The sequence below is a fragment of the Enhydra lutris genome, unplaced genomic scaffold (genome assembly GCF_002288905.1).
Source record: "Enhydra lutris kenyoni isolate GAN:26980312 unplaced genomic scaffold, ASM228890v2 scaffoldscaffold21, whole genome shotgun sequence".
Classification (NCBI taxonomy): Eukaryota; Metazoa; Chordata; class Mammalia; order Carnivora; family Mustelidae; genus Enhydra; species Enhydra lutris.
The window spans coordinates 6,878,226-6,950,314 of NW_019154105.1; the positions used below are offsets into that span (position 1 = coordinate 6,878,226).

At 37.8% G+C, this 72,089-nt stretch overlaps 3 protein-coding genes across 3 annotated transcripts in view; all 3 read left to right on the forward strand.

The window, feature by feature from the left end:
- Positions 1–20,429: 20,429 nt before the first annotated feature.
- Positions 20,430–22,006, forward strand: LOC111149304 (C-X-C motif chemokine ligand 11). Its single transcript, XM_022506294.1, has 4 exons — positions 20,430–20,586; positions 21,158–21,284; positions 21,397–21,469; positions 21,702–22,006. The coding sequence occupies exons 1-4, from the start codon at positions 20,430–20,432 to the stop codon at positions 21,741–21,743; spliced, it is 399 nt and encodes a 132-aa protein (XP_022362002.1). The 3' UTR covers positions 21,744–22,006.
- A 21,219-nt stretch (positions 22,007–43,225) lies between these two features.
- Positions 43,226–45,459, forward strand: LOC111149252 (C-X-C motif chemokine ligand 10). Its single transcript, XM_022506210.1, has 4 exons — positions 43,226–43,347; positions 43,867–43,993; positions 44,217–44,306; positions 44,762–45,459. The coding sequence occupies exons 1-4, from the start codon at positions 43,287–43,289 to the stop codon at positions 44,778–44,780; spliced, it is 297 nt and encodes a 98-aa protein (XP_022361918.1). The 5' UTR covers positions 43,226–43,286; the 3' UTR covers positions 44,781–45,459.
- Positions 45,460–69,007: 23,548 nt separating this feature from the next.
- Positions 69,008–72,089, forward strand: part of LOC111149152 (C-X-C motif chemokine ligand 9) — a 6,592-nt gene continuing 3,510 nt past the window's right edge. Inside the window, exons 1-2 of the mRNA XM_022506102.1 lie at positions 69,008–69,222; positions 70,818–70,944. Of these exons, the coding sequence (XP_022361810.1) occupies positions 69,072–69,222; positions 70,818–70,944 (278 nt within the window). The 5' untranslated portion in view covers positions 69,008–69,071. The remainder of the gene's footprint in view (positions 69,223–70,817; positions 70,945–72,089) is intronic.

Sequence of the window (72,089 nt, forward strand, 5' to 3'; positions counted from 1 at the left end):
CCGCGGGGGGAGGGGCCGGCTCCCGGGGGGGCGGCGGAGCAACGGAGCACAAAATCAGGATTTTTAAAAGTCTGGTCCGTTGAGGGACATCACTCCAGAGGCTTAACCGGGGTGAAGCCCACATGGGGTAAGCGTGGCCTCAGGTCCTGCAGGGTCACAGAAGGATCGGGGTGTCTGAGTGTCGCAGAGCTTACAGGTATTAGAACGGGGAAGCCGGCTACAGAGACAGAGCCGAGGAGTGAGCTCTAAGGTCGGGGTTACCTTGAACCGGTCGCAGGCTCGGTCAGCTCAGAGCGCGGCCCGAGGCCAGGGTGACGGGAGTAATTGGTCGCTGTTCTCTGAGGGTGCACTGAGGAGTGAGGCCCCGGGCTCTCGGCTCCTCCAGGCCGGACACCGGGAGGCCGCCATCTTCATTCCCGCCCTCCGGACTCTACGGAAAGCGCTCAGGGAACAAGAGCTCCCGAAAGCGAACCCGAGCGGATTACTCAGGCCGCCCCGAGTAAGGGCAGTGCAACTCCGCCGGGGGCAAAGACACTTGAGAATCACTACAACAGGCCCCTCCCCCAGAAGATCAACAAGAAATCCAGCCAGGACCAAGTTCACCTACCAAGGAGTGCGGTTTCATACCAAGGAGAGCAGCAGAAATCCAGAGGAGGAGAAAGTAAAGCACAGAACCCATGGCTTTCTCCCCATGATTCTTTAGCCTTGCAGTTAATTTAATTTTTTTTCTTTTTCAATTTTTTTTTCTCTTCTTCTCCTAATTTTTTTAACTTTTACCCTTTTCTAACGTTTTTTAACTAGTTTATCTAATATATATATATTTTTTTCTTTTTATATTTTTCGTTATTCGTTTTCTTCTTTTAATAGTTTCTTTTTTTTTTTTTCTTTCTAAACCTCTTTTTATCCCCTTTCTCCCCCCTCACGATTTGGGATCTCTTCTGATTTGGCTAAAGCATATTTTCCTGGGGTTGTTGCCACCCTTTTAGTATTTTACTTGCTCCTTCATATACTCTTATCTGGACAAAATGACAAGGCAGAAAAATTCACCACAAAAAAAAGAACAAGAGGCAGTACCAAAGGCTAGGGACCTAATCAATACAGACATTGGTAATATGTCAGATCTAGAGTTCAGAATGACGATTCTCAAGGTTCTAGCCGGGCTCGAAAAAGGCATGGAAGATATTAGAGAAACACTCTCAGGAGATATAAAAGCCCTTTCTGGAGAAATAAAAGAACTAAAATCTAGCCAAGTTGAAATCAAAAAAGCTATTAATGAGGTGCAATCAAAATGGAGGCTCTCACTGCTAGGATAAATGAGGCAGAAGAAAGAATTAGCAATATAGAAGACCAAATGACAGAGAATAAAGAGCTGAGCAAAAGAGGGACAAACAGCTACTGGACCAGGAGGGGAGAATTCGAGAGATAAGTGACACCATAAGACGAAACAACATTAGAATTGGGATTCCAGAAGAAGAAGAAAGAGAGAGAATTATTGGAGATAATTTCCCCAATATGGCAAAGGGAACAAGCATCAAAATCCAGGAGGTGCAGAGAACCCCCCTCAAAATCAGTAAGAATAGGTCCACACCCCGTCACCTAATAGTAAAATTTACAAGTCTTAGTGACAAAGAGAAAATCCTGAAAGCAGCCCAGGAAAAGAAGTCTGTAACATACAATGGTAAAAATATTAGATTGGCAGCAGACTTATCTACAGAAACCTGGCAGGCCAGATCTGATATATTCTGCTATATAAGGTCACAGATCCTTCTGTGACCCTGCGGGACCTGAGGCCATGCTCACCCCGCGTGGGCTTCACCCCAGTTAAGCCTCCGGAGCGATGTCTCTCAGCAGAACAGACTTTTATACCAGGCACAATATATTCAGAGCACTAAATGAGAAAAACATGCAGCCAAGAATACTATATCCAGCTAGGCTATCATTAAAAATAGAAGGAGAGATTAAAAGCTTCAAGGACAAACAAAAACTGAAAGAATTTGCAAACACCAAACCAGCTCTACAGGAAATATTGAAAAGGGTCCTCTAAGCAAAAAGACCCTAAAAGTAGTAGATCAGAAAGGAACAGAGACAATATACAATAACAGTCACCTTACAGGCAATACAATGGCACTAAATTCATATCTCTCAATACTTACCCTGAATGTTAATGGCCTAAATGCCCCAATCAAAAGACACAGGGTATCAGAATGGATAAAAAAACAAAACCCATCAATATGCTGCCTACCAGAAACTCATTTTAGACCCAAAGACACCTCCAGATTTAAAGTGAGGGGGTGGAAAACAATTTACCATGCTAATGGACATCAGAAGAAGACTGGGGTGGCAATCCTTATATCAGATCAATTAGATTTTAAGCCAAAGACTATAATAAGAGATGAGGAAGGACACTATATCATACTCAAAGGGTCTGTCCAACAAGAAGATCTAACAATTTTAAATATCTATGCCCCTAACATGGGAGCAGCCAACTACAGAAACCAATTAATAACAAAATCAAAGAAACACATCGACAATAACACAATAATAGTAGGGGACTTTAACACTCCCCTCACTGAAATGGACAGATCGTCCAAGCAAAAGATCAACAAGGAAATAAAGGCCTTAAATGACACACTGGACCAGATGGACATCACAGATATATTCAGAACATTTCATCCCAAAGCAACAGAATACACATGCTTCTCTAGTGCACATGGAACATTCTCCAGAATAGGTCACATCCTGGGTCATAAATCAGATCTCAACAGGTATCAAAAGACTGGGATCATTCCCTGCATATTTTCAGACCACAATGCTCTGAAGCTAGAACTCAATCACAAGAGGAAATTTGGAAAGAACCCAAATACATGGAGACTAAACAGCATCCATCTAAAGAATGAATGGGTCAACCAGGAAATTAAAGAAGAATTGAAAAAATTCATGGAAACAAATGATAATGAAAACACAACGGTTCAGAATCTGTGGGACACGACAAAGGCAATCCTGAGAGGAAAATATATAGCGGTACAAGCCTTTCTCAAGAAACAAGAAAGGTCTCAGGTACACAACCTAACCCTACACCTAAAGGAGCTGGAGAAAAAACAAGAAAGAAATCCTAAACCCAGCAGGAGAAGAGAAATCATAAGGATCAGAGCAGAAATCAATGAAATAGAAACCAAAAAGACAATAGAACAAATCAACGAAACTAGGAGCTGGTTCTTTGAAAGAATTAATAAGATTGATAAACCCCTGGCCAGACTTATCAAAAAGAAAAGAGAAAGGACCCAAATAAATAAAATCATGAATGAAAGAGGAAAGATCACAACTAACACCAAAGGAATACAGACAATTATAAGAACATACTATGAGCAACTCTACGCCAACAAATTTGACAATCTGGAAGAAATGGATGCATTCCTAGAGACATAAACTACCACAACTGAACCAGGAAGAAAGAGAAAGCCTGAACAGACCCATAACCAGTAAGGAGATTGAAACAGTCATCAAAAATCTCCAAACAAACAAAAGCCCAGGGCCAGACGGCTTCCCGGGGGAATTCTACCAAACATTTAAAGAAAAACTAATTCCTATTCTCCTGAAACTGTTCCAAAAAATAGAAATGGAAGGAAAACTTCCAAACTCATTTTATGAGGCCAGCATCACCTTGATCCCAAAACCAGACAAGGATCCCATCAAAAAAGAGAACTACAGACCAATATCCTTGATGAACACAGATGCAAAAATTCCCATCAAAATACTAGCCAATAGGATTCAACAGTACATTAAAAGGATTATTCACCACGACCAAGTGGGATTTATTCCAGGGCTGCAAGGTTGGTTCAACATCTGCAAATCAATCAATGTGATACAACACATTAATAAAAGAAAGAACCATATGATACTCTCCATAGATGCGGAAAAAGCATTTGACAAAGTACAGCATTCCTTCCTGATCAAAACTTTTCAAAGTGTAGGGATAGAGGGCACATACCTCAATATTATGAAAGCCATCTATGAAAAACCCACCACAAATATCATTCTCAATGGAAAAAACTGAAAGCTTTTCCGCTAAGGTCAGGAACACGGCAGGGATGTCCATTATCACCACTGCTATTCAACATAGTACTAGAAGTCCTAGCCTCAGCAATCAGACAACAAAAGGAAATTAAAGGCATCCAAATCGGCAAAGAAGAAGTCAAACTATCACTCTTCGCAGATGATATGATACTATATGTGGAAAACCCAAAAGATTCCATTCCAAAACTGCTAGAACTTGTACAGGAATTCAGTAAAGTATCAGGATATAAAATCAATGCACAGAAATCAGTTGCATTTCTATACACCAACAACAAGACAGAAGAAAGAGAAATTAAGGAGTCGATCCCATTTACAATTGCACCCAAAACTATAAGATACCTAGGAATAAACCTAACCAAAGAGACTAAGAATCTATACACAGAAAATTATAAAGTACTCATGAAAGAAATTGAGGAAGACACAAAGAAATGGAAAAATGTTCCACGCTCCTAGATTGGAAGAATAAATATTGTGATAATGTCTATGCTACCTAAAGCAATCTACACATTTAATGCAATTCCTATCAAAGTACCATCCATTTTTTTCAAAGAAATGGAGCAAATAATCCTAAAATTTATATGGAACCAGAAAAGACCTCGAATAGCCAGAGGAATATTGAAAAAGAAAGCTAAAGTTGGGGGCATCACAATTCCGGACTTCAAGCTCTATTACAAAGCTGTCATCATCAAGACAGCATGGTACTGGCACAAAAACAGACACATAGATCAATGGAACAGAATAGAGAGCCCAGAAATAGACCCTCAACTCTATGGTCAACTAATCTTCGACAAAGCAGGAAAGAATGTCCAATGGAAAAAAGACAGCCTCTTCAACAAATGGTGTTGGGAAAATTGGACAGCCACATGCAGAAAAATGAAATTGGAACCTTTCCTTACACCACACACGAAAATAGACTCATAATGGATGAAGGACCTCAATGTGAGAAAGGAATCCATCAAAATCCTTGAGGAGAACACAGGCAGCAAGCTCTTTGACCTCAGCTGCAGCAACATCTTCCTAGGAACATCGCCAAAAGCAAGGGAAGCAAGGGCAAAAGTGAACTATTGGGATTTTATCAAGATCTAAAAGCTTTTGCACAGCAAAGGAAACAGTTAACAAAACCAAAAGACAACTGACAGAATGGGAGAAGATATTTGCAAATGACGTATCAGATAAAGGGCTACTATCCAAAATCTATAAAGAACTTAGCAAACTCAACACCCAAAGAACAAATAATCCAATCAAGAAATGGGCAGAAGACATGAACAGACATTTCTGCAAAGAAGACATCCAGATGGCCAACAGACACATGAAAAAGTGCTCCACATCACTTGGCATCAGGGAAATACAAATCAAAACCACAATGAGATATCACCTCACACCAGTCAGAATGGCTAAAATTAACAAGTCAGGAAATGACAGATGCTGGTGAGGATGCGGAGAAAGGGGAACCCTCCTACACTGTTGGTGGGAATGCAAGCTGGTGCAACCACTCTGGAAAACAGCATGGAGGTTCCTCAAAATGTTGAAAATAGAATTACCCTATGACCCAGCAATTGCACTGCTGGGTGTTTACCCTAAAGATACATACATAGTGATCCGAAGGGGCACGTGCACCCGAATGTTTATAGCAGCAATGTCTACAATAGCCAAACTATGGAAAGAACCTAGATGCCCATCAACAGATGAATGGATAAAGAAGAAGTGGTATATATACACAATGGAATACTATGCAGCCATCAAAAGAAATGAAATCTTGCCATTTGCGACGACGTGGATGGAACTAGAGGGTATCATGCTTAGCGAAATAAGTCAATCCGAGAAAGACAACTATCATATGATCTCCCTGATATGAGGGAGAGGAGATGCAATATGGGGGGTTAAGGGGGTAGGAGAAGAGTAAATGAAAGAAGATGGGATTGGGAGGGAGACAAACCATAAGTGACTCTTAATCTCACAAAACAAACTGAAGGTTGATGGGGGGAGGGGAGGGTTATGGACATTGGGGAGGGTATGTGCTATGGTGAGTGCTGTGAAATGTCTAAACCTGGCGATTCACAGACCTGTACCCCTGGGGATAAAAATATATTATATGTTTATAAAAAATAAAATTAAAAAAAAAGAATAGATGGAGAGATAAAGTGTTTCCCAGACAAACAAAAATGAAAGGAGTTCATGACCACTAAAACATCCCTGAAAGAAATATTAAAGGGGACTCTGAGTAGAAAGACCAACAAAAGTGACAATATGAAAACAGGAAACACAAAAGCAGCAGAAATGAGTATTTCTGTAAGAAATCAGTCAAGGAACTCAGAAAATTAAAGGATGTAAAATATTACACTGTATACCTAAAATGTGGGGAGGCAAGGAGTAAAAACTGGATCCAAACTTAAGACTGTCTTATAATACAGTCAGCTATATGCAGATGACCTTATATACAATCCTAACGATAACCACAAATCAAAAGCCAGTACTAGGGACACCTGGGTGGCTCAGTGGGTTAAAGCCTCTGCCTTTGGCTCAGGTCGTAATCCCAGGGTCCTAGGATGGAGCCCCACATCAGGCTCTCTGCTCCGTGGGGAGCCTGCTTCCTCCTCTCTTTCTGCCTACCTCTCTGCCTACTTGTGATCTCTGTCAAATAAATAAAATCTTAAAAAAAAAAAAAGCCCGTACTAGATATGCAAAGAATAATGAAAAAGAAATCCAAATATATTGTTAAAGAAAACCTGCAAACCATGAAAGAGAAAGAGAAGAAAGAAGTGATAGAGCAGGCAGTCAGTTAGACATAAGCTGGAGGCAAAGGCAGTGATGAATAGGTGACACATTAGAAGCCTCAGGGAACAGCATCCTGGCTTTGTGGCTTTTAATATCCTGGTCTTGCTGATTTCCAGCACCCTGTGGCTGACAGACAAGAGCCACAGGTGCAGGACATGTACTCTCCTCTTCAACTTCTGCCCCAGGTAACTTATAACTCTTAAGTATAATGTATTTACATTGTGGTTTTGACCATCTCCCGCCCACTCCACCCCCACCCCCGTGGGGGAGGATGGCCATGACAATTCCAGCAAGAACCCTGTAGGGCCTAAAACTCCCCCTCCCACCCAGCAGAAACAACTTCAGTTTGGACTGGCCTAGCTATGATCCACAACCTCTGCAAACATAAAAAGACATCCCTAACCCCAGTGTGGTTGCTATCTCTAAGCCTTGCCCACTTTCCCACCTTGACTGTGTACTGTAATTAATAAACCACTTTGTGCTTGCTACTTTCCTTCTGGTTGTCTTTATTTGAGTGCGTATCCTCAGGCAAATCTTTTATGGGGAATTCAAGAACTGAAACCTCCATTCACACAATGTAGACTCTCTCATTGGTAACAACTTCAGAGGGAAATTCAGAAACAACCACAAAACAAGTAATATAATGACAATAAATACATATCTATGCATAATTAAACTCTGAATGTAAATAGACGGAGCACTCCAATCAAAAGACATACAATGACAGAATGGATTAAAAAAAAATAAGACCCATCTATATGCAACCTACAGTAGACTCATTTTAGACCTAAAGACAGTATGTACTGAAAGTGAGAGAATGGAAAAACATCTATCATGCAAATGGATGTCAAAAGAAAGCTGGAGGGGCGCCTGGGTGGCTCAGTGGATTAAAGCCTCTGCCTTCAGCTCGGGTCATGATCTCAGGGTCCTGGGATCGAGCCCCGCATCGGGCTCTCTGCTCTGCAGGGAGCCTGCTTCCTCCCCTCTCTCTCTGCCTGCCTCTATGCCTACTTGTGATCTCTCTCTCTCTCTCTCTCTCTGTCAAATAAATAAAATCTTTAAAAAAAAAAAGAATAAAAAAAAAAAAGAAAGCTGGAGTAGCAATTCTTACAACAGAGAAAATAGATTTTAAAACAAAGACTGGGGGCACCTGGGCGGCTCAGTTGGTTAACTGGCTTAGGTCATGATCCTGGAATCCCAGGATCAAGCCCTGCATCAGGGATCCTGTTCGAGAGGGAGCCTGCTTCTTCCTCTCCCTCTCACTCACACTCCCTCTCAAATAAATAAAATCTTTAAAAAAATTTTTAAAAAATAAAACAAAGACTGTAAGAAAAAACAAAGGACACTACATATTAATAAAGGATACAACAGGACCAGAAGATGTAACAATTGTAAATATTCATGCACCCAACATAGGAGTCACCCAAATACACAGAACAGTTAATAACAAACATAAAATAACTGATAGTAATACAATAATAGTAGGGGAATTTAACACCTTGCTTACATCAATGGACAGATCATCCAATCAGAAAATCAACAAAAAAGCAAAGGCTTTTTTTTTTAAAGATTTTATTTACTTATTTGACAGAGAGAGATCACAAGTAGGCAGAGAGGCAGGCAGAGAGAGAGGAAGGGAAGCAGGCTTCCTGCTGAGCAGAGAGCCCGATGCGGGGCTCGATCCCAGGACCCTGAGATCATGACCTGAGCCGAAGGCAGCGGCTTAACCCACTGAGCCACCCAGCCGCCCCAAGCAAAGTCTTTTTTGAGTGACACATCAAACCATGTAGATTTTAAAAATAGTATATATATATTTCTTTTACATATTTTATATACACATAAAATATATATTTATAAAATATATGTATACATATTTTAACATTCCATCTTAAAACATCAGAATACACATACTTTTTAAGTGCACACTCAGAGCATTCTCCAGAATATTAGATAACAAATTAAGTCTAAACAAATTAAAAAAGATCCAAGTCATACCATGCATCTTTTCTGACCGCAATGCTATGAAACCAGTAATGAACCACAAGAAAAAATCTGGAAAGACCACAAATACATAGAGGTTAAATAACATGCTTCTAGATGATGTATGGTTAACCAGGAAATCAAAAAAGAAACCCAAGGATATAAATAAATGAAAATGAAAACACAACAGTCCCAAAATTTTGGGATGTACCAAAACTGTTCTAAGAGGAAAGTTTATAGCAACAGAGGCCTACTTCGAGAAACAAAAAAAATCTCAAGTAACTTAACCATATACCTAAAAGTGCTAGAAAAAGAACAAAAACCCAAAACCAGTAGAAGGAAGGAAGGATTAATAATTAGAGCAGAAAAAAATAAAATACAAACAACCAAACAAACAAACAAAAAAACCCCAAGAGAACAGATCAACAAAACTGATAAGCCTTTTGCCAGACTCAGCCAAAAAGAGAGAGGACTCAAATAAGCCAAATCACAAGTGAAAAAAGAAAAAATAACAACAGACAGCACAGAAATACAAAAGCTTGTAAGACAGTATGAAGAAAAATTCTATGCCAACAACTTCCCCACTGAATCAAGGAAGAAAGAGAAAATATGGACAGGTCGCCAGCAACGAGACTGAATCAGTAATCAAAGAACTTCCAACAACAAAAGTCCAAGACCAGACAGCTTTGCAGGTGAATGCTACCAAACATTTAAAGAGTTAGTGCCCATTTTCCTCAAACTATTCCACAAAATACAAAAGGAAGGAAAACTTCCAGGTTCATTCTATGAGGCCAGCATTACCCTGATACAAATCAGATAAAGACAGTACAAAAAAGAGAACTGCGGACCAGTATCTCTAACAAACACAAATGCAAAAATCCTCAACAAAATACTAGCAAACCCAAATCGAACAATATATTAAAAACAATCATTCACCATGAGCAAATGGGATTTATTCCTGGGTTTCAAGGGTAGTTCAATATTAACAAATCAACCAATATGGTACATTACATCCATAAGAGAAAAGGTAAGAACCATATGATCATTTCAACAGATGCAAAAAAAGCATCTGACAAAGTAAAAGATCTATTTATGACAAAAAGCCTCAACAAAGGAGGTGTAGAAGGAACATATCTCAAGATAATAAAGGTCTTATATGAAAAATCCCCAGCCATCATATTCAGTAAAGAAAAACTAAGAACTTTTCCCCTACAGTCAGGAACATGAGACAGATACCCATTCTCTCCAATTTTATTCAACATAGTACAGGAAGTCCTAGCCACAGAAATCACAACAAAAAGAAATAAAAGGCATCTAAATTGGCAAGGAAGAAATAAAACTCTATTTGCAGATAACATGATACTATATAAAAAAATCCTCAAGACTGCACCAAAAAACTACTAGAAATGGTAAATGGATTCAGGAAGTCACAGGATACAAAATCAACATACAGAAAACTGTGGCATTTCTGTATACTATAAGTGAAGCAGCAGAGAAATTTAAAGAAATAATCTCATTATAATTCCACCAAAAATAATAAAATACCTAGAAATTAAACTTAACCAAGGAGGCAAAAGACCTGTACTATAAAAACATAGAATACTGAAAGAAACTAAAGGCAACAGAAACAAATGGAAAGATATTCCATGTTCATGGACTGGATGAACAAGTATTGTAAAAATGTCCATACTACCCAAAGTAATCTACAGATTTAACGCAATCCCTATCAATATACCAACAGCATTTTTCACAGAATTAGAACAACCTTAAAATTTGTATAGAACCACAAAGACCCCGAATAGCAAAAGCAATCTGGGGAAAAAAAATCAAAGCTGGAAGTACCATAATTCCAGATTTCAAGTTATATTACAAAGCTATCGTATTCAAAACAGTATGGCAATGGCACAAAATAAACACATGGGGGCACTTGGATGGCTAAATTGGTTAAGTGTCTGACTCTTGATTTTGGTTCAGGTCATGATCTCAGGGTTGTAAGATAGAGCATGTTGGGCTCCACATGGGGCATGGAGCCTGCCTAAGATTCTTACTCTCTCTCTCCCCGTCTCTAAAAAAATGAGACACATAGATCAATGGGACAAAATAAAAAATCCAGAAATAAACCCACAATTATATGGCCAATTAATCTTCAACAAAGGAGGAAAGAATATGCAATGGGAAAAAAACAGCCTCTTCAACAAACGGTGTTGACAAACCTAGAATAGCTACATGCAAAAGAATGAAATTGGCCCGCTTTCTTAACTCATGCACAAAAATAAACTCAAAATGGATTAAAGACCTGAATGTGATACTAGAAACCATAAAAATCCTAGAAGAGAGCATAGTCAGTAATCTTTCTGACATAAATTGTGGCAACATTTTTCTAGATAAGTCTCCTGAGGCAAGGGAAACAAAAGCAAACATAAACCAATGGGACTACATCAAAATAAAAAAACTTCTGCACAAAAAGGAAACAATCAACAAGACTAAAATACAACCTATGGAATGGGAGAAGATACTTGCAAATAACATATCTGATAGTTACTATTCAAAATACACAAAGAACTTACACAACTCAACACCAATAAAACACATACTCCAATGAAAAAATGGGCATAAGACACAAACAGATATTTCTCCAAAGAAAACAGAGGGCCAACAACCTCATGAAAAGATGTCCAACATCACTCATCATCATGGAAATGCAAAACAAAACCACAATGAGATATCACTTCACAACTGTCAGAATGGCCAAAATAAAAAACACAAGAAACAATAAATGTTGGCGAGGATATAGAGGAAAAGAAACTTCCATGTACTGTTGGTAGGAAAGCAATCTGGTCCAGCCCCTGTGGAAAAAAGTATGGTGGTTCCTCAAAATATTAAAAATAGAACTACCATATGATCCAGTAATCACATTACTGGGTATTTACACAAAGAATATGAAAACAATAATTCAAAAGGATATGTGCACCCCTGTTTATTGCAGCATTATTTACAATAGCCAAATTATGAATGGAGTCCAAGTGTCCATCCATACATGAATGGATAAAGATGATGTGGTATTTATATACAACAGAGTATTACTTATCCATAAAAAAGAATGAAATCTTGCCATTTGCAACAACATGGACGGACCCAGAGTGTATAATGTTAAGCAAAAGAAGTCAAAGAAAGACAAATACCATATGATTTCACTCATGTGGAATTTTAGATACAAACCAAGGAAGAGACAATGCGAAAAAACCAGACTTTTAACTATAGAGAACAGAACTTTTAACGATAGAGAACATTTTAACTATAGAGAACAAAACTTTTAACTATAGAGAACAGACAGCTACCAGAGACGAGGTGGGTGGGTGGATGGGTGAAACACGTAAAGAGGGTTAAGAGTAAACTTATCTTGATGAGCAATAAGTAATATACAGAATTACTGAATCATTGTATTGTACACCTGGAACTAACACAACACTGTATGCTAACTATACTGGAATGAAAATAAGGTTTTTGGAATCAGGTATTTTGCAACTTTACTAAAAAAAACCACTGAACTGGAGCACCTGGGTAGCTCAATCAGTTCAAAGTCCAACTCTTGATTTAAACTCAGGGAGGTGAGTTCTAGTCCCATATTGGGCTCCACACTGGGCATGGAGTGTGCTTAAGATTCTCCCTCTCCCTCTGCCTGCCACCTCCCCTCCCCGAGCTCATGCATGTATCTGGCTTAAAAAAAAAAAACACACACACATTTAAATGCATATTTTAAAAGTGTAAAATTCTTGGTATCTAAATTATATCTCAATTAAAAAGCAAGATTGTGAAAATCTAAGGTTTTAAAAACTTTAGGTTGTTAAAAGAATTTAAATGTGGAATATGTGTAATTAAATACATGATTTCAGGATAAAATTTAAATGTTAATTCTCAAAAGGATAGTTAAATAATATAAAATAATCATCCAAGAAGAGCAGACTACCTATATATCCCAGATTATACAAAAGAAGATGGAAATAGGAGGAAATGTGTGATAGTTACAGTGATTTTCTCATCTTACAAAAGAAAGAACCAGAAGATACTACTCATGGTTGATGTAAACAAAGGGAAAATGTTAGATTAAAAAAAAAAAAGCTTTATGGATTACTAGCAAAACATAAAACAATGCATTTCTTTCAAGTCACGTAAGAAAAATGTTCAAGAAAAGACATTTAATTTAAAGTGAAAAAGGAATCTAGGTATACCAACTGCTAGAGTCCCTGTGGGAAAAAGTATGTAGGTTCCTCCAAAAGTTAAAAATATAACTACCATATAATCTAGTAATCACACTACTGGGTATTTAAGCAAAGAATATGAAAATGCAAATTCAAAAGGATATATGCACCCTTATGTTTATTACAAGTTGATTCACAACAGACAAATCATGGAAACAGCCCAAGTGTCCATCCATAAGTGAACGTATAAAGATGAGGTGTGTGTATATATCTATATATGTAGATATATAGATATATACACACACATATACATACAATGAAATATTACTCCACCATAAAGAAAGAAATCTTGCCATTTACAAAACTTGGATGGATCTAGAGTATATTACTAAACAAAATAAGTCATTTAGAGACCATAAAACCATATGGTCTTACTCATATGTGGAATTCAAGAAACAAGCCAAAAAAAAAAAAAAAAAAAAGAATAAAGGAAAAAAGAGACAAACCAAAAAACTGACCCTTGCCAACAGGGAACAAACTGATGCTGACCCCAGAGAGGAGGTGACTGGGGGAACAGGTGAAATAGGTGAAGAAAGATCAAGAATACATTTATCATGATGAGCACTAAATAATGTACATCTTTTTTTTAATTTAATTTTACTTTTTCAGTGTTGCAAGACTCACTGTTTATGCACCACACCCAGTGCTCCATGCAGTACATGCCCTTCTTGATACCCACCACCAGGCTCACCTTTTTTAATCACTAGATTGTACACCTGAAACTAACGGAATACTGTATATTAACTATATTGGAATTTAAAAAAAAAAAGAAAACAGAAAATAGCAAGAAAGCATTTTTAAAGGTTTACTAATTACCAATTACTCTGTAAGTAAATTCACCCATTAAGCATCCTTTAGATACATTTAAAGTATCTGCACATGGCTCATTTAAAACAAATAGGTCGAGAAAGATTGAGTGGAAAAGGTAAAGATACATAAAAAGAAAATAATGGTTACATTAAAGTAGAACCCAAGATGTAAAAACATTACGTGAGAAGAAAAGATTTTTTAAAAATCCACAAGTCATACAACTTTATACACTAAATAACATAAAAACTGTTAATCATACAAAAATAAATAGATATTAAATACAGAATTACAGGGAGACTTAGATATACAATTATAGTCAGCATAAATATAAATAAGGTTAAATAAAAGTCATTTCATGTCAAATAATGTAGGCCTTAGATATTAACAGTTTGGACTTAAAAGCAAAAGGTGATAAAAACTGTTTAAGAATGTTCTTTCAGGGAGAGGAGCCAAGATGACGGAGGAGTAGCAGCTGAGATCACATCAGGTAGCAGGAGATCAGCTAGATAGCTTATCAATCCATTGTGAACACCTGCAAATCCAACAGGAGATTGAAGAGAAGAGCAGCAGCAATTCTAGAAACAGAAAATCGACCACTTTCTGAAAGGCAGAACCTGTACAGAAGTGAATCCAAAGCAACGGGGAAGATAGACCGCGGCAGGAGGGGCCGGCTCCCGGTAAGCGGCAGAGCAACGGAGCACAAAATATGAACTTTTAAAACTCTGCTCCATGGAGGGACATTGCTCCAGAAGCTAAGCTGGAGTGAAGCTCATGCGGGGACAGCGTGGTCTCAGGTCCCGTGGGGTGACAGAAGGTGTCTGAGAGTTGCAGAGCTCACAGGTATTAGAGCAGGGAAGCCGTATACAGACACTGAGCCGAGGAGTGAGCTCTCAGCTTGGGGTTACCTTAAACTGTGATCTGCGGCACAGTCAGGCCACTGCTCTTTCAGCAGGGAACCAACAAGGTCCAGGGAGACCCCTGGAAGAGCGCAGGGATCTGCTGGGTTTGGAGACTTTAGACAGGGCTGTGTGCCAGAAACAGAGACGCTTGGTCACAGGCTAGGTGAGCTCAGAGCATGGCTGGAGACCAGGGAGATGGGAGGGATTGAGCGCTTTTCTCCAAGGGAGCACTGAGGAGTGGAACTCTGAACTCTCGGCTGCTCGGGCCAGAGATTGGGAGGCCGCCATTTTCGTGCCTGTCCTCAGGAACTCTACGGAAAGCATTCAGGGAACAAAAGCCCCTGAAAGCCAACCCAAGCCAATTACTTAGTCTGGCCCAGGGTAATGGCGGTGCAATTCCACCTCAAGCAAAGACATTTGAGAATCACTACGGCAGGGCCCTCCCTAAGAAGATCAGCAAGAAACCCAGCCAACACCCAGTTCACTTACCAAGGAGAACAGCGGAATTCCAGAGGAGGAGAAAGCAAAGCATGGAATTCATGGCTTTCTACCCATGATTCTTTAGTCTTGCAAAGTTAATTTTTTTTTAATTTTATTTTTTTCTTATGCTAAAATTTTTAACTCTTTCCTCTTTTAACATTTTTTAACTAGTTTATCTTAACAACACATTTCATTAAAAAAATCTTTTTGAACCCTCATTATTATAGACATATTTTATCCTTCATTGTATCTAACTTTATTTTTTGTATACACAGAGGATTTCTTCTTCTAAAAAAATTTGGGATTCAACTTGGGCTAACAGATCAAAATATACCCTAAATCCAGCACAGGCCTTTGTTCTAGTCTCCGGCATAAGCAAATTCTCTCCACTTCCTTTTTCTTTATTCTCCCAACCAACTTATCTTATCAATCCTTTTTTTAGAAATTTAAAAAAAATTTCTTTCATCATATTTCATCCCTTCATCGTGTTTACCCTTATTATTTGGGGGTGTGTGTGTGTGTGTATTTTTGATTTTTTAAAATTTGGGGAGTTAGTTTCTTCTAAGAGACCGAAATACTCCCAAAATTAAGAGGGTTACTCTGTTCTATGCACCAGTCTAATATATATTTTTTCTTTTTTATATTTTTTCTTTATTTTTTCTTTTTTTAATTTTTATTTCCTGAACTTTTTACCCCTTACTTCCCCCTACAATTTGGGGTCTCTTCTGATTTTGTTAAAGCACATTTTCCTGGGGTCTTTGCCACCCTTTTCATATTTTATTTGCTCCTTCATTTATTCTTACCTGGATAACAACAGAATATACATTCTTCTCTAGTGCACATGGAACATTCTCCAGAATAGACCACATCCCGGGCCATAAATCAGGTCTCAACTAGTATCAAAAGATTGGAATCATTCCCTGCATATTTTCAGACCACAATGCTCTGAAGCTAGAACTCAACCACAAGAGGAAATTTGAAAAGAACTGAAATACATGGGAGACTAAAGAGCATCCTTCTAAAGAATGAATGGGTCAACCAGGAAATTAAAGAAGAATTGAAAAAATTCATGGAAACAAATGATAATGAAAACACAACAGTTCAAAATCTGTGGGACACAGCAAAGACAGTCCTGAGAGGAAAATATATAGCAATGCAAGCCTTTCTCAAGAAACAAGAAAGTTCTCAAATACACAACCTAACCCTACACCTAAAAGAGCTCGAGAAAGAACAACAAAAAAAGCCTAAACCCAGCAGGAGAAGAGAAATAATAAAGATCAGAGCAGAAATAAATGAAATAGAAACCAAAAAAACAATAGAACAAATCAACAAAATGAGGAGCTAGTTCTCTGAAAGAATAAGATTGATAAACCACTGGCCAGACTTTCAAAAAGAAAAGAGAAAGGACCCACATAAATAAAATCATGAATAAAAGAGGAGAGATCACAACCAACATCAAAGAAATACAAACAATTAAAGAACATAATATGAGCAACTCTACCCAGCAAATTTGACAATCTGGAAGAAATGAATACATTGCTAGGGACATATAAACGACCAAAACTGAACCAGGAAGAAACAGAAAACCTGAACAGACCCATAACCACTAATGAGATTGAAACAGTCATCAAAATCTCCAAACAAGAGCACAGGGCCAGATGGCTTCCCAGGGGAATTCTACCAAACATTTAAAGAAGAATTAATTCCATGGGGCACCTGGGTGGCTCAGTGGGTTAAGCCTCTGCCTTCGGCTCAGGTCAAGATCTCAGGGTCCTGGGATCGAGTCCCATATTGGGCTCTCTGCTCAGCAGGGAGCCTGCTTCCCCCCTCTCTCTCTCTGCCTGCCTCTCTGCCTACTTGTGATCTCTGTCAAATAAATAAACAACATCTTTTTTAAAAGGAATTAATTCCTATTCTCCTGAAACTGTTCCAAAAAATGAAAATGGAAGGAAAACTTCCAAACTCATTTTATGAGGCCAGCATTACCTTGATCCCAAAACCAGACAAGGATCCCATAAAAAAAGAGAATTACAGACCAATATCCTTGATGAACACAGATGCAAAAATTCTCACCAAAATACTAGCCAATAGGATCCAACAGTACATTAAAAAGATTATTCACAATGACCAAGTGGGATTTATTCCAGGGCTGCAAGGTTGGTTCAACATCCACAAATCAATCAATGTGATACAATACATTAAGAAAAGAAAGAGCAAGAACCATATGATACTCTCAATAGATGCTGAAAAAGCATTTGACAAAGTACAGCATCCTTTCCTGATCAAAACTCTGCAAAGTGTAGGGATGGAGGGTACATACCTCAATATCATCAAAGCCATCTACGAAAAACTTCTGGCGAATATCATTCTCAATGGAGAAAAACTCAGAGCTTTTCCGCTAAGGTCAGGAACACGGCAGGGATGTCCATTATCACCACTGCTATTCAACGTAGTACTAGAAGTCCTAGCCTCAGCAATCAGACAAACAAAAAGAAATTAAAGGCATCCAAATCAGCAAAATCGTCGTCAAACTCTCACTCTTTGCAGATATGTTACTTTATGTGCAAAACCCAAAAGACTCCAGTCCAAATCTGCTAGAACTTGTACAGGAATTCAGTAAGGTGTCAGGATATAAAATCAATGCACAGAAATCAGTTGCATTTCTATACACCAACAACAAGGCAGAAGAAAGAGAAATTAAGGAGTCAATCCCATTTACAACTGCACCCAAAACCATAAGATACCTAGGAATAAACCTAACCAAAGAGGCAAAGAATCTATACTCAGAAAACTATAAAGTACTCTTGAAAGAAATTGAGGAAGACACAAAGAAATGGAAAAATGTTCCATGCTCATGGATTGGAAGAACAAATATTGTGAAAATGTCTATGCTACCTAAAGCAATCTACACATTTAATGCAATCCCTATCAAAATCCCATCCATTTTTTTCAAAGAAATGGAACAAATAATCCTAAAATTTATATGGAACCAGAAAAGACCTCGAATAGCCAGAGGAATACTGAAAAAGAAAGCCAAAGTTGGTGGCATCACAGTTTCAGACTTCAAGCTCTAGTACAAAGCTGTCATCAAGACAGTATGGTACTGGCACAAAAACAGACACATAGATCAATGGAACAGAATTGAGAGCCCAGAAATAGACCCTCAACTCTATGGTCAACTAATCTTTGACAAAGCAGGAAAGAATGTCCAATGGAAAAAAGACAGACTCTTCAACAAATGTCACTGAGAAAATTGGAAAGCCACATGCAAAAAAATGAAATTGGACCATTTCCTTACACCAGACTCAAAATGGATGAAGGACCTCAATGTGAGATAGAAATACATCAAAATCCTTGAGGAGAACACAGGCAACAACCTCTTTGACCTCAGCCATAGCAACATCTTCCTAGGAACATCGCCAAAGGCAAGGGAAGCAAGGGCAAAAGTGAACTACTGGGACTTCATCAAGATCAAAAGCTTTTGCACAGCAAAGGAAACGGTTAACAAAACCAAAAGACAACTGACAGAATGGGAGAAGATATTTGCAAATGACATATCAGATAAAGGCCTACTATCCAAAATCTATAAAGAACTTAACAAACTCAACATCCAAAGAAGAAATGATCCAATCAAGAAATGGGCAGAGGACATGAACAGACATTTCTGCAAAGAAGACATCCAGATGGCCAACAGACACATGAAAAAATGCTCCACATCAGTTGGCATCAGGGAAATATAAATCAAAACCACAATGAGATATCACTTCACACCAGTCAGAATGCCTAAATTAACAAGTCAGGAAATGACAGATGCTGGCAAGGATGCAGAGAAAGGAGAACCCTCCTACACTGTTGGTGGGAATGCAAGCTGGTGCAGCCACTCTGGGAAACCATATGGAGGTTCCTCAAAAAGTTGAAAATTGGGGTGCCTGGGTGGATCAGTGGGTTGAGCCGCTGCCTTTGGCTCAGGTCGTGATCTCAGGGTCCTGGGATCGAGTCCCGCATCGGGCTCTCTGCTCAGCAGGGAGCCTGCTTCCCTCTCTCTCTGCCTGCCTCTCTGTCTACTTGTGATCTCTCTCTGTCGGGTAAATAAGTAAAATCTTAAAAAAAAAAAAAAAAAGTTGAAAATAAAGCTACCCTATGACCCAGCAGTCGCAGTACCGGGTATTTAGCCTAAAGATCCAAATGTAGTGATCCGAAGGGACACGTGCACCCGAGTGTTTATAGCAGCAATGTCCACAATAGCCAAACTATGGAAAGAACCTAGATGTCCATCAACAGACGAATGGATAAAGAAGATGTGGTGTATATATATGCAATGGAATACTATGCAGCCATCAAAAGAAATGAAATCTTGCCATTTGCGATGACGCAGATGGAACCAGAGGGTATTATGCTTAGCAAAATAAGTCAATTAGAGAAAGATAATTATCATATGATCTCCCTGATACGAGGAAGTTGAGAGGCAACATGGGGGTATTGGGGGGTAGGAAAAGAATAAATGAAACAGGATGGCATCGGGAGGGAGACAAACCATAAGAGTCTCTTAATCTCACAAAACAAACTGAGGGTTGCTGGGGTGAGGGGGGTAGGGAGAGGGTGGTGGGGTTATGGACATTGGGAAAGGTATGTGCTATGTTGAGTGCTGTGAAGTGTCTAAACCTGGTGATTCACAGACCTGTACCCCTGGGGCTAATAATACATTATATGTTAATAAAAAATAAAAAATTTTGGTAACAAAATGTTTTGTTTATACTGATGTGAAGGATGGAGGGTGAACAGAGTAGGAAGACAATCTTCCTGAATGAAAGAATGAATGGCAAAAAAAACAAAAGAAAGAAAAAGAAAGAATGAATGAATGGCAATCAGAATTCATTGCCCATGGTCAATCCCATAATGAAATACATTTCTAGGAAATGCTGCTTTGAGAAGACTGGTTCCCATTTGGGTGTACCTTATTCTACGTTTATATAGCTCTTTGCTCTTTACAAAGTGCTTTCACATTCCTAATGCAGCACTGTAACAAACAGGAAAGGACAGTGTCATGTAGATGAGAACAAAATAGAAACTCTTGGAAGCAAAAGAGCATGACTCAAGAAGGGGAATTCCTGTTGTCTTAAGAGGACTGTAGGTATATAAAAATGCCTTACATATGCCAGTCAAGAACCTTCTTTCACATTCAGCGTTTCTACTCCCTCCAAGAAGAGTATCAACACTGAAGCAGCAGCAACAGCCGGGAAAGACAAACATGAGTGTGAAGGGCATGGTTATAGCCTTGACTGTGATAGTCTGTGCTACAGTTGTTGAAGGTATATGGTAACTTTTATTTCTTAGCTTATAAATTCATTTTCTAATGCTTCAAATGTCTTTGTTTCCATCTTTTCTTAAAAGATTTAGTAAATTTTTATTTAATCTCACACATTAGAAGTTACTACTGCTTTGACAGACAGTGTTTGAAGTGTTTAAGGTACTAGAAGTGATTATTGAAACTGGAATTGATAAACTTCATGGAGTTTTTGATTTGGCTACAATATCTGGCAAGAGCCTTTAGCAATAGTTTTAAATGTCTGTTAAGAAGATTTTATGTGAGATAATATAATTAGGTTTCTGGATATATTCTTGAGCATGGAAACGAGGAAAATTATCTTAATCTCCAATAACTTTTCATGCTTCCTTTTATTCTTTAGCGGTTTACAAATTTAAAGAGAGAATCAACGTGTTACTTATGTTCCTTTCCCAGTAACGGCAGTGTCAAGTGCTATCTGACAGATTGCTATCTTTATCCTTAATGAGAACCCTGCTCACCTTCACCAGAATTATAAACTACAATCATCTGTTGCAATCGGAAGTATTAGTAACTGATGCTGTGATCTGTTCTAGGTTTCCCCATGTTCAAGGGGGGACGCTGTCTTTGCATAGGCCCTGGAGTAAAAGCAGTGAAAGTGGCAGATATTGAGAAAGCAACCATAATTTACCCGAGTAACAGCTGTGACAAAATAGAAGTGATGTAAGGAATGAACTTGCTAAAGACGACAGTGGTGGGAAGCTTTTTTATGTTTTCGTTTTGCTTATGTTTTTCCAACCAAAATTTGAAACTATTTTGGGTCTTCCCTTAACAGTATCAACCTTAAAGCACATAAAGGACAAAGATGCCTAAATCTCAAATCGAAGCAAGCAAGCATTATCATCAAGGTAACGTATCAGATTACTGGTATTTTATAATTAATTTTAACCAAGACAGATCTTTTGAGAAAACAGACTTGAAGAAAGATTGTTCTGCTAGGATTTTGTGCGAAGCATTTTGATAAGAGGGCTTTGATTTCACTAACTTTCCTTTTCTGCCAGAGGTTTTTACATGTCAACTTAATCACCGGGAAACAAGAACAGCACAATGCCAAAAAAACCTCTCATTTTCTCATTTCAGAAAATTCAAAGAATGAATTTTTTAAAACATCAAAATGTATGAAGTCCTGGGGAAAGAGGATTTTAAAACCTAGAACAAGTTTAACTGTGACAACTAAAGTGATAAGAATTCCACAGTAAGAAACGGATTTTCTTCCTGCCCGTTGTAAAGTACATTCATTCACTTCTATCTCAGCAAACCCCAGAAATCTGTTAGAACTATTCTTTTATGTCCAAGACAATATTTCTGTATCTAGAAGTTATGTGTTTGTACTGGATCTATCCTGCCATATTACAACCTTCACTTACAATGGCGATATTGACATTATTGCTGGAGTCGAGACTGTATGAGTTGAATGTATCCATGTGCGTAATAAATATTCCCCAAATAATTTTTAATGCAAATCCACATTTTTCCCCAAAATCACAGCACATATATGTTCTTATATATATTACCATTTTATAAAAAGGCTGTAATTCATGAAATGTACTATGAAATAAATTATAAGCTAAGGAAACAGATAAGACTATAAATATTTCATAACTGAATTAGTATTTCTGGCCTTAATTTTACTTTTTTTAGCAACTTTTTTTTCATTGAGATTTTGTTGTGGAGGCTTGGTTTTATTTATTTATTTTTTAAGTCAGCTCCACACTGGGAGCCTAACACAGGGCTTGAATTCCCAACTCTGAGATCAAGACTTGAGCTGAGACCAAGAGTCGGACACTCAACCAACTGAGCCACCCATGCACTCCTTTCATTGAGATGTGCAATAAGGATATGTGTGTTTACTGTGCATTTTGGTTTTATATATACTTAAAAATTGTAGCAATAATTTGGATACATTTTAACTTAAATATAAAACACTTTTGTCTACCAAAAAATGTTGAATTTTGAATATATGCATATGTCTGGCAATCACCTCTTTCTGGGGTTTTCTTTTTTTAATTTAAATTCCAGTTATAGTTAATATACAGTGTGATATTAGTTTCAGGTGTAGAATTCAGGTGGATTCAACACTTACATACAACACCTGGGTGCTCATAAGTATCCTCCTTAATCCCCATCACCTATTTAACCCATTTTTCCTCCCACCTACCTCCCCTTGGTAACTATCAGTTTGTTCTCTATGGTTAAGACTTTGTTTCTTGGTTTGTCTTTTTTCCCCCATGTTCATCTGTTTTGTTTCTTAAGTTCTACGTATAAGTGGAATTTATGGTACTTGTCTTTTTCTGACTGACTTATTTCACTTAGTGTAATAATACTTTCTAGCTCCATCTGAGTCATTGCAAATGGCAAGATTTCATTCTTTTTTATGGCTGAGTAGTATTTCATTATATATATATATCACAGTATTTCACTGTGTGTGTGTGTGTGTGTGTGTGTGTGTGTGTGTGTGTGTATACATCACATCTTCTTTATACTTTCAATAATCAGTGGATATTTAGGCTCTTTCCAAAATTTGGCATTTGACGAAGTATAACATCCATTCATGATAAAAACCCTCAACAAAGTAGGATTAGTAGGACATACTTCAACATAATGAAGGCAATATACAAAAAAACCTATGGCTAATATCATCCTCAATGGGTAAGAACTAAGAACTTTTCCTCTGTGGTAGGAACAAGCCAGGGATATACACTCTCACCACTACTATATAACATCGTCCTGGAAATGTTAGCCACAGCAGTAAGACAACAAAAAGAAATAAAAGGAATCCAAATTGGCAAGGAGGAAGCCAAACTTTGACTATTTGCAGAGGACATGATACTCTATATAGAAAACCTGAAAGACTTCACCAAAAAATTGCTAAAATTGATACACATATTCAGTGAATTCACAGGGAATAAAATCAATATACAGAAATTTTTTGTTGCATTTCTATACACCAATAATAAAACAGCAGAAAGGGAAATTAGAATATCAATCCCATTTACAATTGCACCAAAAACCGTAAGATCTTTAGGAATAAACCTAACCAAAGAGGTTAAAGATCTGTACTCCAGGATTCTTTTTCTTACATAAACACATAATCTACTTTTTAGTCATGCCTACACCATGAAATTTGGTGTTATCGAGATAATTTTAACTTGAAAAAAATCAAAATCATTTTCTTGTAGTAAAATATCACAAATTTTCTTAAAACAGAAACAATATGCTTTCTAAAAATTGAGATGCCTTTAACAATTTTAATTGTATTTCAAGAAATAAACAGCTACCTGTCATCACACAGAATTGTTTAGAAATATATTTTAATGGGTAACTGTGAAAGACAGTGGTCTTTTTTTTTAAAGGGGGTCTTCCTAGGTCCAAAACCCCTCTTACTCAGGGAAAATCCCTTATTATGGGAATCCGGGTTGGAGGTCAAAAGAGAAAAACCAAAGGAAGGAGATCCTCCCAGGCAGCCAGAGCAACGTCTTAGCATGATCACTCCTACCCTACCTAGACTTTGAACTCCAGCTGGCACTACAAAGATGTTATCAGTAAAAAAAAAAAAAAAAAAAAGTATTTAAAGTGGCAGTAGTAGTAATATAAATCTTAGGTTTGTGGCTTCCTAACACATATTCCTGTAGCATGACTATGGCTAGTCCTTCTGGTAACCTAGCTCTCTTGGGTTTTTTTCCATTTTCTAAGCCTGATTCTTCAGTCTTCCTACAGATTCTTCAACTAACAATTAAATTCCTTTTCTTTTGAAGCTAACCAGTCAGTGTTGGTTTCTCTGTATGTAACCAAAAATCTTAGCTGATTTAGCACTTTATACAGATACCTAGATATTTGTTTATTTAAAAACAAAAAAGAGGGGCACCTACATGGTTCAAATGGTTGGACATCTGCCTTTGGCTCAGTTCATAATCTCCAGGTCTTAGGATCAAGCCCCGCACTGGGCTCCCAGCTCGGTGGGGAGTCTTCTCCCTCTGCCTCTCCCCATGCTTGTGCTCTCAATCTCTTTCGCAAATGAATAAAATCTTTTCTTAAAAAGCAATTTTAACATATCATTTGTGCATCTTTTCCATTGATATCAGAGCCAGCCATAAAGCAGATCAGAGAACCGACAGATAAGTAAATAGCAGAGCAGGGTATCTGGCTCCAAACAGGCCCTCTTACTGACTGGCTTTCTGACTGGTGCCTATAAGCAATAATGAGATGTCAACTATTATCCAAGGTATTTGTATATAAACCTATATAATTTATATCACAAATTATAGTATAATATAGATATATATAGTATAAAGACATAGTATAGACATACAGCGTAAATATATATTTTATATATCACTAACTTACATCAACTTCCATACTGAAATGAGACTTCTATATAAATACCTAGGATGGTTTTAAGACCTGGATCTAGTATTTTACTATTGGCAGTCATTTCCTTTTTTAATAATATCTTTAAAAATTCATTGAGTTAGAACTACATGATAAATTTGGTTCTTTTAGAAAAATAGTATAGACCAGCAATAATCTACTCAATTATTACTGAGTAGATAACATATATTTAAATGTCTTCATGGCAAAATAAGCATATTAAAAAATAAATAAACTTGAGCTAAGATTCTTCCCACCTCAGTACCTTTGCAAATACTATTCCTTCTGCTTATTTTTTCACTAAACTAATGCCTACCAATCACTTAGATCTCAGCTTAAATGACATTTTCAACAGGATGTCATGCGTGAAACCACCCCTTCAATCTCAGACTAGATATCCTATTTATTTCTTTTCATAACACTGTCTTTTTTCTATTACACTATTTATTGCAACTATAACTGTAAAAATTCTTCCTCTGCTTTATATCTACTCTCCCTCCCACAAGTATAAACTCAATAAGAAAGCCATTTTAGTCCTAATCCACAGTAAAGTGCCGGGCACATGAGACTTTCAAAATATTTGAGAATAGAATGACTGGCAACAGAAACTAACTGGTTTGAAGTGAAGGTACAAAGGACTTCAAAAGTCCATCTAAACAACCTTGAGTTTTACTCTTTATATAAAGTGGAGATTCAAGAAATGTTCAAGAATAGGAGATTGAGCCATCCAGTTATTCTAAATTATTCTGGGAATAGGACACAAGGTTGACTGGAATTGGGAAAGACTGGGAAAAAAATATTTTTTCATAATTCAAGTCTGTATTTCCTAAACTTCATGTGATTCTAATATCATCTTCATAACTTTTTACCACATTTTCTGATCCATCTTCATTATATTTTGTCAAATCTGTGTATCGCCTTTATTTTACTTACATTTACATTAAAAGGCAAATTTTCACTGCTGTATGTGAAATCAGTGTCACCTGCTGTAGAAATAAAATGTAACAATAAAAGGAAACACAATGAAAAAATACTAAATTCCAGCTAGATGTTATTGTGTGCCAAATTTCAAAACCTCAGGCCTTCTCTGTCAAACAGAGATGAACATTGTTGATAAGGTGGTTGAAAGCCATACTAATACCAAATTGGGACTTTCCATGATTTAACAAGGGGTACTAAAATTACAATGAGACTGACTAAACTAATATTACATGTTACTATCAGTGAGCCCCCCCGATATTGTCCCACATTTCCGGTAACACCGGTTTGAAAAGTAAGGGGAGTAATTTGAACAGCATTACCATACAACCCACCAATCCCACTCCTGGGTATGTAACTAAAAGAAATGAAAACAGTTATTCAAACAAAAACTTGCACACAAATGTTCAGACAGCACTACTCACAATAGCTGAAATGCAGAAACACCCAAATATCCATCAAACGATAAATGGATAAAGAAAATGTGGTGTATATTCACAATAGAATATTATTTAGCCATTAAAAAGAAACGAAATACTGACATAGGCTACAATACAGATTAACCCCAAAAATAAGACGCTAAGGGGCTCCTGGGTGGCTCAGTCAGTTAACTGTTCAACTCTTAATTTTGGCTTGGGCTCCACACGCTCAGCATGAAGTCTGCTTGTCTCTCTCCCTAACCCCCACTCCGCCACTTGTGCTGTTTGTCTCTCTCACTCTCTCTCTAAAATAAACAAAAACTCTGGGGTGGGTGGGAGAAGATGCTAAGGAAAAGAACCAAACACAAAAGGTAATATATGTATGATTCCATTTATATGAATTATCTAGAATAGGCAAATCCATAGAAATGGAAACAGATTAGTGGTTGTCAGGGGCTGAGAGAAGATAATGAGAAGGGACTGCTAAATGGGTACAGAGTTTCTGTCTGGGTAGTAAAAAAGGTTTAGAACTTTAGAGAATAGTGATGATTGTATAACACTGTGAGTGCGCTTAAAGCCACTGAATTGTATACTTTTAAGTGGTTAAAATGTTAACCTTTATGTGTGCTTTATCATGATAGAAAAAATAAGGGCTAAACTGAAGTAATAAGGGTGAAAACAGAAATATGACAAAATTACATTGCTGAAAGAAAATCATTAAGACTTAGTGACAGATTAGATGTGAAGGCTGAAGCTGAGGAAAGGAATCAAGGAAAAAGCTAAGGATCTGAATCTGAAATGAAAGCAAAGCAGGGAATCAGGAAAAACTGAGATTTTGATGTTTAAAAGATTAATACTGTCACTAACACAAATAGGGAGATCAGGGGAAGATATGGTTTAGAGAAGAAAACTATAGGTTGGAATATATATATTTAAAGATGTTATTTATTTGAGGACAGAGAGAGAGAGAGAGAGCGAGAGAGGAGGAGCAGGGGGAAGGACAGAGGGAGCAGGAGAAGCAGACTCCCCACTGAGTAGGGAGTGGACTTGGGGGTTGATCCTGGGACTCCAGGATGATGACCTGAGCCAAAGGCAGATGCTTAACCAACTGAGCCACCCAGGCACCCCTGTAGGTTGAGTTTTAACTATATATAACCTGAGATACCAAATATTTACAGTGATTTAGAAATTCAGAACTGTTTCCTCTAATTAACTAAAAGGAGCTTATAAATAGATGGGATAATTTTGCATAATAGTACTAAAAAGATTATAATTATGTTTGGTTATTGAGTATGTACTAAATATATCCACATAGAATTAATATTTTCTTTATTATATGTTTTTACTGCTTTAAATGTTGTTCAGTTCTGGTTTTCTCTGATACCTTCTAAAATGCAAAGCTGGTATTTTCCTTTTAAAATCTTTCAACCTGGGGCACCTGGGTGGCTCAGTGGGTTAAACCTCTGCCTTCAGCTCAGGTCATGATCTCAGGGTCCTGGGATCAAGCCCCACATCATGCTCTCTGCTCAGCAGGGAGCCTGCTTCCCCCTCTCTCTCTGCCTGCCTCTCTGCTACTTGTGATCTCTGTCAAATAAATAAAATCTTTAAAAAAAATCTTCCAACACCTTCTCACTGCCTTCTGAATAAAGTATCCAGGTGTGCACTGTCTTTATAACAGCTCTGCAAAACAAAACGCTGAACACCCTTTCACTTTTCACTTTTTTCCATAAAAGCTAAAATCCTCTTTGGATTCCTTTCAGTTCTCAAAAACAGATACTAATGTGTCTTTTGTTAAGAAGTGGCATGCAGCACCTGGGTGGCTCAGATGGTTAAGTGTCCAACTTCAATTCAGTTCATGATCTCAGACTCCTGGGATGGAACCATGCCTGTCTGGCTCTGTTTGTCCCTCTGCCCCTCCCCCCAATCGTACATGCTTGCTCTCTCTTGCTCAACTAAATAAAATCTTTAAAAAAAAAAAGAAAGAAAGAAAAAGTGGTGTAACACAAGCTTCCAAAATACAAGGGATACTTGTACACCTTATAAAGTGATCATTAAGACTAAATGTGATAAATTTAAGATTAAATATGAAATCTTTAAAAAACAGCACAGCCACCTTACACCAGTTAGAATGGCAAAAATTAACAGGACAGGAACAACAAATGTTGAAGAAGATGTGGAGAAGGGGGAACCCTCTTACACTGTTGGTGGGAATGCAAGTTGGTGCAGTCACTTTGGAAAACAGTGTGGAGATTCCTCAAAAAATTAAAAACAGAGCTACCCTATGACCCGGCAATTGCACTACTGGGTATTTACCCAAAGATACAGATGCCATCTGTACCCCAATGTTCATAGCAGCAATGTCCACAATAGCCAAACTGTGGAAAGAGCTAAGACGCCCTTCAACCCTTGAATGGATAAAGAAGATATGGTCCATATATACAATGGAATATTATTCAGCAGTCAGAAAGGATGAATACCCAACTTTTGCATCAACATGAATGGGACTGGAGGAGATTATGCTGAGTGAACTAAGTCAAGCAGAGAAAGTCAATTATCATATGGTTTCACTTACTTGTGGAGCGTAAGGAATAACATGGAGGACATTAGGAGAAGGAAATTGGGGGAAATCAGAGGGGGAGACAAACCATAAGAGGCTGTGGACTCTGAGAAACAAACTGAGGGTTTTAGAGGGGAGGAGGGTATGCGGGATGGGTGAGCCTGGTGGTGGGCACTAAGGAGGGCACGTATAGCATGGAACACTGGGTGTTGTATATAAACAATGAACCCTGGAACACTGCATCAAAAACTAACGGTGTATTTTATGGTGACTAACATAACACAATAAAAAAAAATTCCAAAAAAAAATAGCATAGCTTAGCATAAAACATATGGTATTAATTTGGGTATATTATTAATAAAATAAATTCTAACACTGAGTAGTTTATTCAGGCAGTTACTACAAAAATCAGCCATCCTTCAGTTTTCTTATATTAGGAACCATGCAAAACTACAGAGCCCCTGTATTGGGATTCACCAGTATATCTTAAACCACTGTCTTCCAGCCTTCTAGAGCTATGAAGAAAAAGAGACAGAGAAAAAGAGAAAAATGAAAGAAGTTAAAGAGAAAAATATAGAAAAGGCTTAAAAAAAAATAGAGACACAAGAGAGAAAGAGAGAGAGGGGAAAGGGAATCAAAAAGGAAACCAATTCCCACCTTCTGTCTTCTTCGCCTATCCCCTAATTTTATCTCACACCAGCACATTTATTCAGTTTACTTTACTAATCATAGTCTTTCCATCTCTCCCTCTTCAGTTCTTTGATGTCTGGATTAACAACTCAATGACCCTCTCCAGATAGGATGTTAATTTGAACACAACAATCACTCTACTAAACCAAAATATTGCCATAATTTATCAGAGATTCTTGGAAACTCCCCAATGCTTAAGATATAAAATGACTCAGAAAAGTAGTGGCATAATTATGCCACATTTCTTTGGCTCCTCTTCAAAGGAGAAATAAAGGATCTAAAACTATTTCCCTGAAGTGAGGACTTTATGGTAAATTAATTTTTTAATGAATCTCAGGTGTATAGATTGGATTAATCATCATTTTAGTTGATGATACATACATTGTCTTCTCTGATCCCTGCACGCATATACACACATATATATGTTTGTAATACCATGAAGACCCATGAATTCATGAGAACATTCACAATCACTTAAAATAAAGGTATAGGGATGCCTGGGTGGCTCAGTGGGTTAAGCTGCTGCCTTCGGCTCAGGTCATGATCTCAGGGTCCTGGGATCGAGTCCCACATCGGGCTCTCTGCTCAGCAAGAAGCCTGCTTCCTCCTCTCTCTCTCTCTCTGCCTGCCTCTCCGTCTACTTGTGATCTCTCTCTGTCAAATAAATAAATAAAATCTTTAAAAAAAAAAAAAAAAAAGGTATAACTATGTTCCTTCCCTGTCATGTTTCCTTGTCTCCTCCAACTCAGGATATAATAAATATCCCGAGTTCTGTGTTAATTATACCCTTGTTTTTTAAGCTGTGGTAAAAGAAACATAACATTTTGCTACCTTTATCATTTTCAAGCTTATAGTTCAGTGGCATTAACTACATTCATATTGTTATGCAACCACTGCTCTCTCATTTTTAAAAAAGATTTCTATAAACATACCTAAACAAAATATTAAACTTTAGTTATACTGAACTTTATAAAAGAGTAATCACTCTGTATTTAATCTCAACACTATTTTACTTGATGCGATTTTAGAAAAATTCATCTACATTTCCTATAAACAAACAAGTCTTGCTTGTCTTTTGTCGGTTTTATTCCTGATTATTTCATGTTTTTAAATACCTATTGTTGCTACTATAACTTTTTTCTTTTAAAATGACATTTTAATTATTTGTTACTGATGTAGAAAACATGATACACTGATCTTCTAGCTATCTACTCTGATCAATTCTGATATTACTTTAACACTTAGTAAATTCTTTTGGGTTTTCTATGTAGATGATCTCTACAAAGTTTTATTTCTTCCTTTCCAATTCTTATGGATTTCTCTTCTTTTTTGTTTTATTTTTCAGGCTAGGAGTTATAGCACAATGAAAATGAAGTGAAAAACGGCATCATCGTCTTATTTTGTAAATTCCCAATATACTTTATCATAGCTAAGCCAAGTTATCTAAACAAGGCCTTTCCTAAGAGTAAATACTGCATGATTCCAACCCTCAGCTCTACCCAGAGACTCAAACCTACGGCTATTGAGTAACAGAAACATCTGATAACACAAATAACTTCCCCATCCAGAGAGAAAATACTATTTGTTGCCCGGAGGAGAAAAACTAAAATCTGGCCAGAGAGCTGGCTATATTTGTGAAAATGCCGGCTGGTAAAAAATTCATTTAGATTTGTTAAAATACCCTTCTAATACTCTGTTCATCTTTTAGAACAACCTTAAAGGTAGATGGATTAGGTGTTACAATGAGCATCTAAATATAAGAAAACTGAAGCACAGACACAGCTAACATCTAAGATCACAGAGCAAGTGAGAGACACCACTGTACACTGTATCTCTAGATGCCTAGCCCATACCATCATCCCATAAACTGAAGAAAGCAGAACACTGTATGGTCTAAAATGGATCCAAACAGAAGCTATTCTCGGTTCTCCCAATCATGATGATTTTAAGGGTCTACCACCCACTCTGCACTTGGTTCAGACTGGCTGTGAACGATGAAATTTATCAAAAATTTAAAAGTATTTGGCAGCTAAGGGAATCTTGTAGGAGTTCAATCAAAACTATGAAAGGGAGGGGTGCCTGGGTGGCTCAGTAGGTTAAGTAACCAACTCTTGATCTCAGCTCAAGTCTTGATCTCAGGGTTGTGAATTCAAGCCCTGTGCTGGGCTCTACACTGGGCATGGAGCCTACCTGGGGGAAAAAAAAAACCACACACACACACAAACAAAAAACAAACAAACAAGAAATCTGTGAAAAGGAAAGTTATGCCCTCCACTCCTACACCCTCCAAGGTACACTGTACATCAACTGAGGGAATTCCCAGTCTACAGAAATCACTGAACTCCTCCTGCTCACTTTTTAGGAAACTTCTTTTAAGCACACTGGCTTCTCGGAAAGCATTTTTTTTCTTGGCCCATAATGAATCAATCAGGGAAGACTGTTTCTTTTGGCCTAATGCCATAACTAAAAGCTTAAAGATAAACCAGCAGCATCTGAAACTGAAACTAAAGACGGATTATTTCCTTAACTCTTCTTTTCTTTCTAAACTAAACTCAGATCAGTGAATACAAAGAAAGGAAGTATGCAAGAGCTTTGAAAAAATTAGAAAATAAGTTTAAGAAGAGTTGTAATTTAGCTTTAGCTTTTTATTCAAATGATTCACCTAGTATTGCCTGTTGGCTTGCTATTACCCCTAAAAAGATACTTTTTTTTTTTCCAAATTCTTCTCCACATTGATAACATTTACAAAAGTTTCTTCCCTAAAGCAAATTCCCATTTAAAGCAAGAATAGAAGGATCCTTTGTTTTGATTCTATGCTCACCAGACAACATTCAGGCGACTAATTCAACTTCCCAGATGCTGTGATACTGGAAAATTATGACCTGGATACCAGACTCAATTTTCCCAGTCATTGGGAGGTCCTCATTATAAATGAATAAACTGTCTTTTTTATTTGCATCTTAGTCTCTTGTAGGTTTGGTTAACAGAATTAATTCTTTAAGAACAGTAATTCTTTACTCTGGATGATTAGAAAAAAATAAGTTTCTGGACTATAAAACTGAGAACCAGACACTACATAATCCTAAAAAAGTATGACCCATCCCTGAGAGATTCTACCAACCTACCTGCCTGGTTGGCTGGCTTCCTCCTATACCATTAGTTATGACACTTCTCTAATTGTATATGCTTTCCCTTCCTGGCCATGTGTCTAAATAGACACAACAGTGTTCATCTGAATGCTCCTGGTCTTTATGAGCACATTCTTCTATGAATATATTATCTATTGTCCGAGCCACTTATTTGGCACTGATCATACAGTTCCTTTATTGATAGTCATTGTTTCATAATTTTTACTATTTCCAATTAGAATACAAGCCATCAAGGACAAACATCAGATCATTTTCCCTGAGATGACTTTAGGTCCCAACACTATTACGAGAACAAGCATAATTCTCATTCTTCCAACACCATCTATGGCCGTATATGTAATATACACTGAAAAGATTTGCATTCTCTCATTCATTCAATGGATAATTAAAGAGAACTTCCAACAAATAATTAAGAAGCTTTTTAGGAGCATCACCCTTTGTATAGTTACCCTACAGTCCTTGGAATGAAGAGCCTGGACTATACCACACTAAGAAAATATGTATTAATTCTACTTACTTTAATCCATATTAACTCCTCAGGAAATCAGTCTTAAGTTAAACTTGGTTCCTCAATCTAGAAAAATCAATAATAACCATGTCCTAATGTATAAATACAAGCCAACAAAATTTCTTTTTGAAGATGTACAATTCTTACTTATGCTGTTTCTTCAAATCTGTATAGATTTACCTATCTATCTATCCTCCCCATACAATATTTACTGAATATTTCCATATGATGAAGTCAGAATACAGATAATGTTCAATGACATAGAGTTCGGAGCCAAATGACAAGAAAGAATTCTTGAGGCGTCTTTGGTGCAAAAAACGGTAGTTTAGAGCTGCTGCCCTGGGGATGTGAGGACTGGTCCATTATATAATTGCAAATTGGGAGGGGATTAGGGATGTTGTAAGTCTCTAAGGAATTTTGGAAGCAAGGTTTCCAAGACCTTGAGGGGCTAGCAATTGGGAAAAAGGTTATTCATTACCAGTAGTAAAACCTTTAGGTGAGACCCTTTAGATGTGTATCAGTGGGCAATATGCTTGGGAATGTTTGTCAACGTGTCTCGGAGGGTTTAGAGATAAAGTTTCCAAAGGAATAGTTAAAGTAGACTTACAGGATCCTGGTTGGGGCTAAGTGTCAGTCAGGCTAGGATTGCCCTTTGCCCTTAGCAAAGCCTCCAGGTGGGGCAACTTAGTCCCTAGAGGAATGTGACTCTGCCTTTTTCCACGGGCTTAGTTTTATACTAACAACTAAAATGTGTAAACAGTTGAGGTGTCCATCAACAAGAGAATGGATAAACCAACTGGTATATTTGCACAATGGAATACTATGCAGCAATAAAGACAAAATACGGATTCGTGCAACTACACGGATGAATCTAAAACATCTGCTGAGAAAAAGAAGCCTTGCACTGAATAGCACATATTGAAATGGTCCTATTTATACAAAGTTCTAAAAAAGACAAAACAAATCTATAGTTAAAAAAATTCAGAAGAGTAACAGTGTCAGGAGTAGAGAAGATGGCGTGAGGACAGACTGGCAAGTGGCATGAAGGGAGTTTCTGGAGTGTTAGTGATATTCTATAACCTGACAAGGATTTAGATTATACAACTGTATGCACTTGTGAGATTCATTTAATAGTACAATGAAGATCGAAACATTTATACACACACACACACACACACACACTTTACCTCAAAAAAAAGAAAGAAAAAGAAGAACAACATAAGGATGACTGGGTGGCTCAGTTGTTAAGCATGTGCCCTCAGCTCAGGTCATGATCCCAGGGTCTTGGGATCAGGCCCCACATTGGGCTCTCTGCTCAGCAGGAAGTCTTTTCTCCCTCTCCTTCTCCCTCTGCTCATGTATGTGTGTGCTCTCTCACTCTCTAATAAATAAAGTCTTTAAAAAAAGGAAAACAAAAAAACTAACTCAATAGAAAGTATACTGGAATGATGGAGTAATGACCTCTGAAAATCTCCTCTGTAAAAGCAAAAAGAGCATTGGGGAAAAAAAAAATCTATCAAAACCAACTTTTTTCAGAACTCTTCAAATTAGCCAAAAGTTTGCAGCAGTATGGAAAACATCTAAGACACAGCTTATCTCAGTAAGAACAGAACTCTGTGGCACTTTTCACTGCCCTGTTCTCATTCCCCTCTCCCACGCTCTACACAGTAGCCTTGAAAAATAACACAACAAAAAACCATAAAACAAGTACCAAAATTTCAATAAATATGCATATATCAATGATTATTTTGAACATAAATGAACATAAATGAAATCAAAAGACTCTGAATGACAAAGTAGATTAAAAAAAAAAACCTATTTATGTACTGCCTACAAGAGAACCATTTCAGATCTAAAGACACCTGCAGATTGAAAGTGAGAGGGCAGAGAAACATTGATCATGGAAATGGATGTCAAAAGAAACCCAGAGTATAGGGTGCCTGGGTGGCTCAGTCAGTTAAGCATCTGTCTTTGGCTCAGGTCATAATCCCAGGGCCCCGGGATCAAGCCCCACACTGGGTTCCCTCCTCAGCGGGGAGTCAGCTTCTCTCTAACCCTCCCCCATCTCATGCTCTCTCTCTCTCTCAAATAAATAAGTAAATGAATCTTTAAAAAAAAAAAAGAAAGAGTAGCAATCCTTATAATAGAACAGATTAAAACAAAAACTGTAACAATTGACAAAAAAAGTACACTACACAATCAAAAAGAGGACAATCCAAAAAGATGACATAATTTAAAAAATTTATGCACCCAGCATGGGAGAACCCAAATACATAAAGTAAATAATAACAAACATAAAGGAAATAATCAACAGTAATACAATAGTTGGGGACTTTAACACCTCACTTACATCAATGAACAGATCATCCAAACAGGAAATCAATAAGAGAACATTTGCTCGGAATGACACACTGGACCAGATAAATTTAAGATATATATGCGGAACATTCCATCCTAAAACAGCAGAATACATGTTCTTCTCAAATGCATATGGAACATTCTCCAGGAAAGACCACATATTAGGCCACAAAACAAATCTTAATAAATTCAAAAAGATCAAAGTCATAACACGCATATTTTCTGAACACAATGCTATAAAACTAGAAATCAACCACAAGAAAAAATCTGTAAAGGGCCCAAATACATGGAAGTTAAATAACATGCTACTGAACAATGAATGGGTCTACCAAAAAATCAAAGAAGAAATCAAAAATTACATGGAAACAAATGAAAATGAAAACACAACCATTCAAAAACCTTGGGATGCAGCAAAAGGAGTTCAAAGAGGGAAGTTATTATCAATACAGACCTACATCAAGAAAAAAGAAAAAACTCAAATAAACAACTTGACCTTATACCCAAAGAATCTAGAAAAATAACAAAATTCAAAACCAGAAAAAAATAACAAAAATTAGAGCGGAAATAAATGATATAGAAACCAAAAGAAAAAAAAATTGAACAGATCATGAAACCAGCTGGTTCTTTGAACACATCAATAAAATCAATAAACCTGTAGCCACACTCAACAAAAAGAAAAAGAGAGCAGACCCAAATAAACAAAATCACTAATGAAAAAGGAGAAACAACCAACACCAAAGAAATATGAACCATTTTAAGAGAATTATGAAAATTTACATGTGAAAAAACTCTACAACCCAGAAGAAATGGTATACCTGGAAACACACAACCTACCAAAACTGAATCAGGAAGAAATAGAAATTTGGACAGACGGGTTACCAGCAATGGAACTGAAGCATAATTTAAAAAAAAAAAAAAAAAAACTCCATTACTGAGCCATCAGAAAGATTAAATCTTACCATTTACATCAAGAGGGATGGAACTGGAGGGTATTATGCTGAGTAAAATATGTCAGAGAAAGACAATTATCATTATGGTTTCACTCATATGAAGAATGTAAGAACCAGCAAAGAGGATCATCGGGGAAGAGAGGGAAAACAAATGGGAAGAAATCAGAGAGGGAGACAAACCATGAGAGACTCTTAACTATGGGAAAGAAACTTGAGGGTTGCTAGAGGGGAGGTGGGTGGGCGGCTGGGGTAACTGGGTGATGCATATTAAGAAGAGCACGTGATGTGATGAGCACTGGGTTTTAATATGCAACTGATGAATTACTCAACTCTACATCTGAAATTAATGATGTTGGCTAATTGAATTAAAAAAAAAAACCTCCCCAAAAACAAAGCTCTAGGACCAGATGACCTCACAGGCAAGTTCTATCACTTAAAGAAGAGTTAATACTCATTCTTCTGAATACTCAAAAAAAAAAAGAAAAAAAAGAAAAAAGGAGGAAGGAAAACTTCCAAATTCATTCTACGAGATCAGTATCATCCTGATACCAAAAACAGATAAACACACCACAAAAAAAGAGAACCATGGACCATTAACTCCAATGAACACAGATGCAAAAAATCCTCAACAAAACACTAGTAAACCAAATCTAACAATACATTAAAACAATCATTCACCATGATCAAGTTGGATCTATTCATGAGAGGCAAGTGTGGATCAATATTCACAAATCAGTGCGATTTATCACACATCGATAAGATGAAGGAAAAGAACCACAGGATGCAGAACATTCATTTGTAATAAAACCCTCAACAAAAGAGGTCTAGAGGAGACATACCTCGACATAATTCAGGCCTTATATACTACCAGTGTCAAACTTCTGCTGAAAAACAGAGATGGTTTCCCTAATGTCAGCAACAAGAAGAAAAAAAAGAAAGAAAACAAGGATGTGTACTCTCACTAATTTTATTCAACAGAGTACTGGAAGTCCTAGCCACAGTAATCAGACAACAAAAAGAAATACAAGGCATCCAACTTAGCAAGGAAGAAGTAAAGCTTTCACTCTGCAGAGGAGATGGTACTAAAGACAGAAAATCCTAAAAACTCCACCAAAAAACTACTAGAGCTGATAAATGAATTCAGGATATAAAAGCACTGTATAGGAGTGCCTGGGTGGCTCAGTGGGCTGGGGCCTCTGCCTTTGGCTCAGGTCGTGATCCCAGGGTTCTGGGATTGAGTCCCGCGTCAGGCTCTCTGCTCAGCGGGAAGCCTGCTTCCCCCTCTCTCTCTGCCTGCCTCTCTGCCTATTTGTGATCTCTGTCTGTCAAATAAATGGATACAATCTTTAAAAAAAAAAGCACTATATAGAAATCCACTGCATTCCTGTACACAAATAATGACGCAGCAGAAAATGAAATTAAGAAAACAATTCCAATTACAATTGTACCAAAAATAAAATTTCTAGAAATAAACTTAAGAGATTAAACACCTGTACTCTGAAAAGTACAAAAACACTGATGAAAGAAATTCAAGACAACAAAAACAAAGACATTTCTGTGTTCATGGACTATTAAAAAAAATCATTAAAAAGTCTATAGTACCCAAAGCAATCATTTAATATACTCCCTATCAGTATTTTTCACAGAACTATAAAATAATAATCCTAAAATTTGTATGGAACCACGAAAGACCCCCAGAGAGTCAAACCAATTTTGAAAAAGCAGAACAAAACTGGCGGCATCACAATTCCAGACTTCAAGTTATGTTACATAGCTGTGGTAGCTGAACAGTATAGTACAGCACAAAAAACAGACACATCGATAAATAAAATAGAACACCCAGAAATAAATCAACAATTTTATGGTCAATTACTGGTACAATTGGTACCAGTACCAGTACCAGTACTGGTACAATTACCAGTGTCTCCCTATATAAAGCATAATAAATAAAATATACTCTGAGATAATAACTTTCCTGGACTGGGGCTAAGCCAGGTCTGTCTCCGAACACTAAACTACTTCCCAACACCTCACTATAAAGTCATTATAGATTTGATTTGATTCCTTCTGCATGAATATTTTTACATCTGCCATTCTGCCATTTTGCCTTTTTGTCTCCTACAATTCTCTTTTAACACACGCAAACACACACACACTCAACTGAGTTAAAAAGTGTCCTTGATACTGCCTGGCTAGGAAAGCATGTTCACAACCACTTTTATTTAGGTACTGATGAATGGGCTTTGGGAAAACACAGTTTCTATTTTGAATCAATTTTACCTGATTATTACACATTACACTTCAGCAAAGGAGGAAAGAATATGCAATGAGGAAAGTCTTTTCAACAAATGGTGTTGAGGAAATTGGACAGCTACATGCAAAAGAAAGTAGGCCAATTTCTTACAAGGTACACAAAAAAGAAACTCAAAACAGACTGAGAACCTAAATATGAGATGTGAAACCATAAAAATCCTAGAAGAGAACACAGGCAGTAATTTCTCTGACATTGACTGTAGCAACATTTTTCTACATGTGTCTGCTGAGGCAAGGGAAAAAGAAGCAAAAATAAACCATTGGGACTGCATGAAAATAAAAAGCTTCTTCATGGCAAAGGATGCAATCAACAAAACTAAAAGGCAACCTACTAAATGGAAAAATATATTTGTAAATGACATATGTGATAAAAGGGTTATGATCCCAGGAAGACGAACCATGAGAGACTGGACTCGGAAACAAACTGAGGGTTTTAGAGGGGAGAGGGTGGGGGGACAGGTGAGCCTGGTGGTGGGTCTTAAGGAGGGCACGTATTGCATGGAGCACTGGGTGTGGTGCATTAACAGTGAATCTTAGAACACTGAAAAAAGTAAAATAAAGTTAAGATGTTAAAAAAAGAAAAAGCACATGGCCTTTAGAATTAACATTTCTGTTAAATGAGTCATTATTTAAGGAATAACTGAGTCAATAATCATAAAGCACTTCGAACATAGCCTGGCACAGTTTTTGCTTTGTAATGTTTAATTTAAAGGGGTGCCTGGGTGGCTCAGTGGGTTAAGCCTCTGCCTTCGGCTCAGGTCATGATCCCAGGGTCCTGGGATCGAGCCCCACATCGGGCTCTCTACTCTGCAGGGAGCCTGCTTCCCCCTCTCTCTCTCTGCCTGCCTCTCTGCCTACTTGTGATCTCTGTCTGTCAAATAAATAAATAAAATCTTTTTAAAAATCAATTAAATAAGAAATATTTTCTCATTAATAACATATCTAGTCCACTTTCTAGCTAATCTGCCTCAAACTCTGAGAGAGCATCTTAGCTGAGAATTTAAATACAAACAAAAGTAAACTTATCACTTTTTTTTTTAACGTTGGAACTGTTCAGAAACTCTTCCATCCTTGACGTCAGACATTTCTCTAAAAATTCTGGCATTTTTACTCACAGTCTAATTTCTTATTCTGCACAAACAGCTATGGGAGTTCCCTTCCATATCACTGTCTCTCTCCTTAGCAGAAGAAAGTCTCTTTGCCGCGTGAAAGTCTTCTGGGATCTAGCAGTTCCTGTCTCATTCCCCTTCCTTTTGTCTTTCCAGTTTCCCCCAGCTAGATCCCCTGATTTGCTGACTTGAGAGCTTCGCCCTGGAACAGACTGAGCAATTTTGGCCTGCCCCAAGCAACAACTTTGTCATTGTCCTGATGACAAAATTCCTACATTTGAGGTGTCAAGTTTTACGTGTGCCCAGTTTGCAGATATGTGCTCCTCATGGTATCTGTGCCAAGTTCTACACCAGTATCTAGCAGCTAAGCGAGTTTAATCCGAGGATGAAACTCAGCCTCGAGGTGGCCTATCTCTAGACTGCCGCAGCTCAACTGACTATGAAAAGCCCTCCCAGCTATTTTCCCAGGTTCCAAGTGCTCACCTGCGCAAGATTTCCCACTGAAACGTGATGCCTACATTCCGAACAGCATTTCGCCTTGGGTCCCCTACTGCCAATCACTGACACAAAAAAAAAAACAAAACAAAACTACTATATCCCTTGGATACTGAATTTCCACTGTTAGGCCTAGCATGTGTTACACCATATGGCTATCACCTGCTTCCGACTGATGTTACCTGCTGTGAATAATCAGCCAAGTGCTACTGAATACTAAGAAACTGAGTTTTGCCCCTATTTTGCCCTGTTAAAATTGTGCTAATTTCTTTACCAGTTTAACAACTGACACTTTTTATCCTCTGCTTTGCATTTGACAATGTCTTTGAATTGTATCAATATTAAACCAACCTGTTTCCATCCTGTTCTCCCGAGGTCTCTCTATTCATGCCCCTTTTTTTCTCCAGGGGCACCTGGGTGGTTCAGTCAGTTAAGTGTCTACCTTCAGCTCAGATCATGATACCAGGGTCCTGGGATTGAGCCCCATGTTGTCGGTGTGTTCTCCGTTCTCTGTCTGTGGGAACCCTGCTTCTCCCTCTCCCTTCCCTGCTGCTCTGCCTGCTTGTGCGTGAACGCTCTCCATCAAATAAATAAATAAATTTAATAAATTTATAACAAATAAATTTAATAAATTTAATAAATTTATAACAAATAAATAAATAAATTTAAAAATTTTTTTAAAAATAAAATATAAAAATTTTCTTCAAAAAGGAAATCCTTTGTTTTTTGCAATAATCTTATCATGGCTATTAATCCTTTTTTTATGGCATTCTAGACATTCCTTATGACGTTTCATTCAGGGATCTTTCTAAACTACACAAACTTTACTTACCAACACTAACAGAAATCAGATATCCAAACAAGTAGTGTTTTCCCTCAAAATAGTTATATGTAGGAGACTATTCACTTATTCTAATGATGTCATGAGTGTTCAAAACATTCTGGAATTCTTTGAAACTTACCAATTCCAGATCTTTGAACTTGTTCAAGAAGACCAAACCTATTTATAGTATTTGATCAAAAGGTAATGTGTGGCTAAACTATTATTTCCAAAAATTAGATTTACCTACAAAGGATGAAAAATTGCTATTACTAAAGAACTTTTAAAACTTTCTGAGGCTCTAAAAGTAATTACAAAAGTTTAAAACAAATATTGAGAAAAAACATCGTAAGTAAACTAAATGGATTTCAACCTTTGTATGACCTAACACAAATCTTACCTGAGGTTCTTCTTCCATATATAAAATAAAGATAATTTTCGTATTTTCTTACAGGTTATTGTAGAGATAAAAAGAGAAAATATATGACATCCCTGGAACCCATGAAGTGAATAAATATATTTATATTCATGACTTAATGCTGCAAATTAAAACAGATTCAAAACACAGTATTAAGATATACTCATTTTAAAACTGTTACTTAGCTGGGGAGCCTGGGTGACTCGGAGGATTAAGCCTCTGCCTTCAGCTCAGGTCATGGTCTCCTGCTTCCTCCCACTCCCCCGCTGCCTCTCTGCCTACTTGTGATCATCTCTCTCTCTCTCTGTCAAATAAATAAATAAAATCTTTAAAAAAAAAACTATTACTTAGCCATAAAAAAGAATGAAATCTCACCATTTGCAATGTTGTGGACGGCACTAGACAGTATTATACCAGAGAAAGACATATGATTTCACTTACATGCAGAACTTAAGAAACAAAACAAATGGACATGGGGAGAAAAATGAGAGGCAAAACAAGAAACAGGCTTTTTTAAATGTTTTAATTTTTCTTTAGTGTTCCAAGATTCATTGTTTATGCACCACACCCAGTGATCCATGCCATACGTGCCCTCTCCAATACCCACCACCAGGCTCACCCAACACCCCACACCCCCTCCCATCCAAAGCCCTGAGTTTGTTTCTCAAAGTCCACAGTCTCTCATAGTTTGTCTCTCCCTCCAATTTCCCCCAATTCACTTTTCCTCTCCTTTTCCTAATGTCCTCCATGTTATTCCTTACGCTCCATAAGTTAGGGAAACCACATAATTGACTTTCTCTACTTGACTTATTTCACTCAGCATAATGTCCTCCAGTCCTACCCATGCTGATACAAAAGTTGGGGATTCATCTTTCTGACTCTTAACCATAGAGACAACAAACTGAGGGTTGCTAGAGGAGAGGTGGGCAGGGGGTGGGGTGAAATAGGTGATGGGGATTAGGAAGGACACTTGTGATGGGCACTGGGTGTTGTATGTAAGTGATGAATCACTAAATTCTATACCCACAACTACTACTACACTGAATGTTAACTAACTGGAATTTAAACAAAATCTTGAAAAAAAAAAACTGTATTTAGGACTCTGACTTGAGGATTAAGTTGACATCTTTATTTTGCAGGAGGCAAAAGATGAGAAACAAAGTTTCATTTAAAAAGATTCATTAAATTTTTTTTCATTAAAAAAACTTACACACAATAAACTGTTTTTCAAGAAACCAGTCATATTTTGGAAAGTGAAACCTAACTCACTCCTAGTGAAAAAAGGAGATGGAGGGAAATTCCACAACTCAAAGTCACAATAAATACTAACAATTCCTTTGATTCTGCAACACGGGACTTCCCCAAGGAACAGGCCACAGGTTTTGCTGAGTCAACTATAATGTTATCCAATCAGAGTTATCGAGGGAAAGCGCCTTTACAAATAAATAGGACATCCTGGCTCCAGATCTTCTGAGACACTCAACTGCTTAGACTTTCTGAGCCCACTGCAGGGGAACCTCCAGTCACAGCATCATGAACCGAAGTGCTGTTCTTATCTTCTGCCTTATCTTTCTGACTCTGAATGGAACTCAAGGTAAGGAACATGAAGAGATACTTAATTTGTAAGATCAGAAATACAAATGGGTATAAATTCGATTAATTACGGGAATGGTGTATTTGCAAAAGTTTTACAGCCTGCCTACAAATGAAAGGTAAGTAAGAAGAGAGTCCCTCTGGCAACAGAGTGGACAGTCAGAAAAGCAAATGGAATAAAACAGAGGAGCAGAAGAGGAAGGGTAAAAGGACAGACAGAAAAAATGTAAAAGAATGAAGAAAGAGAGGATGACACAGATACTTCTGTAGTCAACTCGGCTTAATTAACCATAAGAACTAGGCTCAAGGGTATGAATTTACATTTCACAAGTTGCAATTCCATTCTTTCATATAACCAACTAATTAATCATTCAGAGCTGTGTTACAATGGGATTATTCTTTCTCTGACTCAAATGACACGGGGATATTGGTTCTGCTAAGCACTACCCAATCCACATTAAATGCCTAAAATGAAAACTGCACTAACCTCCCTTGCTGTCTGTACTTCTTTTTCCCACAGGAATACCTTTCTCTAGAACTACACGCTGTACCTGTATCAAGATCAGTGATGGATCTATAAATCCAAGATCCTTAGAAAAACTTGAGGTGATTCCAGCAAGTCAATCTTGTCCACGTGTTGAGATCATGTGAGTGAAATGCCATCTGAATATCACTTCCCTGGTTGTAATCATATATTAGAGTAGTATGATCATGAAATCAGTAAAGGGTTTGTAATGATTCTAAGACTTCTGTGTAACAAAGAGAAACAGCTAGAATGAAACATAAATGTCTGATCTAAAAACTATATTCCCATCTATTTTACTGACCCAAGACGGTTTTAAGTATTTTAACTCTTTCTTACTTCTACAGTGCCACACTGAAAAAGAATGGGGAGAAAAGATGCCTGAATCCTGCGTCTAAGAAAATCAAGATTTTATTGAAAGCAATTAGCAAGGAAAGGTAGGTTTGCTGTTCTTTGTGGAAGAACTGCTTTTTAAGAAATGTCAGTCTGGGGAATTCAGAAATATTTGCATTGAGTTTTCCTGTGGGATCCTTGGCTCGAAAGTGTTTACCACCATGCCTGCCTCTACCTCGATTTACTTTTATACTAAGATGTCATCTTGTGTAGTATCAAAAGTTACGTTACCTATCTAGAACTATCGACCCTGAGGTAGAGCTTTAACTATTCAAGCAAAGCTACCGAAAATCCCCCTACCGAATACGGTAAAAAAATTACCCACTTTTTTAAGGCCTTTCCTGGCCTTAAAGCAGCTCCTATAATCTACAATGATGATACAGTAGCAGGAAAGCTCACCAAACACTTTGCCTGGGGGCTCAGAATGTTCCAAGCAGAACCCAGGCTGAAGCCGGAGCCGATTTTAACACACTTTTATACCTCCTTTCTCTTCTTACAGGTCCAAAACATCTCCTTGAACAGAGAAGCATGACCACTATAATGTTGATAAAGATGGACCAGAATGCCATCTGCCATCATGTTCCTGCATACAATATATGCAAGCCCTAACTGTTCCTGGATTGCAGTTCTCCTAAAAGGTGACCAACCACTGTCACCAATTTAGCTGCTACTACTCCTTGAGGGAGGTGGACAGGTCATCACTCTGTCCTGGTACTATAAGCTATGCTGAGGTACTGTATTTTCAGTGAATGTACCAGGTCCTAGCCCTGCTACTGACACTTTCCTCACCTGTCCTATCTTCTAAATGTTATTAAGAGATATTTCCACGTCTGGACTTAACCGAGTTCTCAGAACTTCACAAAATAGCCATAATACAATCTGCTTTTTTAAGAAAAACTTTTACTCCATGGGCTTCTACTGCTATCCCCTCCCAAGGGGCCTCATATTCTTCTAGCAGTTATATATATGCAACTCCAAATACACAGAAGAACCTAGAACTACCTGTAAATGTACATGAAAATACTATTATTTAATGAAAAGCTACAAAAGTAGAATTTTAGATGTTTTTTTACATGTTTCCTTGTAATTTTACATGTTTCCCAATTGTTTTCAGTGTTTATGGAGTAACTTGTATAACTAAATACCACATGATTGTACAATGAAAAATGTTTAAATCTAGATATATACTCTGCGAGTTATGTAAGGAAAATATGCTAGATGTGTTTCAAAATTAAAACACTGTGCTCTCCTGGAGATGTTAAGAAAAATTATTTAATTGTTAACAGATCAAAAAAGTAATAAAATAATAACTAAGACGAAGTGTCTGGTGGGTCATTTGACTGGGACATGTATTTCATAAAAGAATCCAATGGGTAGATGACAAATGAGTTTGAGAACTAGGATATTTCTTCCAACCACAGTGTTCGGAAAGGCCCATCACATAAGACTCCTTTAGACTGATGTGGCCTAACAGTGTGCCAGAGCTTCAGACCCATATGTGGAGATGTCTCATAGACATCTGAATATCCCACAGAAACATCAAACTCCAAAATACCTCAAATTCCCTTTCCCCAAATCTATTTCTCCTCCTATTTTCGACGTCGTAGTTTAATACCACTAGCAACCACTCAGTTGCCCAAACCAGAAACCTGGAAGTAATTTTATATGACTTCTGCCTCACCTCCTATATCCAATTAGTTACTAAGGAAATATTTGCAACGCATTTATAGATGGCAAATTAGTAGCATCTAGGGTGCCTGGGTGGCTCAGTTGGTTAGGCCACTGCCTTCAGCTGGGGTCATGATCCCGGAGTTCCAGGATCAAGTCCCACATCAGACTCCCATCTCCATGGGGAGTCTACTTCTCCCTCTGACCTCCCCTCTCATGCTCTCTCTGTCTCTCTCACTCTCAAAATCTTTTTAAAAAATAGTAGAATCTAGAATATATAAAGAATTCCTATGAATAAAATAGGAAAGGATAAACAGCTAAATAAAAAAGGGAAAATAGAAAGAAGAAAATGCACAAGTTGAATATAAAAAATACTTAACATCACTAATAATCAGGGACTTCTGCATTCAAATCATTTTGGGATACCATTTGACACCACCAGACTGACAAAACTCTTTTAAGGTGGATAAATACCAAGTGACAGGAAGGCTGGAGAGCAATGAGGTATACCACTCCACTGCTGGTGAAAGAGGAAACAGCTTTAACTGCTTTGGAAAGCACATTGGTTTTATCTTATAAAATTTAACATGTGCAGGGGCGCCTGGGTGGCTCAGTGGGTTAAGCCTCTGCCCTTGGCTCGGGTCGTGATTCCAGGGTCCTGGGATCGAGCCCTGCATAGGGCCCTCTGCTCAGCAGGGAGCCTGCTTCCCTCTCTCTCTCTGCCTGCCTCTCTGCCTACTGGTGATCTCTGTCAAATAAATAGAAAAAAATCTTTAAAAAATAAAATAAAAAATAAAATAAAAAAACTTATCATGTGCACACTCCATATCCTAGCAGTTCTACTACTGTGTATACACCATAGATATATTCTTGCATATGACATATATCAGAGAAGATCATGGCAACATCGTAACAGCAAAACTCTGGACACAATCCAAACGTCCATAAATCGAACAAATAAATCAAGGTATATGAATTCCAAGGAATACTATACAACAGTGGAAATAAAATATAACTATACACATCAAACATGGATGTATCTCAAAAATAATCCTGCACAAAAGAGGCATGTCACAGAAAACTATATACACCATAATTCTATTTATTATGAAGTTTTAAAACAGGCATTAAACACTGGATTTAGAAATGAAGTCATATATGATGAAAACAAGCAAAAACAAAGGAATGACTTCCATAAAATTCAGGAGGGTAACTACATCAGAAGGTAAGAAACAAATGCAGTTCAGGAGGAACACATAGGAGGCTTCTGAATTATGGTAAAGTTTTATTTTTTATTAGATGGTGAGCTTAAGTGACAAGCTTAGGTGGTACATGAGAATTTGTTCTTTAATCTACAAATTTTTATCTACAAATTTTTAATTTCTTTGAATACATTAAAGATCACAAATTCATGGAGATTACACAACATGCTACCAATGAATGGGCTAAACAAGAAATAAAAAATAAATAGAAACAAATGAAGACACAACTGTGCAAAACCTCTGGGATGCAGCAAAAGTGGTCCTAAGAGGGAAGTATATAGCAATAGAGGCCTACATCAAGAAGCAAGAAAAACCTCAAATAAAGAGCCTAACCCTACACCTAGAAGAGCTAGAAAAATAACAACAAATGAAGCTTGAAGTCAGTAAAAGGAGAGAAAACAATAGACTAGAGCAGAAATAAATGATATAAGAACTAAAAAAAAAAAAAAAGAACAGATTAATGAAAGGAGATCATTCTTTGAAATTAATAAAACTGATAAACCTCTAACAAGACTTATCAAAAAGAAAAAAGAAAGGACCCAAATAAATAAAATCACAAAGGAGAGAGGAGAAATAACAACCAACAGAAATACAATTATTAAGAAAATATTATGCAAAACTGTATGCCAATAGGACAACCTAGAAAAAAAATGGATAAATACCTAGAAATGCATAAACTACCAAAACTGAAACAGGAAGAAATAGAAAACTTGAAAAAATCCCATAACCTGCGAAGGAATTGAATCAGTAATCAATAATCTTCCAACTAACAGAAGTCCAGGACCAGAAAGCTTCATAGGCGAATTCTACAAAACATGTAAGGAAGTGGGGTGGGCCTGGGTGGTTCAGTTGATTAAGTCATGATCCCAGGGCCCTGGGATGGAGTCCCACATGGGTCCCCTACTCAGTGGGAAGCCTGCTTCTCCCTCTCCCTCTGCCTGTCCCTCCCCCTGCTTGTGCACGTGCATGTGCGCACATGCTCTCTTTCTCTGTCAAATAAATAAATAAAATCTTTAAAAAAAAAAAAAAAGAATTAATACCTATTCTTCTCAAACTACCCCAAAAAATAGAAAACAAAGGAAAACTTCCAAATTCATTCTGTAAGGCCAACAATATCCCGATACCAAAACCAGATAAAGACATCACTAAAGAGGGCACCTGGGTGGCTCAGCTGATTAACTATCTGCCTTCGGCTCAGGTCATGATCCCAGAGTTCTAAGATCAAGCCCCTCATCAGGCTCCCTGTTCATCGGGAAGTCTGCTTCTCTCTCTGCCCCTCACCCTGCTCTTATGTGCACGTGTGCATTCTCTCCCTAATAAATGAAATCTTAAAAAAAAAAAAAGACTTAACTAAAAAAGAGAATTACAGGTCAATATCCCTGATGAGTGCAGATGTAAAAATTCTCAATAAAATAGTAGCAAACAAAATCCAACAATACATTTAAAAAAATCATTCAACACGATCAAATGGGACTTACTCCTGGATTGCAAGGATGGTTTAATATTTGCAATCAATCAGGGTCCCTGGGTGGCTTAGTCAGTTAAGCATCCAACTCTTGATCTCAGCTCAGGTCTTGATCTCAGGGTCATGTGTTTAAGCCCCAAAGTGGACTCCAAGCTGGGGGTGGAGCCTACTTAAAAAATAAAATATCTGCAAATCAATTCCTATGATACACCACATAAATAAAAAGAACCACCCTAGGAACATTTTGATGCAGAAAAAGCTTTTGACAAAATACATCTACTCAAGCTAAAAACCCTCAACGAAGTTGCTAAAATACCTCAACATAATAAAGGCCTTATATGAAAAACCCAGAGTTAATATCATCCTCCATGGAGAAAAACTGAAAGCTTTTCCTCTACGGTCAGGAAAAAGACAGGGATGTCCATTCTCACCATTTTTATTCAACATAGTACTGGAAGTGAAGCCACAGCTATCAGACAACAAAAAGAAATAAAAGGCATCCAAATTGACAAAGTCGTCATCAAAATTTCACTATTTGTAGATAACATAATACTCTACACCAAAACCGGAAAGACTCCATGAACAAACTGCTAAAACTGATACAAGAATTCAATGAAGTCAGAGGATACAAAATCAAAACACAGAAATCTGTTGCATTTTTTTTTAAAGATTTTATTTATTTATTTGACAGAGAGAGATCACAAGTGGGCAGAGAGGCAAGCAGAGAGAGAGGAGGAAGCAGGCTCCCCACTAAGCAGAGAGCCCGATGTGAGGCTCGATCCCAGGACCCTGAGATCATGACCTGAGCCCAAGGCAGAGGCTTAACCCACTGAGCCACCCAGGTGCCCCAATCTGTTGCATTTTTAAGACTTAATTTATTTGAAAGAGAGCATGTGCTCACACACATGAGTTGGGGGGAGGGACAGAGGAAGAAGGAGAAGCAGAACCTCCCATATCCCTGGCTGAACAGGGAGCCCTATGTGGGTCTCAACCCCAGGACCCTGAGATCATGACCTGAGCCGAAGGCAGACACCTAACCAAATGAGCCACCCAGGCACTCTGATCTGTAATGAAACAACAGAAGAAAAATTAAGGAATCAGTCTCATTTACAATTGCACCAAAAACCATTACGATACTTAGGAATAAACCAAAGAGGTAAAAGATCTATACTCCAAAAAGTATAAAACAATGATGAAAGAAATTCAAGATTACACAAAGAAATGCAAAGATGTTCCATGCTCATGGATTGGAAGAACAAATATTATTAAAATGTCCGTACCACCCAAAGCAGTTTATACATTTCATCCCTCCCAAAATCCCACCAGCATTTTTCAAAAAACTAGAACAAATAATCCTAAAACATGGATTAAACATGTTTTAATACATGGATAAAACATGTATGGAATGACAAAAGACCTCGCATAGCCAAAACAACCTTGAAACACAAGAGAAAAGGCATCTGGGTGGCTCAGTCAGTTAAGCATCTGACCTCGGTTCAGGTCATGATTCCAGGATCCTGGGATAGGGTCCCACATAAGGGTCCCTGGTCAGCAGGGTGTCTGCTTCTCCCTCTCCCTTTGCCCCTCCCCCAAGCTCATGCTTTTCCCTCTGTCTCTCAAATAATTAAGTAAAATCTTTTTTAAAAATACTGTATAGAGGGCGCCTGGGTGGCTCAGTGGGTTAAGCCTCTGCCTTCGGCTCAGGTCATGATCTCAGGGTACTGGGATCGAGCCCGCATCAGGCTCTCTGCTCCGCAGGGAGCCTGCTTCCCCCTCTCTCTCTGCCTGCCTCTCTGCTTATGATCTCTCTCTCTCTGTCAAATAAATAAAAATAAATCTTAAAAAAAAATACTGGATCGAGTATTCAAAAGTTGCTAGAAGAATAGATATTAAAAATTCTTATCACAAAAAATATTTGTAACTATGGATAATGACTTACTATGGATAATCATTTCACAACATACATAAACATCGAATTATGTTATACACCTGAAACGAACAATACTTTATATCCATTATATGTCAATGAGAAAAACTTGGGGAAAAAAATTAAAATCTAATGCAATACCAAAAAAAGAGAAGGGAGAGCATGCATAAGAGTGCTGTAACATTCTGATATATAATAAAGAAATACAGTACATAATAACCATTACTATGGAACCCTTAACTGAATCATGGGAAAAATATGAAGTGGCAAAATTTCTCCTTCCTGCTCTCTCATTTATTCTTCCTGACCCCTAAGTCTACCCAAAAGGTCCCCTATTTTATTGCCTACAGTCAACTAATTTTCACAAAGGCATTAACCAATAGAGATGTAAAATGCTCTGTTCAAAAAGCATAGCATTTAAAAAAAAAAAGCATAGCATTCATTTAACAAATATCTATTGTATCCACTACATACCAAGTTATAAAAATGAATATATCATGTGTTCCTAAGTTACTATCAGTGAGAGAGATAAAGGTAAATGAATTTGAACAGAAAAAAATGCTGTAGACTGAAAAATTTCCAAATGTATAAGAAAACAGAAAATTAGGAAAGCCTTTCTTGGGAAAGTATAATGGGGATCTGGAATTTAAAAGATGCATTGTATCTAATAGGTAAAAGAAAAAAAGTGAACTCTAGCAGAGGAAAGAATATGATCAAAGACAAGAAAAAATATGTGTTTTCAACCTGAAATAATATAAAATTAGAGATAGTAATACTGCAGAAAATGATGGGGAGACAAAATGTAGATTATGAAAGGTTTTTTTTTTTTAGATTTTATTTATTTGTCAGAGAGAGAGACTGCATGCACAAGCAGAGGGGACAGCTGGCAGACGGAGAAGCAGGCTCTCTGCTGAGCAAAGAGCCCGATGTGGGACTTGATCTCAGGACCCTGGGATCATGACCCGAGCCACCCAAGTATCCCAGCCTTTTTTTTTTTTTTTTTTTTTTGGCTAAGCATGCCATCACCATTGTATATTTATAAACTATTTACATGTTATAAAACATACCCAAAAAATAACATATAAGATTGTTAGACTATGCTGTAGTACTAAACCTCCCAAAATATTAAAGACCTAACACAATGAAAGCTTATTTTTTGCTCAAAGTTCCATGTAGGTTGGCAATGCTTCTATGTTGACTCAGGAATACAGTCTCTCTCTCTCTCTCAGTTGAAGATTGCCATGAAAGGAAATACAAGGATGGAAGTGGCTTACTGGCTTGAAAATGCTGCAGTCCATACTACCTTGTCCAGCACAAGGTATTGCCTTACCTAATCACAACAAGGGATAGAAATTGTAAGAGAAAGTGTACTTGTCTCTGCCACAGCCAGGTAATTTTTTAAATGAGTTTTTTAATTACAAGGCAAAAAACAAGGCTAATGAAATCTAGCTCAGAAAAAGAAGTCTACACAGATATTTTTTTAAAAGTCTAAAAATAGAGAAATTAAATCAGAAATGAAGAATTCCTTTTCTAGTTAAAAGATCATCATGTCTAGATGTAAGTAAAATTTGAGGTACACAGTGAACAAATGGACACATCTACTATAATATAGTCATGTTATTTTGTTTTTTAAGATTTATTTGTTTTAGGGAGAGGAGGAGAGCACGCACACAAGCAGGGAGAGTGGCAGAGGGAGAGAGAGAATCCCCAAGTCAGACACCCCCACCTGCACCTCACTGAGCACAGAGCCCATGTGGGGCTCTATCCCAGGACCCTGGATCATGATCTGAGATGAAATCAAGAGTTGGCCACCCAACCAGCTGAGCCACCCAGGTGCCCCTCTATAGTCATGTTATATATCTGAGGGGCAGAATCTCTTTTTTCTAGGGAAATACACGATGCACAACGATCTCTATATTGCAACATGATCTAAGAACACTGGCCTTAAGGATAAGGAAAAAAATGATTATAATTGTGTCTCTTGATTTTGTCACGGTATACTTAGGTAATTCACTGTTCATGTCTAGAACTTGGCAACTACCATCATTCTCACTCCATTCAGGGGCTAGCTGAGAACCTCAATAAAGCACTAAAAATACGACAATAATTACTCTGATGATTCTCAACAAGTAATTAAAGTCTGCCTGCACCTGTCTTCTCACCTATATAACCAGAAATAGAAATCCTCCAGAAATGTGAGAAAATAACTGTCAAGAATTAGTTAAAATACTGTATCTAGATGATAGAATTATAGGTGATTTTTACTTTTTATTTTCCATATTTTCTACAAAGAACATTTTCACTTTCTAATAAGAAAAAAATTAAAGCAGAAGAAAACCAACTGTCAAAGACAGTAAGTGTTAATCTTAGAGGGCTAGGATTTATGTTCTCAGTGACCATGAAATTATTGAACTCTGAGAAAGATCTGAACTGAAAACAGGACTATATATATCATATATATCTCATACGTGTGTGTGTGTGTGTGTGTGTGTGTGTGTGTGTGTGTGTGTGTATCAAAACTTCTTTGTCCAATGCTAGATTAAAATTTAATTGCTTATATTAAAAAATCATTAAACCACTACTGGATATATTTCAGGTCACTAAGTAATAATATGTCATTATTAGTCTCCCTGCTCACCCTCTTGCCAGCTATCATTTATTCTCTACACAATAGCTGGTAATACTTTTAAAACACAAATGAGATTATAGATCCCCTGGTCTCAGCCCTTCAACAGTATACAGTCTGTAAAGTTCTACATAACTTTCCCACATCATTCCTACTGTTTCCCTTTCACATTTCCATTCTAGCTATACAGCCTCCTATTGGTTCTCAAGCACAACAAACACATTCCCATAGCATATTCCTTCACTTTATCCAGGTCTCTACTCAAATTATCACCTTCTCGGAGAAAGCTTTCCTCACCGATCTATTGAAAATAGCACTACTGGGACACTTGGGTGGCTCAGTTGGTTAAGCGGCTGCCTTCGGCTCAGGTCATAATCCCAGCGTCCTGAGATTGAGTCCCACATCGGGCTCCTTGCTCGGCAGGGAGCCTGCTTCTCCCTCTGCCTCTGCCTGCCATTCTGTCTGCCTGTGCTCACTCGTGCTCTGACAAATTTAAAAAAAAAGAAAGAAAAGAAAATAGCACTACTTCTATCATTCTTGATCAATCACCATCTGTAAACATAGTGTGTATTTTTTCATGTCTTTATTCTCTATCTCCATAAAGGTCTGTAAGAGCAGAATCTATACCTATCTTATTTGCTACTTATTGTTGGTACCTACAAGAGTACTAGACACATAATAATGCTCAATACTCACTTAACGAATAAAAAAGTTACTCGCATTTGCCATAGCTAGAATCCTTTGGAAACATACTCGCTCCAAGGACAGGACAACTTTCCAAAGACTTTAGATACTTCTTGAGTCTTAGGAGAAACTAAACTTGGAAATAAAGAGAAGCTTACTAGTCTTGTTGAATCACCACACAAGCAAAGAAGGAATGATGACCTTCTCCCATTACAATATCCAACATGTGCACTGGCAAACTGTTTATTGGACTACGAAGTCCCGTGGGAAGAGAATTAAGGTTTTAAGCAGGGACTTATCTGACTTTCAAAAATAAAAATGTTTCAAAACTAAGTTTAATGTTTTAATAGCAGCAACAGCTGTTCAGAGGATGGGAAAGTCTCTCCCACCCTGAATTTCATCCTGTAAGATAATTCTTTCAAAAAAAAAATCTTGTTATTTTCACTTGACATAGAGAAGAGCATGCTGTTTACATATTAGGCAACATTTTCCCAGGAAACTCAAATCTAATTAAAGCCAGACTAGCATGGCTATCTCATTTCCAAGGCACAGATGCAAGAAACTCCCTTAGTTAACTTTAGAATGGGAAAGGGGGAGAAAAGAAAAAGGGGAGTTGAAAAAAGCTTAACATCAATCTGAATTTAAGAATTAAAGAATCTGCAATGCTGGTATTCCCAGACCAGATCATCCTGGGATGTGTCATTTTTAGGGATCAGCAACTTCCCTAAAATTATAAGCAAAATGAATACATACATGAATTCATAGTTTTTACCAGACTCTCAGAGTTCTATAACCTCGACCGTATCAGTTTGCAGAGCATTCATCTCAGCCATAGGGTTACCAATATACTACTTCGTATCTGGGAAATCCTGCATGCAAATTATACTGAAAATACTTGGGTCAGTGTGTGGATTTATTTAAGAAACCTAAGCTGACCTCAAAGATCTGGGCCCTGAAGAAGACACTTGTGGTTATTTCCAAGGTATTCCTAAAATTTCCAAGACCATCTGGCCTATTTGATTAATCAAAATAACATCCCCCTTTTTAACCTCTAGGACCACTCAGGCAAAAACTTTGTGATTAGAAATTAAAGACCTCCTTTAAATTATTATATGAGGTGAGAGGGAAATATTCCTAGAATATTCCCAATTGCAATGAAGTTCAACTTAATAATTACTGTGCACTTACTAATCAAGATCCAATGGCACAAAAACAAGACATGGTACCTGACCTCAAAATTATAAAAATCTAGCTGAAGAAAAAAAAACATGCATATAAAACAAATGTCACCACCAACAAAAGATAAGAAATACTAATACTCAGATTAAGTGGTATTTGTAAATAAAACAGGTGAAAAAGTATTCTATTATGTTGGAAGTAACAGATGTGTTGAGCATAGTAGAAATATGTATTAAATCAAACAAACATGTAATAGCACTAAAATCCTGAAGGGATATAAAACAAGGTAAAGTTTTAAAGATAAAATTAAACAATATTTATATTCTTGCAATCATGAAAGTGAAATGAATAGAAATCAAAATTACAACTTGCCTAAATGGAATAAAGGGTAAAATCAAGACTAAACCATGAATGTGCCACTCTATACTGTGTAGGTAATAGAACTTCTCTTCTTGTCAATGATATTATAAGAAAGTTCTAGGAACATCTGGGTGGCTCAGTCGGTTAAGTCTCTGACTTCAACTCAGGTCCTGACCTCAGTGTCCTGGGATGGAGCCCTGCAACAGGCTCCCAATCAGCAAGCAGTCTGCTTCCCCTCTCCATCTGTCCCTCCCCTTGCTTGCCCCCCCCCCACCTCTCTCTCAATAAGATTTTTTGGAAAAGGAAAGAAAAAATAAAATTCCATGCAGCAATGAAGTCAACAATAAGTAGGGATGGAATAATATGTGATCTACCTAGCCTTGCCTTAATAGTTCTAGGGAGGAGCTTGGAAAACTTCTGGGCAATCAATAAGAATAGTCCTGTTAAAAGGCAAATTGAGGAACACTGAAATTGTTAAGAGTTTATTTGAGCGTACATCAATTCAAATTGGGTAGCACCAAACCAAAATGCTTAGGAACATTCCATAGACAAGTCAGGAAGAAGTTTTTATAAAGATGACGTAGAGGCAAATCAAGGAATTTATCTGATTGGCTATAACTTTTGCAATTGCCTTATTTGGGAAAATCTAGTTGTCTGTCTGTGATTGGTTGTTCTTAAGTTTAATTTTCTGAGATTCAAGTGCATTGGCTCTGGCTCAGACTTTGATTTGCTTGCATAGGCTTCCAAGCAACATCAATGTAACAACCTCCTTGTTTATTTACTTCAACAATCCATAATGAAATCATCAATTACAAATTATAAAAAATTATACTAAACATATTGCTCATGAATTTAGGTCTTAAAGAGCAATTATATCTCCTGATGATGGGTAATCAATACAAATAAATGAAACTTATATGGATTTATGTTGTCTTGTCTAATCTCGTCAATGCTCAATCATTACCCAAAAGGAACATTAATGGGAATAGGGTAAGATGATCAACATAAATGTTGAAATAAGTGTAAAATTATTCAGGAAAGAGACAGATGACCTAAAATTATAGTATATTCAGGGAAGATCTGACAAAGGAAGCAGAATGTGTAGCTGTCTGCTCAAAGTAACAACTCTAAGTGAACCTCTTATTGAGGAGCATGCAGAACTTCAGCTTAGCCAGGGAGCAAGAATCACAGAATCAGCATTACAGATATACATCATCCCTCTACACATACAGACTTCTGTAAACAGTTCAACATACCTATGACACAAAGATAATTATTTAGCTTGGAGAGAAAGGAGGATTGAGGAAAAAAATACTAGAAACATTAAAATCTCAAGTCACAGACATCAGACACTAAAAGTATACCATACATATGTGTATAACATATACATGTTTTTGTTTACTTATTCCAAATATATATGTAAACAAAAACTAAATTGGAATTATACATTTTTAGTAAACAGAAATATGAGTATTAGTATCATGTCTACCTCTAGATAAATCACTCAAACACAAAATAAGAATGAATTATTTTCAACAAACGACATGCAAGAAACCAGAAAGCCTAATTAACAAATACCACAAAACTAAAGAAAAAAGTAAAATAGAACAGATCCACAATGGCAGACATCATAACAGGAGTTGAAAATGTTAGAGCACAATTTTCAACTGGGAGCACAACCACAATTCCTACCAGAAGTACATTTAATCTTTCAGTGAATGCCAAATGTAGTTTGAAAATGCACATTCAATTCTGTAATTTGAAAAACAGTAACAACTATTATTTTTGTAACTAAGAACTACAAAAAATAAAGCTTATACAATCCTCATGACTGAAAGATTCTCAGAAAGTAAAACAAAAAGTGTTTAGAATAAACTTTGTTATTAATGCTATACATTAACATTCATTTGTTACAAACATAATAGGCACATCTGAACTCAAAAGAAGTACATTTTATTCTTTAAAGATTTTATTTATTTGACAGAGATTACAAGTATGGGGAGAGGCAGGCAGAGAGAGGAGGAAGCAGGCTCCCCGTGGAGCAGAGAGCCCGATGTGGGGCTTGATCCCAGGACCCTGGGATCATGACCTGAGCCGAAGGCAGAAGCTTTAAACCACTAAGCCACCCAGGCACCCCATTTTATTTTTTAAATGCTTTGTTTCATTAAAAAATTTTTTAAAGACTGCATTTATTTATTTAGAGAGTACATGAACACCCGTGTGTGCTCAAGGCAGGGAGGGGCAGAGAAAAAAGAAGAGAGAGAAATCTCCAGCAGACTCTGCACTGAGCTCAGAGCCCTATCCAGGGCTCAATCACATGACCCTGAGATCACCACCTGAGCCAAAATCAAGAGTTAGACACTTAACGGACTGAACCACCAAGGCATCCCTCCTTTATTAAAATTTAAAGAACAAAAATAATATGTGAAACAATGAAAGGATTTATAAAGAAAAAATTCCCTTCTCCTTCTTTCATTGTAACCAATGTTGAGATCCTTCCACATCTCTTCCCCCAGTCACACTAACATTCTATACATACACACATGTGAAAGTTAGGATCCTCAGTGTCTAAAAAGGTAAAAGTAAGTACAAGAGAAAGTGTCCTACCCACCCCCCCCCATGACTTTTTTTAATTGTACAGGGAAAAAATGTATGAAGTACATGGTTTTATTAGGGTTCTTTCAGTTACAAGATACAAAAACCCACTTAAACCAGTTTAAGCAAAAATGGGGAATTTATCTTGCATGTAACTAAATTGCAGAAAGCGGGGTGAGGGGGTGGAGAGCCTGTGTCAGGGATGGAGGATTGAAAAGTCCAAACACCCTCAGGTCTTTGACTTTTTCTCTTCTCCTCTTAATTCTGCAGTCTTTCTGTCTCAAGGAAGTTGATTTAATTTCCTTGAGAAAACTGGAACCATAGCTACTTGCAACTCTACGCAATCTTTCATTAAAGCACTTGAAAAAAATTTTCTTCCAGCTCCAATGAGAAGAAATCCTGTGGCACAAAGTCTGTAACCAGAAAGATTTTAGGGATGAGTGCTAGAGAGCCAAAATAACTGCAGGTCAGGAATGGCTTGAGTGAAATTAAGAAGAGACCTATTTAGTGATCTGGGAAGCCTGATAAGTTAGGAAAATGGTTTAAGGAAGAACTATCACTGATTTTTAACTCTGCTTTTACTAGATGTATGTCCCTGGAAAAAAAAATGAATTTTGGGGTCTCACTTTCTTCATCACTAAGGTTATTATCTGCTTTTTTTAAGATTTTATTTGAGACACAGTAAGACTGAGAAAGAGCATGCATGGCATAAGTGTAGCGGCGTGGGGGGGAGGAGAGAGAGAAGCAGACTCCTGCTGACCAGAGAGCCTGACATGGGACCACATCCCGGGACCCTGGGATCATGACCTGAGCCAAAAGCAGATGCTTAAACAGCTGAGACCCAGGCACCCCTATTGTCTGCTTTTGGGGCACGAAGCTTGTGGGGGGTCAAATCAAGTAAGGTAACCATGTAAATACAGGACACAGGTGTGAGATAATATATTTTATTTTAAAATCAAGGTTTGTTTTTTGTTGGTTTTTTTTTTTTTATGGTGCTATAGTACATTACAAAGGGATTTTTAGTTCCCAAAAGCTAACTTTTGTTGTATAGCTATTTCCTCTATTTCATGACTTGTAGATCTCCTTGACTCTAAAAGGTAGAAAATAAGCACATTTTCAAAATAATACCATTTAATACTAACCTGAAGTACCACTGAGTGATGAGATTAGAAGGGGATGGTTCCTAGGTTGTAAACATGGATATGTAGAAAAAAGGAACAAAATATTTCCTTATTTCAGGCATGAATTAAGTATATTTTGCAAAGCCTGAGATGTAATGTCCTCATTTTAAGAGAAGATACACAAAAGTAACATTTGGAATTCAACTTTGATTCAGGTCTCAAAGATAACTACCTGAAATTTACTTCAAATAAATTTTACCCTAACACACATAAGCAGGTTTGTGTGTTGTTCCACTTCTCTTGACCTACATTTATAGAGATATGTCAAGTCATTAGCTGACCACAGAGACATTGAAATGAAAACTTCATTAACCACACAAAACAAGGAATACCTACTTTGCAAAAAATATTTCGGAAAGTCACCAATAGATGGTTCCAGAGGTCAAAAAGCAAAATCAACAATCCCTGAAGATTGAGAGAATCAGATTTGTAGAGTTACCACAATACTCAATGTCTGGTTTTCAGCAACAAAAACTCACAAAGCATACAATGAAACAAGAAAATACTGCCCAATCAAAGGGAAAAAACTGATGGAAAATCATTCCTGAGGAAGTCCATTCACCGGACCTACCAAAAACATTAAGGCGACTGCCTTAAATATGCTCAAAGAATAGAAGGAAATTGGAAAAATGATGTGTGAACAAAATGAGAACACCAATAAAGAGACACAAATTATAAAAAGGAACCAAACAGAAATTCTGGAGCTGGTAAGTAGTAAACTGAAAAGAAAAATTATCTAGAGGGATTCGTCAGCAGTTGTGAGCCAGCCAAAGAAAGAACCAGCAATGTGAAAATAAGACAACTGAAAATATTGAGTCTGAGCAACAGAAAGAAAAAAAAAAATGAAGAAAAGTGAACAGAGCCTAAAGGACTTAGAATACCATTGAATGAACCAATATACTCATAATACAAGGCCCAGAAAGAGAAGAAATTAAAAGGATCTGAGAAAATACCTGCCTAAATGACAGAAAACATCCCAAATATTATGGGCTGGGCTACATGAATCCAAACATCCAAGAAGCTCAATGAACTTCAATGAACCAAGAAGGATAAACCCAAACAGATCTACCCAAGAGTTAAATGATCAAAACTCAGAGACAAAGAATTCTAAAGAGGATTCAAGAGAGAAGGGACTCCTCACATATAAGGGATCTCAACAATATTATAGCCAATTTCTCATCAGAAATGATGGAGGCCAGAAAGAATAGGATTACATATTAAAGATGATGGAAGGAAAAAATCTGTCAACCAAAAATTCCGTATCTAGCAAAACAATCTTTTAAGAATGAAAAAGAAATGATGACATTTCCAGATAAACAGAAGCTAAATAAGTTCAATACCATCAGACTTGCCCTACAAGAAACATTAAATGGTGTTCTTTAGGCTAAAATGAAAGGACACTAGAGAGTAAACTGAAGCACTATGAAGAAATACAGAAAAATGATAAAAGTACATAGTGAAGAAGAAGAGAGAAGAGGAAGAGGAAAAGAAGAAGGAAGGATGGAGCGTAAAGATGGAGGAGGTAGAGGAGCTGCCACTGCCAAGGATATATTGCTGGTTAGAGAGCCCACATGGAGATTTCTTGGGCCAATTAATACCTGAGCTATACTGCTGGGGAAAGAGGCCACAAGGAGGTGGCCTGTGATACTATTTTAATTGTCCAGCACAGGAAAAGGAAGCAAAAGAAAGGAAAATATATCTATACATTACAGAAATAAACAGATATCAATGTTATGTAGAAAGGAAAAACTTCTAAACATTGAAGAGCAAAAAATTAAGATAAAAAGAAGGCAATGAGCCTAATGCTATTAAATATAGATGAGAATGGAGGGTTGATGAAATTTTTTTCACTGGTGGTGGAAGCATAAACAGTACACATTGACTATACACACACATTATGAACCGGCAATTCCACTCCTAATAATACACTCAAAAGAAACACATATATATGTGCACCAAAGGGTATGTACAAGAACATTCATAACAGCAACTCTCAGTTTAGCCCAAAAGGGGAAAAATATCAAAATACCCATTAGCTCAATACACACTTTGTGGTAAGTCATACAACAGAATTCAACAGAGCAATTAAAATGAAATCCTCAGGTGCCTGTGTGGCTCCGTTGGTTAAGTGACTGGCTTCAGCTCAGGTCCTGATCCTGGAGTCCCAGGACTGAGTACCACACTGGGCTCCCTGTTCAGCAGGGAGTCTGTTTCTCCTGCTGACCTCTCTCCTCTCATGCTCTCTCTCACTCTCTCTCTTTCTCTCAAATACATAAATTTTTTTTAAAAATGGAACTCCTCCATCATGACATGGATGAATCTCAAAAACATTAAGACATAAAGACAAGACACTAAGTAGGAAATACCTAATGCCATTTATATAGTTCAAAAATAGGCAAACTAATTTATGATACATCTTTGGGGAAGAAGGGAATGCTACAGTCAGGCCACTGACAGTGAAAATCCAGAGTCATGATGCTGGTGTGTGTTACTGTACACATACATATTTTCCCCCTGTATATAGGCTCTATGAGTTACTAAGGCTGTCACACAAAATACCATAGATTGAGCAACCTGAGCAACAAATTTATTTTCCCACAATTCTGGAGACTAGAACTCCAAGATCAAGGAGTCAACAGAGTTGGTCTGTTGGTGAGAAATCTCTCCTTGCTTTGTTGATGGCCCTCTTCTCCCTGTGTCTTCACATGGTCTTCTCTGTACATGTCTGTGTCCTAACCATTCTCATAAGGACATCAGTCATAATGGATTGGGGTCCACTCTAATGACCTCATTTTAACTCAGTTACCTCTTTACAGACTCTGTCTCCAAATACAGTCATTCTGAGGTACTGGTAGTTAGAACTTCAACATATCATTCTGAGAGAACACAATTCAGCTTAGAACATGCAATATACTTCAATAAAAATTAGTAAGAAAAGACAACTAAATTTTAAAAAGCAGAACCTTTAACTGAAAATGAATTAAAGCTTCCTATTCAAAATATGTAAAGAACTGACTTACATTCATAAAGTCAATACTCTGACCCCATTTGACATGTGATCTTGAGAAGACAGAAGATGAGAGTACTAAGCCAAGACAAACTAAAAGCTCAGTAAGAAACTGAAATAAACACTGATCTCAGGTGCCAAGTTTCAACATTAAATAAACAAAAGTAAATACAAACGACAAAGGAATTGGGAAACTGGTACATCTACGTACAGATGGGGCATTACAAAATTAATCCAATCTTTCCGGCAAGTAATCAGTCAAAATGTTTTAGAAAATATAAAAATGTTTTTCTCCCTTGTCTCTATGCTTCCCAAAAAGGAAAATATTCCAAAAAAGTAAAATCTTTGAAAAAATAAGAGATTTTTTGAATTAATGAAATAGAAACAACTCCAACAGAAGCAACTCCAGTGGTCAGAGAATAGACTACAAATATAAAAAAGCCATTCTTAAAATATATAAACTATGTAAATATAATGAAATGTTTATGTAAAATAAGACTATTTAAATATATTGCTTAGTGACAAGGGTCTGATGTGGATTTGAGTGTACCTATGTGTTTCTGAATCTCCTCACCTCACTCCCTTGGTCAAAATCCTTGAAGGTTTGCTCTCCACATAGGGATTTACAAGGCCCTTCATCCTCTGGTTGCTGCTATATTCCCAGCCTTATTTCTCACCACTTCAGTTTTATCACTGTACCCTTCACCCTTACCATAGTTCCTAACAGTCTCCAAATTTTGGCATCCTTTTCCTCACTCCTCCTGCACAAAATGCCTCCCCATCACCTTCTTCTAGTAATAAATTCCAACCAACTCTCACTTCCAGACCTAATTCAACCAGAGCTGTGACTTTTTCTACACCTCTAATAACTGAGTATAATCCTCTATTATACCACTTCTACGATAATCACTAATTTAAATGCCACTTCCCCCCCCCCACTCAACTGTGAGCTCTTTGAGGGCAGAGATTATTGTTCATATCTGTGTCCTTAAAAGCTTGGTAAATGAAATAAATGCATGATAAACACTAAATTAAGAGTCTCAAGAATATGGACTTTTTTCTTGTAAAGTTACCTAGAGAAGAAATTTTAATGTAAATCACTTTAAATAAATATGGTTTTTAAAGCAAAATATTTTCTCCCTCTTCAGATAATTTTTCTTCAAATTAGGCAGCAGCTCCTTAGTAACTACGGTAACACATCATCAGACTATCACAGAGCAAAAATGTTGTGTTACTATCTGCGTTCAGCCACAGCTGTCCTTTAAATGGTGTCCTAACATTCCCTCTCAGCATAGTTTATTAACAGATTTAACCTAGTCCTTCAGCTTTAGAAAAAAGATCTAAGCCAGGAGGCCTGATACAAGATCGATAAAAGAAGAAAGTTTCTCCTGTTATCTGAGATGTGGACAGGACTTGCAACCCCACACGACTATGCCTTGCCTGCAGACACCTTAGCACAGTTTGGAATGAAGGAAGGACTCTCTGCATGAGGAAAAAAGAAGAAAAAATAAAAATCGGAAGGCTAAGTAGGGGCTTCTGAGACTTTCAAGAAATAAACCCTTTTCAAGTCAGCATCCTTTCATACTAGCAATCGCTGCGGAGAGAAGGGGAAGTCCACCCTGTAAGAAATCCGAACAGGCCTGGGGATTTCATTTTGAAGGAAGCTTCCCCTTTCACAAGTAAAAGGAAGACCTATTTTCACTGTGACAGAGTCTGTACAACCGTCCATAATTAAACCGACCACACTAATTCCATAACCAAACAGGGCGAAAGGGGGAAGTCCGGGACACACGGGAAGACACAATCGTGCCTCCGCGAGGCTCTGGAGAGTTACATCAGCGCTGGGTTCCTTGGGGAACACGAACTGCTGGGAGCCAAGCAGGTTCAGGCCATGTCCAAAGGGAAAGTGAGAATTTATGGTTGATTCCAAAGTGCTGATGATCCTTGGCTCCTTTCCCGGACTGTGAGAAACGCCTGCAACATCCTCTCGCTGGGTTTGTTTCTCCTAAAAGCCCCATCTGGCCATAAACGCTAATCGACAGGATTTTCTCGGTCCTGCCCAGACAGGAAAGTGTTCTCAGAGCTTTCAGGCGACTTCCAAAGGGCAGCCTGGGAAACGAGGACGGCACGGCCTGGGCGGCGGGCAGCGGCCCCGGCCTCTGTCCGCTCCCACAGGTCACGCCAGCCTGCGCATGCCCGGTACGGAACGGTCCCGGCCACGCAGCGGGGCCTCCAGCACCCACCCCATCCCACCCCCACCGTGTACTAAACGAGGTGGGCCTTCCGTGGCTCCCAACTGACCCCAGCACCTCTTTTCTCTTGTCCAAAAGGCCTTCTCCGGTCACTACACACTGTGGTCGAAGGCCTACGAAGCCTCGCCGGGCAGCCCCTGACCCGATACCCCTGACCCTTCTGGCGTCCACCCAAGCCTCGTGTGGAAACTGCAAAACGGGCCTCGCGCCCGGCGTCGTCCCCCTCCCGCCAAAGAAACAGCCTCCAGAGCGGGAGACCGTGGACCGGACGCGGGCAGAGAGCAGACATTCCGAGGAGCGCGGCCACTACCTTTCTCTCAGGGAGCTCCTCCGGCCAGATCAGCGCGGGCAGCACGAGAACCCAGCAGCGGCGTGAGCGGTGCCTGTAGCGTCCCTACTGAAAGTTCTGGAAGCCGGCTGGCTGGGCATGCGCAGCGCGCGCGTCTCGGCCCCCAGGGAAGTCCGCTGGGCCGCCCCACCCCGGCGGAATTAGGGAGGACTACGCACGCGCAGGCGCAGTATCGAGGTAGGCGTGGATCCTTTGTCCACTCCTGCTCTCTTGTGGTCTTGTGCGCTTTCCTGGATCCTCGAACGCGGTCCCTGTTCTCCTGTGGTGCAGGGACACTGGAGCGTAGGATCGCAGGCAAAGGCAACGCTGCCTCCGGTGTCAGCACGCGGTGCCGTGAGAGCATATGTGGGATCCTGACCAGGTTTGGGGGTCAGGAATGTCTTCCCAGGGCAAGTGCCAACCTGGGTATCCAAGCTGGGTAGGATTACGAGTAGGGTAAGAAGGCGGAGCAGGCCCAGCACTCCCGGCGGGGAAGCCGCATGAGCAAATCAGCGCCATCGGAGGGAGGCATGTGTCCCTTTGAGGAACAGAGGGAAGAAAGGGTGTTGGGACGGAGTTATGCAGGAAGAGTCTGGAAAGGTGGGCAAGGGCAGGCCATGCAGGACCTCAGTATTTATCCTAAGAATTTCCATCTCTTTCTCTGCTGGAAAGAATGATCTCTAGTTTTGTGGTGTTTTGCAGTTGACAATGAACTTTTGCCTTTAATTTTAAAAACCTGTGGGGTCAGTCATAGTTTTATCAGCAGAGGGAACTGAGGCTTGTAGAACTATTTTGGGCAGTCATTAAGTAGCAAAGCTGGGACCTAAACCCAGCTCTGTGCGTGGCCGCAGCCATTACCAAAATCAAGCATAACCAAGCCAACAAGCTGTATCAAAGGTCAGCACAGTTTTCTTTAAAGAGTATTCTGCGCCGGTCCAAAAATGTGCACCATGTTACAGGCAATGCTAACATGCGTCCCCCATTATCCTATAGCTTGCATTCTCAGTGGGGTGAGGAAGGAGATTGCCCTCAGGGAACAAAAACTGGTCCTTGAGGAGACTGAAAAATCTTAGATAACACACTAATTGGTGGCCCACTGAAGTTGAACCCTACAAAATCTTATTTCTTAAAATTTAATCATTCTCTTTAGGGAGAAATTTAATTTAGATTTAAGTTAATTTAATTCAGTTTAGTCTCAGGAGACTCAGTAACCAAAAAAAAAAAGGTTAAGAAATGTTGTCCTGACCTCAAGTGTCTGTTAATTGATAATTAGATAAAGAAAGTGAGTTATATGTATACTACGGAATATAATTTAGCCATAAATAAGAATGAAATCTTGCCATTTGCCACAACATGGATGGAACTAGAGAATATAATGCCAACCTAAATAAGTCAGAGAGAGATAAATACCATATGATTTCACTCATTTGTGGAATTTAAACAACAAAACAAATGAGCAAAGGGAGAAAAAAGAGAGAGAGGCAAACAGAGAAACAGACCCAACTAGAGAGAATAAACTAATGGTTGCCAGAGGAAGATGGGTGAGGGATGGGGTGGATAAGGGATGGGGGTTAAGGAGTGCACTTAGGATGAGCGGCAGGTGACGTATGGAATAGTTGACTATACACTATACACTGGAAATTAATATCACACCCTATGTTAATAGGAATTTAACTGAAAACTTTAAAAAAAATGTTTCACAAGTACTGGAACCTCCAAGTCTTAGTTGTTCAACCAGAACAAACACATTTCCTGACTTTGCATGCAGCCAGGTGTGGCCATGTGAATAAGTTCTGGCCCATAGAAGGTGCTGGAAAGTGATGAGTGCAACTTCCGGGATAGGTCTAAAAATGAGGAACATGCCCTTTTTCTGCCTTCCCACCATCCTGTCCTTGGAAATTAGATATGGTGGAAAGACCCCTTCACCAACCTAGAGGAGACACCAACCCAGAGGTGGCAATAAAACAAATGATAGAAGGAGCCTGGGAGATTTCCATGAAGCAGAACCACCATGTAAGTCCTAGTCCACCTGCCTTTGTCAGGGAGAAATACACTTCTGGTTTAGTCACCTTTAATTTGGGTGTCCCTTACCTGTAACTAATCCCTTACCCCCTTTTTATTTTATTATTGTGGTTCAAATAAACACATAACTTCAAATTTACCATCTTAACCATTTCAAAGTACACAGTTCGGTAGTGTTTAGTATAGTCACGCTGTTGTACAACAGATCTCAAGAACTTTTAAATCTTGTAACACTGAAACTCTATACCCACTAAGATTAATTTCAGCTCACTCTTTCCCATAGCCCTTTGCACCCACCTTCTCACTTTCAGTTTCTAAGATTTGACTTCAGATATTTCATATTTGTCCTTTTGTGACCGGCTTATTTCACTTAGCATGATATCCTCAAGGTTCATCCATTTTGTAACATGTGACAAGGATTCCTTTTTTAAGATAATATAATCTGGGTCACCTGGGTGGTTCAGTCAGTTAAGTGGCTGCCTTTGGCTCAAGTCATGATCTCAGGGTCCTAGGATCGAGCCCCACATCAGGGTCTCTCCTCAGCAGGGAGTCTGCTTCTCCCTCTCCCTCTGCGCTCATCGTCTCTCTCTCACACTCTCTCAAATAAATAAATCTTTTAAAAATGTTTAAAAAGAGAGAACATAATCTGCTATACGTAAGTACCACATTTTATTTATCTATTCAGATGCCAAGGACATTTGGGCTGCTGGACCTCGTAACTATTCTGAATAAGGCCAAGTAAACGTGTGTGCAAACATCTCTTCAAGACCCTGTTATGGATTCCTTTAGACAGTCCCAGTAATGGGATTGCTGGAGCAAATGGTAATTCCATTTTTAATTTTTTAAGGAACCTCTGTATTGTTTTCCATAATGGCTGCACCCTTTCACATTCCCACCAATAGTGTCCAAGAGTTCCAACTTCTCTACATCCTTTACAACACTTGTGGTTTTCTGGTTTGGTTTGGTTTTGTTTTTTGATAGTGGCATCCTGATGGGTATGAGGTGACATCTGCTATGCTTTTGATTTGCATTTCTCTAATGACTAATGATGTTGAGCATCTTTTCAAGTGTTTATGGGCCATCTTTAAATTTCATTTAGAGCTATGTCTATTCAAGTTTTTGCCCACTTTTTAATCCAGTTATTTGGGGTTTTGTTGTTGTTGTCGTCGTGCCAGTTCCTTATATGTTTTGGATATTAACTCCTTATCAGATAGGCAATTTGAAATTATTTTCTTCCATTCTGTAAGTTCCTTTTTTACCATCTATTGTTCTCTTTGGTGTGTAAAAATTTCTAAGTTTGATGTAGTCCCATTTGTCTTTTTTCAACTGATCCCAGTATTAACTAGTCAAACCACTTAAAAAATAGTAATAAGCTATAGCAGCAGTGATATAAAAAACAAAATGGGGGCTCCTGGGTGGCTCAGTCAGTTGAGCATCTACCTTTGGCTCCGGTCATGATCCCAGGCCCCTGGGATCAAGCCCCATGTCGGGCTCCCTGCTTAGTGGGGAGTCTGCTTCTCCCTCTCCCTCTGCCCCCAGTCATGCGTGCGCATGCACTCTCTCTCTCTCTCTCAAGTAAATAAATAAAAATTTTTTTTAATGTGCTTACAGTAGGGGCGCCTGGGTAGCTCAGAGGGTTAAGCCTCTGCCTTCAGTTCAGGTCATGATCCCAGGGTCCTGGGATCAAGCCCCGCATCGGGCTCTCTGCTTGGTGGGAAGCCTGCTTCTCCCTCTCTCTGCCTACTTGTGATTTCTGTCAAATAAATAAATAAAATCTTTTAAAAATGTGCTTACAGTAGGAAATGACCTGGTTGCTGAGGAAATTAAGATGCTGATTATTTAAGATTATCAGGTAGACAATAGACGAAAAAATTGTAGCTATATATTATACAGAAGGATATTTTGTAAATAGTAAGAAAAGTGGAAAAAAATGAATTATTTATCTGGACCTTAGTATTTTCCATCCGAAAACAACATCTCTAACCCTTGTTGTATAATATTATATTCATTATATAATGTACTCTTCACCCAGGTGAGTAGGTGTGAGTGTGCTAACGGGTGCCAGTGATGCTGGTTTCACATCCTTTCTGTAAACTACCCATTTATGTGAAATGGAAATAAAACATGCAGAAATTCCCTTGGATCTGAGAACAGGGTTTCTCCCAGCACCACTGGGCTTGTGGTCAGTTTAGCAAAGTCAGCTAAGAACAGCCAATCAGAGTTTTGTTTGGGAAATGGATTTCCCAAATAAATATGATTCCCAAGAGCATATTCTCTAAAGAAGTTCTCAGGCGTGAAATCCAATACAGGAGTAATTCAGTAGAACTCCATACTACCACTATGAAGAAAGGTGGTATTCCTCTTTTGTTGAGTATCATCTTCCTGACGCTGATTGGAGGTCAAGGTAAGGGATTCGGAGTTATATTAGGGAAATGTAGTCAGAAATTAGGGAAATTAGTCAGAAATGTGAATTGCTATAAAAGTCTCATGATTTGCCCAATAAAGTTGATGGCATGCATCAGTAGGTGATATGAGTCGTTTATAAAGCTTCTCAGTGTTGTAGTTCGTTATCCAGAGTTCATATCTTAGACTGCTAAGTCAAACATAAATCATCTCAGTCCAGGTATGTGAATTCCTGTCATATAGTAAGTGTCCAATAAATGTTTGTTGAACTGGGTGGTAATGAGATCAAAAAATTTGTCTCTTAAATTATTTTTGTAACCCTGATATTGTTTCTTGATAAGTATGTCTGTGGTTAACCAATTAAGGGTCTAATAATCAGAGAGGTCCCAAATCTGTTTACTAACCACCTTTGAGCAAATTAATGAACTTTTCTAGATTTCAGTTTTCTCACCTATAAAATGGAGACTTTATAGTTATGCTTTTTCTACCAACCACACAATGTGTGGCATATAGTAAGCACTGAGTAAATATATGTTGAATGAATTAAAGGATTAAGGAATGAAGATAATGTATTTCAAAGGGTTTTGGAAAGCTTAAAGTATTGTCAAAAAGCAAGGCAGTGGGGAGGATGAGGTTGGTGGTTGTAATTGATTATTATAAGTAGATCTTTCTGCCCAAACCAACACCAACTCCATTCCACTAAGGCCAGATAATAAATGGCTTCTGGAGTTGCCTAAGGAATTGTGGCCCACATTGCACACATGAATCAGATATCTGTGTGTCTGACCTATGATAGGCTTTTATTAAATATTGTGGCTCCTTTGATGGCTCCTTTCCTAAGATTGTAAGATACGGTAATTAAGAGCAGTATCTTTGGACTCAAGAAAATCTGAGGTAAAACCTCGCACCTGCCCCGTAAATGCTGATTCGACTTTGTTCTTTCTGTAACTTCTTTGAACCTCAGCTGCTTTATCTATAAAATGGAGATAATTCCTCTTTCAAAAGTTTGTGGTAATGATTAACAGTGTAGGTTCACAACTCTCGTCTAAAGCCAGCTCTTTTACTCAGAGGGCAGGGAGAGACCAAAGAAAGAGACAGGCCATTCCAGGTTAATAGGTGGCAGTTTTAATAATAGCAATGGAATAATAATAAAGGAAAGCAAAGGAAACTTACATATGGACTCATCTTGAGCAGCAGCAAGACAAATGGATCCCTATAGCTGCCTACCAGATCTTAAAAACTTAAAAAGCTACCCTAACTGGGCTTAGTCATGCGTTCAGTGTGGGTATTTTCAACCTCATGTCAACCACTCCAAGGCTATGTCCTTGGAGCAGCCTCTGGGAGCCAGAAAGGCAAGTGGAACCCACACTATAAGTACAGGGGAGAGGAAGAGAAGTCTTTAAGGGCCCAGGTCCAGCTCACAGGTCTACTGGTGGTAACTTTATTTTTTTATCACAGTCCCCAACAAACATACTCAGTACGTGACAGTAACAACCATGACCAAGTCAAATGTATCATTTTGATGGATCATCTAAATTGAGACATTCCCTTTAATCAGTGTTTTTTTCTTTTTCTCTCCCTTTTTCTTTCCCTTAGGAACCCCAACAATGAGGAATAGACGCTGTTCCTGCATCACCACCACCCAAGAAGCTATCCAGTCAAAATTCTTAAAGGATCTTAAACAATTTGCCCCAAGCTCTTATTGTGAGAAAACTGAAATCATGTAAGTAAAACCTCATCCAACACACATGCACCATATTGGCAGGAACATTAAATTTAGTGTCAGAATTAGGACCCTTAGGACCCTTGCCCGTACAGACACTTAAAATTCAGATGACTGTCCCTCCATAAGTGTGGTCTACTTTTTTTCTTCTAAACAACAAGGAACTTCTGGTAGACATTTAAACCAAGGAGAATATATCACCAAGCGTGTAGAAAATATTTAATGCAAATAACTCAAAAGAAGAAAATAAAAATCATTTATACTTCTATAGTGTCACTTCTACAGTGACAAATACTGATCACCTCTTGGCCTATAGTCTTCCAAATTTCCCTCATTTACATTTGTGTACATCTATAGATACAACATATATATACACATGTACATATGTATTGTATGTAAACATAAAAACAAAATTATATGTTACATACTTTTATAGTCTGCTTTCTCATTAACACTATATCATGAACATTTCCTCATGTCAGTAAATCTTCTGTAATATCATTTTTCCTAATAATGTCATTCCCAATGGCCAAATTACATTCCATCATATGGATGTACCATAATCCATATGAGCAATGCCTAAATGTAGATTATTTACAATTCTTTGCTATTGAAATCAAACTTACTATGTCAGTATCATGTCTTTAGTTCTTTCCTATTAATAATAACTTTCACAGGGTGTTATACAGAAGTGTGGAATCTCTACATTGTATACCTGAAACTAATATTATACTGGATATTAACTGGAATTTAAATAAAAATGTAAAAATAATAACCTTTTTAAAGATTAAAATTGCTAGTTTCAATCTTTTGAAACCTAAATTAAGGCTGATCTATAGAATGACTGTTCTTACTCTCAGATTACATAGAAAAATTAAAGAAAAAATTTTTAAATTATTCCTGGACAGTCTGCCATAAGTGATTTAAAATAGTCAACCAGTCTGTTAGTCATGTCTTTAAAAACTTTATGTTTTAGGGAATTTCATTAGAAAATATAGCAAACTTCATGCTGATTTTCATTGTTTCTGGAAAAAAAAAATAGCTATATCGACAACTTTTCTATTTTGCTTCTTCATTTAAACAAAAATGGCTATTTTCACCACAGCACAACTAATATTATCTTTAGATATAAGCTTCTCTCATTG

Excerpts from the sequence above, each read along its gene's own strand:
- LOC111149304 (XM_022506294.1), top strand. The coding sequence starts at position 20,430 with ATGCCAGTCAAGAACCTTCTTTCACATTCAGCGTTTCTACTCCCTCCA. Across the intron at positions 20,587-21,157 it reads CTGTGCTACAGTTGTTGAAG|GTTTCCCCATGTTCAAGGGG; the intron begins GTATATGGTAAC and ends GATCTGTTCTAG. Across the intron at positions 21,470-21,701 it reads AAGCAAGCATTATCATCAAG|AAAATTCAAAGAATGAATTT; the intron begins GTAACGTATCAG and ends TTCTCATTTCAG.
- LOC111149252 (XM_022506210.1), top strand. The coding sequence starts at position 43,287 with ATGAACCGAAGTGCTGTTCTTATCTTCTGCCTTATCTTTCTGACTCTG. Across the intron at positions 43,348-43,866 it reads GACTCTGAATGGAACTCAAG|GAATACCTTTCTCTAGAACT; the intron begins GTAAGGAACATG and ends TTTTTCCCACAG. Across the intron at positions 43,994-44,216 it reads TGTCCACGTGTTGAGATCAT|TGCCACACTGAAAAAGAATG; the intron begins GTGAGTGAAATG and ends TTACTTCTACAG.